The sequence below is a fragment of the Perca fluviatilis genome, chromosome 11, assembly GCF_010015445.1.
Source record: "Perca fluviatilis chromosome 11, GENO_Pfluv_1.0, whole genome shotgun sequence".
In the NCBI taxonomy this organism is placed as follows: Eukaryota; Metazoa; Chordata; class Actinopteri; order Perciformes; family Percidae; genus Perca; species Perca fluviatilis.
The window spans coordinates 6675793-6736740 of record NC_053122.1 but is presented as its reverse complement, the minus strand read 5'-3'; the positions used below and the strand labels follow the sequence as shown (position 1 = coordinate 6736740).

Genomic DNA, 60948 nt, shown 5'->3' with positions numbered 1-60948 from the left:
TGGCCAAGAAGAATTCAAAAAGTAGGCTATATTATCCTATATTGTTAAGAGATATGTGGAAGAAAGAATTATTAATTACATTTTTTTTTTTTTATGTTTTGTAGGCTATATATTAAATATTCCAATCCACACTCCATATCTACCAATTGGTGGCGGTAATGCATCAAATCAACCTCAACTTCCAAGAAGAAGCCCCGGGGGTTAGGTGTAGTAAGTCGGATTCCACCACTAGAGTTCTCCCGGTTCTCCCTCTGGTTCAGCAGCTCCGCTCGGCTCTGTTGGCGCTGTCTGTGTTTACCTCCCAGCCCAGCGCTGCTGTACAGTGGCCAGCTGGACACAAACAACCATCCTCAGCCTCACCTAGCCCGAACAATACTAATGTAAGCTGCCTCGCTTTTAATCCTTCGCGGATTTCCTGCAGCGCTGTGTGTACGTGACACCGTAGCAAAGGTGAGTTAGATTTTTTTTATTATGATGAAAATGGCTCAGTCTGATTTGTAGGGGGGGGGGGGGGGGTTGGGGGGGGGGGGGGGGGGGGGGGGCCGGGGGGGGGGGGGTTTTTTACGGCGGGTAGAACTTCAGGTAGACCCGAAATACTACTAGCTTGTCGCTTTGTTTGTGAAGCTTGTCTGGGTTCGCTGACAAGTTGGCTAGCTTAGGTTTACCAGCCAACCAGCTACGGTAAGCTACAGTTCACTAGCATCGCTAATAGAAATTAACTAACCACGACAGCCTGTCTGCCCGTCAACCATTCATTATACGTGCTTTTTCGGGGTTATGTGCTGTCATTAAATATATATTCAATGCAAACTGTCTGGTTTGAGGTATTTAGTGCATGTTAAATCAGTAATTCTGTCTCGACACGCGTTGCTTTACGTTAGCTTAGCCTGCTACTAGCTAAATTCAGCTTCTTGAATGGCAGTGCCTGTGGCCTTTTACGGCTAACCTCTTTGTTGCCAAATCTACGACTGGTGTTTAAAGGTCCCATATCATGCTAAGTTTCAGGTTCATACATGTATTTTGGCTTCCTACTAGAACACGTTTACATACTTTAAAGTTAAAAAACTACATTTTTCTCATACATCTGAATATACCTGTATTCGCCCTCTGCCTTAAACGCTCTGTTTTAGCACCTGTCTCTTTAAGCCCAGTCTGCTCTGATTGGTCAGCGTTTCCAGAGTCTCTGCTCTGTCATGTCATTGCAGCCGGGGAATGACTGTTGCACTTTTTACTGATATATATATTTATTATTATTGTGACACAACCGTATGGAAGTCCTGACAGCCCATTTGGTCCCCTGATATTGTTGCTAGTGTGGCTGCTAGCTGGCTAATAGTGAATGGCAGAGAGTCATGTTAAACATCTTTGGACAGCACTGCATCTTTCAAAACTGTAAGGAGCCCCCCAGGTGTCAGCGCTGAGGGAAAAGAGCCATGTCTAAATCTGTGCTCACAGTTTGCAAATCTGTGCTCACAGATATATGACCTGTGCCCTTTTTCCCCCTCACCTGACGCCAGGGGGGCTCTGTAAAACTGCAGCTGTAATACTTGATTTAATTGATATCATAACTAACAGGGATGATGTTTAATGTGGAGTCACGTTTGGAGGGGTTTTCTAAAGAGGGAAAGCAGAGCTGTGTAGTCTCATTGTTTACCCTGGGAGACACAAATCCCTCTCAGCCTGTGTTGGCTCTCTTCTAATTGGCCCCCGGTGGCGCCCACCCGTCTGCCTAATTGATTGGGGACGTTGACGTCGCCTTGTCGTCATGTAGTGTGATCTCTCTGGAGACGGAGGTGCAGGCTGTCAGCGGTGTGTGAGGCAGAGGTGACTGTGTTGTTTACACACCAGCCCGGCAGACTCACATGGAGGAGGGAGAGCAGGAGTGGCCCGGCTGCCGGCTTGGCATCGTGGCACAGGTGGCCCTCCATTACACCTACTCCACTTGACACAGAATAGGGGAGCTCACATTACTTTCTGTCACCTTACTTACCTTATTCTCTTTCCTTCTTTCTCCTTCAGCTGTGTTGTGATGCTGTGAAGTCTAATTTTAATGTCTAGGTTGATTTCCCGCTCACTGTGGCTCTTTTAACCAAGAGTGCTGTGATGTTTTAAGCCACGATGGTACACAAATGTTGTTCCACCGTACCTAGTTCTGAGTAGTGCTGGGTGGTGTGACAAAAAATTTGGATCCAGGTATCTTTTAGGATTCTGCTGGTTTCGCAGTATATCGCAGTAATATATATCTTTTTTTTCACGGCTGGGCCTTATTTTAGCTTTTATAGTGCAGTGTTTCCTCTAGAAATCAACATAGAGGAAACATAGATTGTAAAAACAAAGCTGTTTAAGCCACAATCGTACACAAATGTTGTTCCATCTTACCTAGTTCTTAGCAGTGCTGCGTGGTGTGACCACAAATTTGGATCTGGGTATTTTTTAGGATTCTGCTGGTTTCACACAGTATTTTTTTTTTTGCACGACTGGGCCTTATTTTAGCTTTATAGTGGTTATTCTACTGCCAGGAGTACATAGAATATAAAAACAAAGCTGTTCGGTAGTGTCATTTTGTAATATGTACAATTAATGGTGTTAAAAATTCTTTGTGTGACAAGTTGTTGTGTGCCATGGTGTTTTGCCCTGTTTAAGAGAGTTGTTATAGGTTATTAATTATTGTCCTAGAAGTTATAACCATAAGTAAGAAAGGTGTGAAGTTAATAGGGGTCCCCTCTCAACACACACGCAGCTTGCCCCGACCGTAGCACTCTTAAGTGTCGAACTATTTTATATATTTTGCTCCCTATTGATAGCCTGACGTGGTCCTACTCAGATTCTAGTCAGAATTGGAGTCTGATGCTGCTCCATTGGGCTGTGATTACGGGGCGTGTTTCAACCGAACCACGAAAGAAAATGCCTCTGCACTCAATTGGATAGACCTACAACCAATCAGAGCAACGGAGTTGTAAACAAATTCAACCCCAAGCGCTGGTTGATTACGTTACTGTTGATCATCTGTCCATCATCGTATGAAGCCCGTCCTGACAATTTGATTGGTCCGAACAGCTCTGGTTGGAGCATAGTTGCTCCACAGTGGATCAAGTCCAGACTGAACTTCCCGACCTCAAATGTTTTGGGCGGGGCTAAGTTCGGCTGGGATCCAGGCTACCCTATTGAAGCGATTGTTTTAGCTATAAAATTCATATTATACTGGAAATTAAAACCAGTTCAACCGCTTCATAGTGACACTGCACATCGTGTTTTACCTACCGGAGACAGCATCGTTGCAATCAACGTGGCTAGAATTTGTTCATTTGGCACATCTGAGTTCATAATCTCAAAAAAAAAGTATTTTCTTATTTGTAATTATTTGCTTTCTGTACTTTTTCTCCCTAATTTGTGTACTTTTTGTGAAATTAGAAAAGCAAGAAAAATTCAGATTTTGTATTTTTTTTATTTATTTTAAAGGCAGGAAAGTGTAAAAGTCTAATAGTTCAGTCACATTTAGAGAAGTCCAGATGGTGGCAATGAGTGCTTTAGGTGACTTAATATTAAATGCACCAGGCGGGTGTTTTTCTATACTTTAGCCCAGGATCAGATATCGTCTCTACCAGTCTGAAAGGAGCAGAAATATAAAATGCTATGCTTATAGAGTTGATTATATCACACACAGTCTCATCTTAAGAAACCTCCACACCGACCATGACCAAAATGTGAACCACTTCATCTCTAGACAATATATTTTGCCTGTTTGCTGCAACTAAACCCACTGTTTGTGTTGATTTTTTATATTTTTTTTTAGCTTCATTTGCATTTATTCTTGGGTGGTTTTGCTCATTTGCGGTCAACACCAAATACTGTATGTGTATGTTTCTTGCATGTTTTTCTTTTTTCTTTCACCCAAACCATAGTCGGTTCATACTCCTCATGACAAAAATGTGAAGATGAACATCCTCTCTCGACATCCTTCACGTCCTCTCATGCCACAAAGTGCACTAAAGCCAAGCCTCCTTCTCTTTGTATAAAAAATGCCCTGAGCGTTATTATGGTTAGCTGTTTGGCTGTGATTTATGAAAGTGACATCTTAAGTTTCACGGATGGTTAAGAGGAGGACCGCATAAAATTGGATTTGAGGATGTACGGGGAAGGCCGGGCCTGTGCACCACGGTAAAGAGGCAGTGGGTATTATTCAGAGCCTTTTTTAAGGTCTAACACTTTTCCTTGTCGTATGCTCTGACGTTTTCCGAGTATTCATCGGCATCGCGGTATTTGTTTTCATGTCCACATGTCACTGAGGGAAACGGCCTGTGATGAATGTCGCAACAAGGCATGATATAAATATTTCTGATATGTGACTACAGTGCTTGGATAGGACATTTCAGCATAATTCTAAATGTATGCCTGCAGCAAAAAGGTGTTTTTGTAGCTTCAGTTCGAGTGACCTCAAACACCTGAAGAGTGATCACAACAAATATGTCTTGGACTTGTCAGTGCATCGAAGCCACCACACCTTTCCCAAGTACTTTTATTCAAAGAAGTTCAAACTATTGTGATTGCATGTAAACCTAGTTCCAAACATCTCAAGCATATTCTTATTGAGCGGTTGTTGGATTCAGTTGTTGCTGAGGAGGTTGCTGAACTATCTCTTGCACGACAGGAACATTTAGGGCCCTATCTTGCACCCGGCGCGGCGCAGCGCAGCGCAAAGCCCAACGCAAGTGTCTTTTGATGGTTTAAGACCGACGCAGTTGTCAATTTCCCGTCCAGCGCCCACGTCGTTTAAATTGCAAATGCACCTGCGCCCATCTTTGCGCCCATGGGCGTGCTGGTCTTACAGGGAGGTGTGTTCAGGTGCATTCTGGGCGTATTGCTATCTTGAGGCAGCGGGAAGTGATCGCGCCATTAACAGCAAATTGGTAAAATGCGCCTAGGCTTATGCACAGCGCGCGCACACTATGTTTTTTACACACACACACACACACACACACACAGGGAAGCGCAGCAGCACACAAAGATGCAAAACGCGCAAAGGTCCAAACGCGCTTGGCTTTTAAAGGGAATGGGAGATGATCTCTGATTGGTTTATTGCATCTTACGCCCAAAACACACCTCTGATTAATGAAGACACTAAGTACAACCCTTTAGAACCAGGCGCCCGGCGCACAGACCCTTTTTTTCGCCGTCAAACTAGCAGAAGTGGATTTGGACACGCCCTAAACACACCTGCGCCAGGCGCTTAAATTGTTAAACTAGGGCTCATTAAATTAAACTATACTGCTACTACAACTAATACTACTATTACTAATATTGAAATTATCTTTATTGGGTTTTTGCACAGGTTTCCAAGCAATATTTACATTGTCAACATTCTAAGAAATGGAAAACCAATATTGACATGTGTTGCAATATACATTAAATTAGATGTGAAAAAAATAAAATGCATGACAACAAAGAAATAATAAAATAAAGTATGATGAGAGAGGAGGAAGTAAAAATAAAAAGGGTTGGGGGGATGCAGGGCATAGATAGATACTACTATTACTGACACTATTATATTAAGGCTTAAACCACAGATGTTATCATCACTAGGAACAGTACCACTGGTACTCTTTAACTTGTAGTCCTGCTGCTATTAGAAACGTAGCCTCTCATAAGTCTGTTTCTTTGTAATCTGGTACCACAACTCAACTACGCTTAAGCCTACTTTTAATTCACTACCACGGCTGATTTGTTTCTTTTTCTTTCGTTTCCCCACAGTTGAGATGAATAAGGAGGTCATGTCACGCGTGGTGAAGAAGAGGCAGGCGGACCCCAAGGTGGTCCAGTATGTGTGGGCGGCCATCGAGGTCGTCCGCAACCAGAAACAAATTGCAAACATGGACAGGATCTCCAAGTAAGTTAATCACAGACAAGACGGATATGATGACGTGCATCTTACACGGCACGTCTGTACGTTGTCTATAAACCTTTGAAAGGGTTAGTTCGTCTGCACGTTGTCTGTTGACTACAGTTAACACCTGTTAAAGGATACCTTTTTTTTTAAAAGGTTAGTTCAGCTAAATAAAAAAAAACAGTTTCCCACTGATCAAGCCATGCAGGTTGCTCTGATTTCATCTAAGATTTTAAAATACGTGTTCCTTAAGTATTATTTAACCAGCCCAATACAGATGAGCTGAATGGGATTTTATTGCTACAGTTCACAGCAATGCAAAGGGACATTTATGGCGTTTTTCCACAACATGGTACCTGCTCGGCTCGCCTCGTCTCGCCTTGTTTTTTGGTTTTCCGTTACGTCACGGCAGTTTTCCGCGGCGTTTCGCTATGACGACCAGCCACGCTCGCCTCACGCGTGAGGCGGTACTAAATCGGCAATTGAAAATGGAGGACGGGGCACTGCGGCCGAGCCGAGTAGAGCTGGTACTAGCGGTGGGTAAGCGCCATAAGTCACTGCACACTGTTGTCCCGGTGACTACTTTCACATTTTGTGGCAGGAGATACAGAAAAGAGTGAGAGGGGTAATAGACTTATGAGATTTTTTCAACGTTTGAGTAAATGGCGTGCATCTAGGCCCACTTATCCACGATGATGTGCATTTGTGAGTATTTGAGGTGAAAATGCAATGTCCTTTTTATGAGGGTTTTCAGCTGCTTACGTCTCCTTAAGCAAGGTATTCCCTAACTGCTCCCTATTTAAAGAGTTTCAGGTTTTTCAAATCAGCACGGTGATGACCGGAGGGAACAAAAACAGCTCTGCACACAGACATGCCATTACTTGAACCTACTATATGTCGACCTGTTGTTTTACAGGAATCATTTCCCAGGCTTTTTGTGTTGTTATGCAGGGTGACTTGTCTGCAGATGTTTGAAAAATTACTTTTTTACCTTAATATCTTAACTTTAATATCTATACTCAGGGCTGTTCATAAAGGGTGCTGAATAACTCACAAATACATATAAATGTTTTAGTTTTTTAAACTATTGGTACAGTTTTAACATAATCAATAGATCATTAAGTTTATAAAATGACAGGAAGTAGTAGGGCTGCTCGATTATGGAAAACAATATAATCACGATTATTTCGGTCAATATTGAAATCGCGATAATTTAACACGATTACTCTTTGACTTCTAGAAAGATGTTGCAATTATTGAACTTAAAAAAACAGTGGAAAAAGTTAAATAAATCAACAGTAAAACAACACCTACATCTGTGAAATTTGCCTTAATACTTTTCCTATTTAAACTTTATTTTTTTCAGAACACAAGAGAAAATAAGAGTTTACTTGCAAAACGTAATGAGCTGAATATTTGTTTTTCTCGATTATTCTGTTTTTGTGATCATTGGGAGCCAAAATCATAATCACGATTTAAATTTTGATTAATTGCACAGCCCTAGGAAGTAGTGAAGACATGCTATCACAGTTTACAATGATATAATATGGAGAACAGCATTAAAAACGTTTGAAAAGCTGTAATCCTGTCATCTGTGCTTGATAAATAACTTCATGATTAATAGAATTGATTAGTAAAATGGTAAAACACTTTACTTGAAGGTATCGACATAATCGTAAACGTTATAAACAAGTCATAAACGTTTATGACTTCTGTCGTTAAGTGTCATTTGGTTTTTGTCATGACAAGTTTACATTGTTTGGGGTGTCTTGATTATGACAACTTGACATTACCAGAAGTTGTCTTGGTCATGACAAGTTGACATTAAATTCGTTTGGGATGTCTCTGTCATGACAACTTGACATAATGTCATCCTGTTGTCTTAATAAGGACACTCCAAAGAAATTTAATGTCAACTTGTCATGACCAAGACAACTTCTAGTAACATCACTTTGATTAATGTCAAGTTGTCATAATCAAGACAACACAAACAATGTGTTACAAAAGTGTCAACGTAAAATGTTCGAAATAGTTAGACGTGCCTAAATTATGTCTTCAAATTGCTGTATGTCCAACCAACAGTCCAAAACCCAAATAAATTAAATTTACTATGACATACAACCCAGGAAATCGGTAAAAACTCGCATTGGAGATGCTGAGAACGTTTGCTATTATTGGACTAGAGATTAAGCAATCATTAAAATCGTTATTTTCTGTTGAAATAACTTAAGCCACTAATTGTCAAGCATTGTTGTTAGTGTGCGTGTGTGTATAGACCTTTTTTTTACAGCAGACATGTTGACATGTCAAAGTAGGAAAAGGTCAGGTGTATTCAAAACCATTACTGATGGCTGCATTCCACTTAGGAGAGATCCTGGTATTAAACCATTACTGATGGCTGCATTCCACTTAGGAGAGGTCCTGGTATTGGGTATGCTGACTCACTGAAATAGCTCACTGGGACACTTGATGGAACTGAGCCATCGTTAAGGTTATCAATGTCAGCTGTGCTTTTCCTACTATGACAAGTCAAAAGGTCTGCTCTAAAAAAAAAAAGGTCCATTGGCGCAAAGGCAAGGCATTGATGTTCTGTTGAGCCCTGTTTGCATTCAATGCCGTACCAGGCTGCGATCAGTCAGATTGACAGCTGTTGGAGTTTTGACATTCTCCAGCTGTTATTCACTAATTGCCATTCTTGCCATGAAGTCAGCCCCCCCACCCCCCACCCAGTATTGCAGAGCAGATTGGGTTCACTCTGCTTCAAACATTGTCATTTCATCCGTGGAGTGAATCTCACGTTGTTCAAACAATGCAAACTGGCGACCAATCATCCGCGGCAGACTTCACTGATCAGTCGGGCTAAATGAAACACTTAGCACATCTCATACAGTTGGCGAGCACCTTTTGGAGCTGGCTGCTTGCCAGATCAATACCCCGGCGGCGAGCGGCTGTTGTCATGGCAACAGTCGGCAGCGGCATGCGATACGGATAGGCCCAGCTCTCTCTCGCACTGCCACCCCTCCCCTCTCCCACACACTTACCCACCCTGCACCCAGTCGCACTGTGGCTTCATTTCACCAAACTTGCTTTGTGGCCAAGAGGGGGGATGACTTTGGTTTTGAGGAAATAGAGGAGACTGTAGTCAGCGGCAAATAATTAACCGCACTCTATCATGTGATGGAAATAAAGGTACTTTACTTTATTGTCACATACACATAACAACATTCATTCTCTCCATTTAAACCATCCCTCAAGGGAGCAGTGGGCGGCCATATACAGCATCTGGGGGACCAACTCCAGATCTGAGCCGGTGCCTTGATCAAGGGCACGGACTGGAAAACCTAGTACATGTTTTTTGATGGTGGGGGGGGGGGGGAAACCGGAGCAAACGTGGGGAGAACATACAAACTCCACACAGAAAGGACCGGAACGGTCTTGTTGCTTGTGAGGCCACAGTGCTAACCATGGGGCCACCATGCCGGAAATGTAACGTGACTGAATGACACTGTAATTTTCTCGTAGGGCAGGGTCACAGCCACAGCAGTCAGGCTGCTTATAGAACCAATTAGTTAATCATTAACCAAGCTAAGAGCTAATTCACAAAGCCTGGTATGTGTTTATCCAACTGTAAAATTCATGGAATATTTGTTTTTGTTTTTTGTTCTTTCTAGTTAACATTTATAGTCGAAATGATCAGAGTACCAAAGATACAAAATAATGCCTAATCACTCGCAACATGCTACAAATTAACCCTGTACAATATCAATAAAAAAAGCAACCACAAGGAGACAAAATAAAAGCTCAAAATGCATCGTTCTCATTTTGCTGAATTGCTGTAAATGTATTTTTAAGCCAGTTAAAGGAGCACACTGGGTTGGGGTGGTAGTTCTCAAAATGTGTAATGCCGCCCGACAACAAATAGACTGTGTGTTGAGCTCTCTGTTTTAGCTACAGAGTGAGACATCTCACTTCTGTTACATCTTTGTTGGGAGTCGCACATGCTCAGTAGCTAGGTAAGGACTACTAGCCAGTCAGAAGCAGAGTATGAGGGCGTGCCCTGACAGTACCTAGGTAAGGACTACTACCCAGTCAGAAGCAGAGTATGAGGGTGTGCCCTGACAGTAGCTAGGTAAGGACTACTAGCCAGTCAGAAGCAGAGTATGAGGGCGTGTCCTGACAGTACCTAGGTAAGGACTACTAGCCAGTCAGAAGCAGAGTATGAGGGCGTCCTGACAGTAGCTAGGTAAGGACTACTAGCCAGTCAGAAGCAGAGTATGAGGGCGTGCCCTGACAGTACCTAGGTAAGGACTACTAGCCAGTCAGAAGCAGAGTATGAGGGTGTGCCCTGACAGTAGCTAGGTAAGGACTACTAGCCAGTCAGAAGCAGAGTATGAGGGCGTGTCCTGACAGTACCTAGGTAAGGACTACTAGCCAGTCAGAAGCAGAGTATGAGGGCGTGTCCTGACAGTAGCTAGGTAAGGACTACTAGCCAGTCAGAAGCAGAGTATGAGGGCGTGCCATGCTAGCAGCTAGGTGAGCATTATAACGTCTGTCTCTGAAGTAAAGGCTGGACTACAACAGAGCTGTTTGGAGCAGTTGGTGAACAGTGTTTTCTGTTGGAGATGGTAAGTCCCTTTGGGGTGGACTTTGGGCTTTTTCACTTTGTAAACCTATAACGTGCACAAAAAAGATATATAACACAATAAAGGAAAGGGAAAAAGCCAAAAAGCATAATATGAGCACTTTAACATCTTTGCTTTAAGTAATCCAGTCCGATTTGTGTTCACCTCACAGACATACTATATAGGCCTCTCCATTGTAACTCAGGAGTAAACAACTCTCCCCTGATTCCCCTCTGACACATTCTGCTCGTTGGCTGTCGGCCACAGTAGAGGATCCATGACCTTGCTCAGAGGGGTTCACTGCCCGTCAGCAGGCAGCGGCAGGAATCAAGCAGGCCATTATTTGAAATGGTGGGATGCATTAGAGGAGGAAATGGATAGGAAAGACATTCTCTAAAGCAGACAGTCTGTAAAAGAAGAAATAGACTATGTTTTGGGTGGTATAAATCTCATTTACAGAGCTTTGTGGTATTGTTGCTGGAAAAATTACAAATCTGGGAGGCAAGTAATTTCCCGGCCATATAAAATGCCTGCTCCCTGACCGATGATCATGTATACCACGTGTCAAACTCAGATCAGGGCCCTCGCGGATTTTGATCCAGCCCGCATATCAATTTAGGTTGACATTACATTTTGGCCCACCTAATTTGTCACTTTTCCTGACGTTTTTTTTGGCATCTTTTCCCGACGTAATTTTTTATTTATTTTTTACTCTTCAGGTGCTTTTTTTTTTTTTAGACGCTTATTTTAAGTTTTTGCCACTTTTTCAGCCCTTTTTCCCGATGTTTTTGTCACTTTTTCCCGATGTTTTTGTCACTTTTCCCAACGTTTTTGCTGCTTTTTTTCAACATGTTTGGTGCTTTTTTTCTATGATGGCTGAGGAACTTTTTTGCTGACTTTTTTGGGGCTTCATGAGGCCCAAACTGTAAGTGAGAAGGCTATATGAGACATGCAAAAATACAGTCAACATATTTGACTTTTTCTCTTAAATAAAAGCAAGTCAATAAACTCTACTTGATGTGCTTCTCATTTTCCAGACAGTGAAACTGACCCCGTTGGTTTCATGAATGTCAAGCGTCTTGAGCAACCATTTAAACATTTTAAAATTCATGACCGCAGCGCTAATCCAAGTTGTAAATGGCACAAAAAAAATGTCTACCATACACACATAGCTCAATTCCTTCTCGTTCTCCTGTCCAGGTACCTGAGCCGTGTGTTTGGCATGCACCCTAAGGAGACTGCCAGACAGCTGAGCTTGGCCGTGAAGGACGGCCTGGTGGTGGAGACCCTGACTGTCGGCTGCAAGGGCTCCAAGGCCGGCATCGAGCAGGAAGGCTACTGGCTGCCCGGGGACGAGATGGTACGTTTATCCGGTTCCTAACCCCGTGAACAGTGAATCCTTTTGTCTAGAATATGTTTTACCGGTCTCCAAAAGAGAGCAGATTCGTCCTTTCTACGTCCAATATTTACCTGGTGGTGTGTCTGTCGGTGCCTGTGTATTCACACTGTGAGCAACATTGTTTTTAGGAATTCACTGGAAGTCCAACATTTCCAGAAGAGCTGAATTTTGGAAGGAGACCTGTTCAATAACGATTAATTAACTTTGCTTTCACCGGCCTCTAACAGCCAACTGGACGCATTGTTTCCCCTCGGATGGGATTTAGTTTTATGATGTAGTTTTAGCCGGCAACGAGACGCGTATCGTTCCAGCCAATCAAAGCTTGACGGTAAAACATTTTATTATGAAGATTATTTTCATGATTTGTTAATTTTGCTGAGTGTTGTCGTGATTGATCCATTACTAATTTGGCCTAATCTTTTAGAAAACAGTGAAAAATGCCCATCACAGTTTCCTGAAGCCCCATGTGATGACATGAAAGTATTTCTTTTTTAACGAAAAGTCCAAACTCAACAAGTTCCCATAATGTAAGATGAGGAAAAGCAGGAACTTCAGATATTGGGACGGGGGAAAGTTTTAAATTTTTGCGATTTAATCAGCTAATAAAATAGTTAGTTGATTTGTCTTTTTATCATTTGGCAGCTCCTTGAAAGATTATAATAATACTAAATAGATAGAAGTCTTGTAGAATGGCTGCATGTTTCAATGTCGTCTATGGGAATGTCCGTATTGTTGATTAAAATATTTATATTCTTTGTTTTCTTGCTTCCAGATTACTGCTTCAGTTTATTTGTATTGTATTAACTGAAATGCACATCAGAAAACAAATTATGATTATTTATGTAAGAAGAAAAAGAAGTGAAAAGGAATGACCTTGTCCATGTGGCCATAATGTACTGTAAACGATAAAGATCACAGCAGCAAAAAAAAACAAAAAAAACAGACCGTTTGGCTAATAAAATGAAAACCATATCTTCGGTGATGAAGTATTAGAGACCAGCAGCACACAGATTCTGTCAGGATGTAGCCGCCCATCTGTCAAGTTGCTCGCAGTGTGAACACAGTTTTAACAAGAGTCGCAGCACGCAGACATTACAGGAGGATGGACTTGGCAAACGGAAGAGGTAGAAAAGTTCAAGAAAAAGAGTGATATTTTGGCCAAATCGAGGACTTCAATATTTAGTTCTGTGTGTGTGTGTATATTAAAATGTACACATATGTATCATCTTTTGACCCGCTCAGGCAACACTCTGCTGTGCAGCGTTGTGATATTAATGTTTTTTTTTTTTTTTTTTTTGTCTTCATGCAAAGTCCTTGTTTTCATTTTTCTCTTATTTCCCTCGTTAGTTCAGTGTAGCGTTGTTTTTCACTCGTCTCTGTCACCGTAGCGCTGTCACTTCACAGCACTACCTGGGGAGAATCCTCACGCCTTCTGCCATTTGAAATGCAAAGAGCACTTAATGGATTACTGTGGCGGCGCCACATTAACATGTGTTTGGTGGCTGCTTTAATCCCAACGCTTTTTGCACCAGGGTGCTAAACACCCTGGCTGAATCTGCTATGTGTTACCCATTCTACTGCAAGAGCTTCACGAGCCATTTTGTAAGAAAGAAATATCATGCAGAAAAAAAAACAGAAATGACAGATGATCCAAAAAGTAATAATAATAATAAGAAACTAAGCTGCTTTTCTGAGCGCTAACATGAACTAGTTTGTCAATTTGACTCGCTCATGTACAAAACATGTCCCGGTTCATATCGACTCAAGGGTACATTTTTAAATAAGATTTGAATCCGAGGTTATTTGTTATGATCACAGGCCAGAAAATTAGTCATGGATATCCTGAAAAAAACAGGCACGCAAAATTGGAAAATGGTTCTGTCACCACAAAATATTGATATGATTTGAAAAGAAATCTCTCTCTCACGACGTGACGCTGTCCCGTGTCCGGCGGAGCTCAGGTCGATTTTAGCAACAGGACTTTTAAACACTACTCTCTGAATCACTTGCAATCACAGGAGCCGAAAGCTGAGGGAAGCAAGGTAAGGGCTGCATTGTTACTTTCAAAATCAGGGTTTTTTCCCCTCATCCAATCCCTTCATTTTCCCCCTCTCTCTCTTTTTTTTTTTTTTTTTTTTTTTTCTCTCTCTCTCTCTCTCTCTCTCTCTCTCTCTCTCAACTAACATCATTCTGTGACAAATCGGTTCTGCCACATGCAGTGCTGTCGGGGATTTGAGTGAATCTTTTTTCGTGCAGGTTTGCAGACAAACTTAACAGCGCAGAGTATGTTCTGGTCAGTTCAAAAGTTGTAGGCTATGTTTTTAAATTTATATGGAAAGCCTCCTGAGCCGGCAGTGGCGAGAAATTGAGTCTCCTTGCACTACGCGAGGCTTGAGATTGAGTCTGCTCGCTGCATCCTCTTTTTTTTTTTTAAACGAAATTATCACACAAGGCGAAAGCAGAAAACGTATCCGCTTTCCATTCGGAAATTGCCTACAGTGCATTCTATCAAACACACTGCCAGAAGCTACTCGCTGTCATTCAGTTCTGCTGTAAAAAGCTTCATGAAAGTCTATTGCAGCGCTGTGTCTACACGGCCAAATTTCTTGTGGAAGTGGTCGGTGATCTTGATGAAATATGGGCTCGCTACTTATCTACAGATGTGCCGTTGCTTGATTTAAAAAAATAAAAAATAAAAACACAAACGCTCACTTTGTGCAGCTCAAATCTGCATCCAGTCTTTGGCATTTTAGACGCTGCCAACTAGAATCAAACATCAAGTGTAAATTTCCGCTTGAACACTCCTTAGCGTTTGTGTAACTGAACGAGATGACAAGCAATGCTAGCATAGCCGCAGGTTGGTAGCAAGCATCTGTGCGTTTTGTAGTATTTTGGTCTTGGTAGTTGTAGTTCTCCACAGAGGGGTGTGTGTGTGTGTGTTCTGCCATGTTCTTAACTTCTGTCTGGCATGCGTATTTTTCTTCTTTTTTTTTTTTCTCCTTCATTTTAAATTGATCAAACAGGATGGAGGCGGGGGGGACGGGAAGGAAGTGTGGTTGTGGTTTGTGTGGTTGTGTTCTTTAGTTTTCTCCGTGCCTTTCAGCCGACTGGCTCTGTCACGTTAGCAATTAGTCAGTGGACCGAGTTTGAATGTGAGACGCAGCGTAGAGCAGTTGCTAGATGGAGGCGGCGCTCCCTCCGCAGGTGCCTGGATTCAATCCAGCTGGCACGGGCTGTGTCCTTGTGTTGACCGCAGGAATATATTTACTCCTCAAACAGTTAACCACAGCGTTTCAACACTGATCATAACATGTAAAGATAGCGGAGTCAAATTCTCGAACACAAGAGTTGAAATGCACTGCCTCAGGTCAGATTGGATTAAATCCAGGTTTGCCAGGAATGATTATCTTTTTTATCTGGGAATGTATTACCTCAATTTAGCATATTTAAGGGTGAATTTTGTAGTTTGTATAAGTTTTGATAGTTTAACTAACTTAAATCTGCGCCCTTGTGTTGCATGATAATGAACATGATGTGTGATGTGTTGAAGCACTTTGACAGTAACCACATACACTGTTAACAAAACTCTTCTTACACATTATTTCATTTGATTTACTAACCCATTATTTTTTGACAAAGTTCTGTGAGTGTCCTTGTTCAAACATGGTATTCATCTTTACACCCTCTTCAGTGATTTTACTTAAGTTTATGAAGCTTTTTTTTCTGCTCTATAAGCTTCCAAATGGCTGACGCTCAAAGATGAATTGTGTAAAAACAGTGCTGTTATTATTATTATTATTATTATTATTATTATTATTATTATTATATAGTGCAGGAGTTCCATAATGGAGACCACCTCCCCTAACATCATGAACAATTTCTAATTATGAAGTAAAGCATTAATCGTGCTATTTAATGTGTGTGGCTTACCATCTTGGTTAACCAATTTCCTGCAGGAAATCCTGAAATGGGGAAGAGCCATATGACGATACGTGTCGTGAGACAAGCGTACATTTTGTACTGCAGATATTTGACCTACATACCGGTTTTATACAAAGGTGTCTTTCCTTTGACATAATAGGAAATGTTGCAGGACCTAATACAATATTGGACTTTATAGAATATAATGCCTTTTATTGTCATTATACACATGTACAATGAGATTAAAAGCAACTCCTTTTCTAGTGCCAACATGTATGTAAAATAAAGAAATATAACCACATGAAATTAAATGAGTAGTGCAAAAAAGGAGGGTATGGGGCACAGTTCTTAAACGCTATATACATGTAAAAAAAAATAATATGGTTTTATATACAGCGTGATATGCAGTGTGGGTTATTGCACATTATTTGAATATTGCCCAATAGTGATGATCATACTCGATGAGTAATAGATATTGCACAGTATACAGATATTGCACAGTAATGGAATTGCTTAAATTATTTTTGCATCAATGTGATTAAAAGCTTAGATCTGTCCAAGATTTAATTAGCTAAATAATTTGTTGATATTGCTCACTTGACGTGACGTCAGCGTGTGAACGCTAGCCAAAATCTTGAAGTGCAGTCAAGAAACTACTGTCTGAAAAGAGTTTTTTAGGAAATAAAAAGGCTGTAGAAAACGTGCAAAAGTACATACTCCGTAACTGTTGAGAATCTGTCAGAGGCTTCACGTGAAGCACGTAACCTCTAAAACAAGAAGCATCCCGGGGGTGTTTTTTGGCGCTTACCACCCGCTAGTACCAGCTCTACTCGCCCGCGGTGCCCCGTCCTCCTTTTTCCATTGCAGATTTAGTTACGGCTGGGTATCGGGAAAAAAAAAACACTCCAATCCTATGAGTATCGAAAAATGATTTATCTTTCGGTGCCAAATTTCGGTTCCAAAAGCGTCTGAGCGCGTAAGCGCAAGCTTATCTGTCCTCTCTCATATTGACACAGAGCGGAGCTCCGACCGAGACACACACACACACACACACACACACACACACACACACACACACACGGAGAGGTGCTGACGGAGTAAACTGCAGTTTTGTTGAAGTCACAGAGAGTCACGGTTGGTTACAGTTTTTCATAACTTCACGCGGACAGTGTTTGCTGCGATACGATATTAATGGCGAGCCGAAAGCGGTCGCGGTGCTGTTGACGTTACACTTCATTTAGACAAGCAGGCACAACGGTGGTTTCTCTGCCCTGATGACTGACTGACAGGCTGAGCTTGCAAAGCAATGCACTTTTATTAATGTTACTCTGAGTGAGCAGTTTTACCAATTTGTTTTAATTTTGATAACTGTTTTGATTCACAATTGAGGTGGAAAATAAAAGCTTTGTGTTTAATGTATTTTTGTTGATGTTGAAATGGATTTTAAAACATATGGTATCGAAAAAAGTATCGTTAGGAACCGGCATCGAAACTGAGGTATCGAAATTGGCACCGGATCGAAAGATTTTGAGCGATACCCAGCCGTAGATTTAGTACCGCCTCATGCGTGAGGCGAGCGTGGCTGGTCGTAGGGCTGCTCGATTATGGGGGGAAAAAAATATAATCGCGATTTATTTCGGCCAATATTGAAATCACGATAATTTAACACAGTTACTTGTTTACTTCTGGAAAGATGTTGCGATTATTGAAGTTAAAAATACAGTGGGAAAAGTTAAATAAATCAACAATAAAAACAACACAACTGTGAAATTTGCCTTAATACTTTTCCTATTTAAACTTTACACAAGAGAAAATAAGAGTTTACTTGCAAAACATAATGAGCTAAATAATCGTTTATCTCAATTATTCTGTTTTTATAGATCATTGGGAGCCGAAATCATAATCCCAATTCAATTTCGATTAATTGCACGGCCCTAGCTGGACGCCGTGACCTAACGAGACACACACCCAGAACGTGGAAGGTGTGTTGTTTTAGATTCTCGCCGTGTGGCTGTTTGCCAGAAGACACATTTAGTTTTAAAGAAGCTGGAGGCAGCAAAAAAAAAAACACTGCTGGCTAAACTATTTAAAAATGGCGAGTTTGTTCAGGACCCCTGTCTGTCGCTAGCAATGATGACGCAGTGATTAGTGACGATTCTCTCCGACCAATCAGTAGTCTGCAGGTTTTCACGTCACCTTTTGGGTATCTCCTCAGCTCGCTTGGAACCTCGAACGAGCTGATGCTAAAAAATTAACCTGTTGGCAGGTACCAGGGACTATTTTTCATAATGGAAAACCAAAAAAGTAGAGGCGAGTCGAGCAGGTACCATGTAATGGAAAAACGCAATTTGTGTAGGTCATTGGCAGGCATGCTAAACCTGTTGCTCAGCCTTGCTCGGCGCTCTGGCGTGTCCCAGCTTGACGCAGACCGTGCAGAGCTGTTCACCAGAGTGGGAAAGCAGTGGGGAAAGCTGGCTAAAGGAAGCCGAACCTCTGGCTGCCTCAACTCCCCCTCTATCACTATCCAAGTCCCTGTCCTTGTTGGCAGGTTTTAGTCGAGGCCCATTTCTTTCTCCAAAAAGCACAGAGGTATTAAACGGATGTTTTAGAGAAGTGATTTTAAACCCAAAAGCAGATTTTCTGGCTTTGTTTTAAAGTCTTTTTTTTTTTTCTTTCTTTCTTTTTCTGATTTTTGCTGGTAGGCTTTTAAACATCGGTTGCATATCTTTCATTGGCAGGGGAAACCTTGTTACGTCTTGCTATTATTTCATCGTTCAGTGTCAAACATTATGTCGCTGTTATCTGCTTTTTACTTGGACATCGATTCTTTCCCCTGACGCGCTCCTGTCGAAACTGGCTGTGCTGCGGAGCCACAGACACCGTGTCCTTGGCTCAGAGAGCTCCAGGCTTTTTTGAAGTCGGCCACTTGTCTTTCATCAGGCGGCTGAAAGCAATAGTAAAGTGCCTCTTGACATTCAACAGAACACGAGGACCATTTCTGTGTTGTCGAATGCTTGTGTGGGTGAAGAATCCCTTACGCTCTTAAAAAAATAAAATACAATAGAAGTCCTTTTGAGGAATCTGTGGATAGTTTTTCAGAGTATATTCTCACCTGGATGGGCTTTAATTGTGAACCCTCGATACATTTCCCTTTTTTCCGTTCTGATCATTTGAGAATATGTGCTGTGCTGTACTCTACGTGAGGAGCCTTTTTGGAGTGAGAATGTGATCTGACCATGACAGTGTCTCCCTCAGTGTTTTAGGTTATCCTTTTTAAAAAGAGTCCCCAAAGAACCGCTGGATTTGAGTGTAGAGTGCTTCCTCCTGGCGGGCCCTGCTTCTGATCAGGGCTTCTGGTGTCACAGTGACACTGGCTGGCAGCGTGGATGTCAGAGCCCCCCCCCCCCCCCATCTTTTTGTTCTACGTGACTATTTATGGTTGCGTATGAGCTTCTTTCCCTGCGCTACGGACTGAGGGATCCACGTCGGTTTCAATTTGCATGTTGCTGCTGCAGTGTGCGTCCTCGTTAAAGATTTTATGCAAATCAGGGTTATTTAGGAAAAGGCATTCATGCAGTAAGATGTTCTTCTGTGATCAAAACCGCAGCGGTAAGCAGCCTCTTTTCTCAGACAGTTCTTTACCTGACCATCGCTGCAGTTATGAGCTGATTCTAGTGTGCTTCCTCCACCTCAAACCCAACCTACAGCACATGAACGCATGGAGAAAAGATCAAGATAGAGACTTTTTTTTTTTTTTCCTCTCTGTAGCTTTTATTGAGCAGCCCTCCTGCTCTCCCCTACTGAGTCGGTCCAGACTGTGAGTGGGAGGAGGTGGACTCTTGACAGATTGATAAGTAGTTGAATTTTAAGCGGTTCACGCTTCCTGTCTCTGTGCCATTGACTTAAACCGCTTACTGAAAACTACTACTGCAACATGTGTGTTAGGATTAAAGAACACATAGAATAAGTTGTCAAATTTGCGCCCACTCTCATCACTTCAGTACCTTCCTGCCACAAACAGAACCACTAAAATAATTTGATATTAACCTTTTAATTATCACATAATAAAGGCAGGTTATAATAGTGTTTTTTATGATTAAAATTACAACGGGCAATCTATGGCTTGGCATTGCTTGAGATTTTTACAGTAATGCTAAGTATGATCCCAGAGTTTTGTACCAATACCTTTTTTTTAATGATGATGATTAAATGTACAATATGTAATCTTCTGCCGCTAGGGATCTCTCAATCAAATCAATGGATGTAAACACAGCCTTTTGATGACATCGTGAAGTGGCATTATGGGAGTTGTAGTTTTCATTGATCATCACAATTGCCGATTAAAACATCTCTGTTTACGGATGGGTTTATCCATTACCGTTTTATTCACATTACGTTTATTCATGTCATTCTGATAAAATAGCTGCAGTCCCCCCCCCCCACATAATTACGTTTTTTTCATTTGATTTGTATTAGTAGCTAGCTAGCTAACATTAGTTAGACCAGACTTTTTGGGTGTTTGCTGTAATGTTACAACACCGCTGAGAACTTAGTTCGCGGCTGGGACTGGCTGCTGAGTATCTTCTGGGCTGGCCGCCAAGGACATACTCTGCATTTGATGTATTACTTCGTGTAGAATTTCAATGATATGGTGTATTTTGAAGTTGCTGAAATACACAGCGTGTGCCTAGATATAACAATCGTGCTACCAGATCTGGAACTATTCATAGCTGGAATTTATCAACTCTTATTCTATGCAGTACCAGGATTTGTTGGATTGAGGCGTTTATTTTTTATTTTTTTGTATACACTTCATAGACACTTTTAAAAGGATACCGACCAATGTTCTTTTTTTTTTTATTCAGCTTCAACGTAACCTGGGATTTTTAACTTAATCTTTTTTCAAAGAGAAATCGATTTTAAAAAGCTTACAAAGTCAAAACTAATTGGAAAAGCTCTTTCAGAGGCAGTTTTATTGAGAGGTAGATCTCAGTGATGTGGCCTCCAACCTGAATCTGTACGTTGGAGCTAGTTTTAATTAAGAACGTAGGATGAAGAAAGTTGTTTTCCTCCCCTCCCGCTGTGTTTCGCGGGTTGGAGGGGGAGGGGGGTCACCCAAACTTGTGCTCTGCTGTGTCTTCCCTGCAGGAGTGGGAGGCAGAGAGCCACGACTGGTACTGCTTCGAGTGTCACCTACCGGGCGACGTCCTCGCATGTGACAACTGCTTCCGGGTTTACCACCTCAAATGTCTTTCGGACGAGTTCAAGCCCAGAGACGGAGGATCTCACTGGCAGTGTGTCGCCTGCAGGGTAAGCGCGTGTTCTCTTAAATGGCTATTAGAGCTGTAGTCTACCGTACAGGTCAAAAGTTTGGACACACCTTCTCATTCAATGTGTTTCTTTATTTTCATGACTATTTACATTGTAGATTCTCACTGAAGGCATCAAAACTATGAATGAACACATATGGAATTATGTACTTAACAAAAAAGTGTGAAATAACTGAAAACATGTCTTATATTTTATATTACTCAAAGTAGCCACCCTTTGCTTTTTTGATAACTCTGCAAACCCTTGGTGTTCTCTCAATGAGCTTCATGAGGTAGTCACCTGAAATGGTTTTCACCTCACAGGTGTGCCTTGTCAGGGTTAATTAGTGGATTTTTTCCCCTTATTAACGGGGTTGGGACCATCAGTTAGAATTCATATTATGGCAAGAACCAATCAGCTAAGTAAAGAGAAACAAGTGGCCATCATTACTTTAGCAAATGAAGGTCAGTCAGTCCAAAAAATTGCGAAAACTTTGAATGTGTCCCCAAGTGCAGTCGCAAAAACCATCAAGCACTGCAACGAAACTGGCTCACATGAGGACCGCCCCAGGACAGGAAGACCAAGAGTCACCTCTGCTGCTGAGGATAAGTTCATCCGAGTCACCAGCCTCAGAAATCCCAAGTTAATAGCAGCTCAAATTAGAGACCAGATGAATGCCACACAGAGTTCTAGCAGCAGACACATCACTAGAACAACTTTTAAGAGGAAACTGCGCGAATCAGGCCTTCATGGTCAAGTAGCTGCTAGGAAACCACTGCTAAGGAGAGGCAACAAGCAGAAGAGATTTGTTTGGGCCAAGAAACACAAGGAATGGACATTAGACCAGTGGAAATCTGTGCTTTGGTCTGATGAGTCCAAATTTGAGATCTATGGTTCCAACCGCTGTGTCTTTGTGCGACGCAGAAAAGGTGAACGGATGGATTCTACATGCCTGGTTCCCACCATGAAGCATGGAGGAGGAGGTGTGATGGTGTGGGGGGGCTTTGCTGTTGACACTGTTGGGGATTTATTCAAAATTGAAGGCATACTTAACCAGCATGGCTACCATAGCATCCTGCAGCGACATGCCATCCCATCTGGTTTGCGTTTAGTTGGACCATCATTTATTTTTCAACAGGACAATGACCCGAAACACACCTCCAGGCTGTGTAAGGGCTATTTGACCAAGAAGGAGAGTTATGGAGTGCTGCGCCAGATGACCTGGCCTCCACAGTCACCGGACCTGAACCCAATCGAGATGGTTTGGGGTGAGCTGGACCGCAGAGTGAAGGCAAAAGGGCCAACAAGTGCTAAGCATCTCTGGGAACTACTTCAAGAATGTTGGAAAACCATTTCAGGTGACTACCTCTTGAAGCTCATCAAGAGAATGCCAAGAGTGTGCAAAGCAGTAATCAGAGCAAAGGGTGGCTACTTTGAAGAAACTAGAATATAAGACATGTTTTCAGTTATTTCACACTTTTTTGTTAAGTACATAATTCCATATGTGTTTGTTCATAGTTTTGATGCCTTCAGTGAGAATCTACAATGTAAATAGTCATGAAAATAAAGGAAACTCATTGAATGAGAAGGTGTGTCCAAACTTTTGGCCTGTACTGTATATCGACGACGTTGCTGGAAATTCTGCTGGATTTCCCTCTTTTCGGCCCGGATGTCCGTCCCCTTCCTCTTTCTTTGTGTTGGCGTTCTAACCTTCGGTTGATTTCTGAGGACTATGGTTAACTGCTCCTCAGATCTCTGCAGGGTAAATCCAGACAGCTAGCTAGACTATCTGTCCAATCTGAGTTTTCTGTTGAACGACTAAAACAACCTTTGAACGTACTCGTGTTCCACCAAAACAAGTTCCTTCCAGAGGCTATTTCGCAGAGGCACCGTCAGGTATATCGGCGAGAGCAAATGAAACATGAGCTCACACATTTGTTCCCGGGCCAGTAATTATCCAGTGTCTACAGAGAGGAAAAAGTGTGGTTTGTCCTGCAGAAAGCTTGCTGAGTTAACTGCGTTTCTCTTCTTTCTCCTGTGTACAGTCTTGTTTTCATGACATTTAAGAAATCAGTCGTCTGCAGAAGCAGGCACCACGATGGTAGTGTCAATATTTGTCATTCCAACTAATGTTGGTGCTCGCTGTAAGTTTGTATGCCAAGAGAGACGCCTGATAAATAAAGACAGTTGTTGTTTCTCACTTATTTGTAGCCCCGTTTCTGTCCCTCATTGTCTTCATTCCCTCCTCGTTCCTCTTTTCACTTCCTGTCTCCTCTACCAGTCTCTTGCCTTTTGGTATGTTTTGAAGATAAACATTTTTTTTTTGAAGTGTGCCTAATTGGAATTTTCCCTCCCTTGTCCCTGTTTCTCAACATCATCCCTCTTTCAAACCTGCAGGGCAGTAAAAAGAAGAACCTGAACAAACAGGAGATGAGTAAATACCTGCGCTTCATCGTCCAGCGTATGAAGGAGAGGGTGAGAACAACCATGTATTTATTTCTACCTGCTCAACTTATCAAACCTCCCGGTGACAGCACAGCAGATTGTTGTCCGAGTCTCTAACCCGGATTTTCCCCTAGGCCGTGTGCGCACCATACCACACCGGAAGCCACTCAGAAGGGTTAGGGTTAGGTCTAACCCCTAGTCGACCTCATTAGAAATCCTTTCCATAATGTTGTCAGACACTTAGAATATTAATCTGAGCCTGTCAGCGGCAAAACAAGCACTTTTGTGAAGGTAAATACAAGTTGGACAACTGCCCTGTTAACTTACATTGTAGCTTGTTTCGCCGACTGCAGCGATCTTGATTAATACTGGACCAATGTTGCTCTTGGGGGAATTACTGGAATTGTCGGGTCTTTGTAAATTATTTTAATTTAATTTATACTGTTTATTGATCCCCAGTGGGGAAATTGCAATTGACAGAGTAAATTATAGAGTGTGGTCTAGACCTACTCTGTCTGTAAAGTGTCTTGAGATAACTCTTGTTATGATTTTGATACTATAAATAAAATTGAATTGGTTGTGGCCTCTGCTGTGTTCTTTTGAAATATTTCACTAGTATAACTACCCACAATAACCCTCACTCCTCCTCGTAATCAGGAACGCATATCCCCTTTATTCTCCTCCCATTACCCCACCCTTTCATCTGCCTTTTCATCCACTACTGCTCTCTCTCTGTCTCTCTCTCTCGGTCTCTCTCTTCCTTCCCTCACCAACCTGTTCTCTATTAAAGTTGTGTTAAATCTCATTACTTCCCTCCCCCTACTTCTCCTGTTCTCTCCTTCCCGTCTCCCTTCATCCCACCGCTCCCTATAAAAACGGTATTAAATCTCATCAGTTGCCCTCCATGTGTCTCTGCTTCATTACTTCCCTCTAACACTGCCCCCTCCTCGTCCTCTCTATAAAGTGGCATTAAATCATTATCCCTCCTCTACATTTCCAGGCAGTGGACCTGCACAAGAAAGGCAAAGACACTAAACATCCTATGTACAAAAGGCTGATCCACACTGCGCTGGAAGTCTCAAACATCCAGGAGGTAACCAGCGTCCCCGTGAAACTCCCATCATCACTTACTGTCTATCTTTTTCTTCCATATTTATTTAGTCATCTAATCATTTTGCGATTGACCTTATTTTTTTTTTTTTGTATTTTAAGCTTTTGTTTTGAACCCTTACACAAATCCCCTCAGACTGTTATATTGAAACATCCCTGCACACGCTCTTTCTAGTTTAAAAACCTTGACTTTTACATTTTGGCAAATTGGCACTACTAAGAATATGCTGACTTTGCAGTTCCTGTTTGCATTAATCTCATGGATGTACACAGAACTATCACTTGGTCACTTTGATACTCAAGAAAACCTAAAATTGTTAAGTTTCTCTGGCAAGTTCTTGAGTTGCTAGGAGGGGCTTTTCTCTCTCTTTATTTATGGTGGACATTGGAGATAATGATATCCTTGACAAGGGTAAATCACAGTGAATCTAAATCTGTGTATCAAGCCTGTATGTTTAGATTTGACTGTGTTATGGCTCAGAGTGCAAATTTTGAAGCACATTTCTGCAATCTGGTGGAAAAGGGTTTTAAAGTACCTTATCTCCCTCCGTGAGCTGTCCATGATTTAGAGTGTGTGTGTGTGTGTTCTCACATGTCGGTCATGTGAATAGACCTCTTTATACTTGTTCTCTCTCTGACCAACTTTCTCTCCATGTTTTTGACTCTCCCTTTCTCTCTCTCTGTGTCTTGGTTTCTATCTGTCTGTCTCTTTCTCTCTGCATGTCTCTTTCTTTCTGGCCGGCTTTGTCTGTCTGTGTGTCTGTCTCTCTCTCTCTTTCTGTCTATGTCTCTCTCTTTCTGCCATTCTCTTCCCTCTGTCTGTATGTCTCTCTATTCTCTTCTCTGTCTGTCTCTCTCTCTCAGAACCTGTCTGAAGGAAAGTATAAAAGCTTCGAGGAGTTCAAAGCAGACGCTCAGCTGATTGTTCACAACACTTCCATCTTGTATGGAGGTGGGTCAAAGTTTGAATATATGGCACCTTGAGATTTATTTATCTTTTTTTTTAATTTTTTTTTTTTTACTAATAACACTTCCAGTTAAGTGAGTTTTTTATTTTAATTTTACAAAAACACATGTCCTCTGGTTTTGTGTGTGTGTCAGTTCACAGCGACCAGGCGGAGATCGCACGGCTGCTCTTCAGCGACACATGCCATGAGGTACCGCTGTTTTATTTATTCTCTATCACAGCTCACAGCAGTGAGATTTACTTAAGTTCTCCCGTTAAAGCTCTAGTGCGTAACCTTTTGATATTAATGAACGCCTGTTACATTCAAGCCATTGCCAAATGAGTTGCTACAAAGCTAATTAAGACTATCAGCTCCACAACAACTCTCTCTGGACTTCTCAGTATGACTATGTTAAGAAGATTGTGAGTCGAGCGAAGATAATGACCTTTTCTGAAGAGTCCATCATGTTTGTTTAATCCTCCGTGTCCTCCTTGGCTACTAGCAGCTGCGCGGAGGAGGGGTGGGGGCGATCACGAAAGGCTTGTATCATGTGGACGAACCAACAGTGTTGTTGTCTTTTGATTTGATTTATTTAATTGTATCAAAAATGCCTTACACATGAACAAAAGACATCAAATGCAATCGAGGATAAAGTAAGTCCAGGACTTATTTCCATTGTGGTTGTCATTACTTAGAAGTCCTCATAGGGGTGACAGAAACTACGCACTACAGCTTTAAGAGTTTATAAGCTTACATCTCCTTTTGTACTTTTTCAGAATTTGTGTCTAGTCCAGATTTGTTCAAAAAATGTGTGTACATTTAACTTTTCTGTCTTTCCCTTCTCCATGTTTTCTCCCTTCCCTTGTCTTTTCTCTTCCAGTTAAATGAGTTGTTGTTGTGTAAGAACTGTTTCTACCTGTCGAACGCCCGGCCAGACAACTGGTTCTGTTACCCCTGCGTGAGTACAACCAAACCTGCTCTCATCAGCTGCAGCAACCCAGTTTTACCTTCAGATGTTTTTATTTCTGGTAGAAGCTTTACAAGTATACAACTATTATGTGTAGCAGTTAAGAGGTGTGTATATACAATGGTATAAACATACTTAAAAAATTTGATGCATTGAACAAAAACTAAGTGCTCATATTATGCTCATTTTCAGGTTCATAATTGTATTTAGAGGTTATATCAGAATAGGTTTACATGGTTTAATTTTCAAAAGACACCATCTTTTTGTACTGCACATTGCTGCAGCTCCTCTTTTCACCCTGTGTGTTGAGCTCTCTGTTTTAGCTACAGAGTGAGACCTCTCACTTCTGTTCCATCTTTGTTGGGAGTTGCACATGCGCAGTAGCTAGGTAAGGACTACTAGCCAGTCAGAAGCAGAGTATGAGGGCGTGCCCTGACAGTACCTAGGTAAGGACTACTAGCCAGTCAGAAGCAGAGTATGCGGGTGTGCTACGCTAGCAGCTAGGCGAGCATTATAACGTGTGTTACAGAGTGACCCATGTTTGTCTCTGAAGTAAAGGCTGGACTACAATAGAGCTGTTTGGAGCAGTTGGTGAACAGTGTTTTCTGTTGGAGATGGTAAGTCCCTTTGGGGGGGACTTTGGGCTTTTTCAATTTGTAAACCTATAACGTGCACAAAAAAGATTTATATCACAATAAAGGAAAGGGAAAAAGCCAAGAAGCATAATATGAGCACTTTAAGGAACAAAGCATATAAAATGTAATTTTAGCATAAAAGTCAACCCACCACAAAGTAAAGTGTGGCAGGGTTTTTCTTGTTAGAAATACACCACTGGGTCGTATCTTTGGTCTATATTGTTTCTTTGTGTGTGTGTGTGTTCCCTCGGCAGAGCCCCAACCACGACCTGGTGTGGGCCAAGATGAAAGGATTCGGCTACTGGCCGGCCAAAGTCCTTCAGAGGGATGAAAACCAGGTGGACGTACGCTTCTTTGGCCACCAGCACCAGAGGTTAGCGCAGCTGGCAGACATCACAACAACACACAGCATCACTTTTTTTGTTCCATTGGTCTGAGCACCTCAGGTTGAGACTAGGGATGCACCAAATCCAGATTTCTTTGGCCGAATACCGAATCCACTGGTTAAGATTCTGCCGAAACCGAATACCGAATCCTCCTCCCATCCTCAGCCCATCAACACAGTAAACACATTAATGAAGTAAACAAATGGTTAACACAAGTTTTTAGCTGTGACTTTGCCTTTCCTGAAGTTGCTGCATTCTGGCTGCTGTCTGTAGACTCCTTCACGCACAACTCGTATTCTTTCGGATGTTTCGTACCAGATGTTGTAACAGCGGCCATGTTGTGTATAGTTTAGGGTCCTCGCCACCACCAGACAAATCGGCGTTGCAGATTGAACATGTAGCTGGACTTGAATGGTCTTCTTTTGACTGAAAGTACTGCCAAACAAGACGTTTTCTGCTCACCAGTTCCATTTTCACTTTCTCACAGCCTACTGCATTGAACGCTCCACCTACGTAAACACCTTCCTGTAATCAACGCCGGCGTCATTACATCGACCAGCGTAGCGCGAGCATAATGCAAGCGTAGGGTTCGGTTCGGGGGGAAAAAATTCTAAGATTCGGCAGAAACCCATCCCCGTCAAAAAGCCCAATATTCGGCCGAATCCTGGATTCGGTGCGTCCCTAGTTGAGACTGCTTGTGTTCTTATTTCTTTTAATTTTTTAATAATTGTTCTTCACAACACACAAAACAAGGACTGTTCCAGCTCTCACAACATTTATATAAATAGTGATGTCAGGATACCAAAAAGTGTCACGTCATCTGTTTTTTGTTATTTTCAACTTTCCGTCACTCTTTGATGTGAAAGGGTTTTAGGGGCGGGGCCAAGAAGAGCGTGATTTACATGTAATCTGGAGAAAACGACTCACTGACCTCGCCAAGACTGTCCGACGGCCGATTATCGGGTTGGTGAGTCAGGGCCATTAGGCGTATATACTGGCCCCGTCAGGTCCAGAAGAACCGCATCCCTCGGTACCTACGGTACTGTAAAAAAGTAGCGTCACGTTTTCAGAATTTTGGTATCGACTTGGTACCGAATTACCGGTTCTCGTGACATCCTATTTATAAAGCAACTTCACTCTGCTGAAACTAGTTTAAGAACGTCTCAGATTCAAGGTTATAATTGTAAAGAAGATGTCCTGTTTCTTGATTTAAAAAAAAAAAAAAAAATGGAAGATAAAACTTTTTTCAAAACAAAACTTTATCCAAAAACAAACCAGAACACGATGAAGATGGAATTGAAACGGATTAAAAAGTTGCAGTGCTGCTTGGTAAATCTCGAGCACTGTTTTCCTTGTCCCCGCTCCCCAGAGCGTGGATCCCCTCGGACAACATCCAGGACATCAAGGTGAGTGTCCAGCAGCTGCAGGTGAAGCGCAGCAACGGCTGGAAGAAGGCGTGCGAGGAGCTTGAGGTCTACCAGCGCTTCCTGAGGGAGGGCCGCTTCTGGAAAACAAAGATGGAGGAAGGCACCATGCAGTCACACCAGCAACTGCAGCAGAGCCAGAGCCAGAGCCAGAGCCAGAACCAGAACCAGAGCCAGAACCAGAACCAGAGCCAGAGCCAGCCACAGTCACAGGAGGGCAGCGGGAGGACGGACAGGCTGGACCGGACAGACGAAGCAGAGTCCAGCATCTCCTCCACCAGCAACGAGCAGGTCCGACATGTAAGTAGGCTCAGTTTAATTCTCAACCCCTTGAACTCGTCATCAGAGAATCCGGGCGTTCCCTTCCACTGTAAGGTTTGGGTGCAGCTCCCGAGCCGTTTTAGGCAGCACCTGATCCGATTGAATGTAACTGAAAGACTTTTCTCACATCTAATGATTGAAGTTGGTCATGAGTGGACTTCTTTTAGCAAGTTTTGTCTTTTTTGAGTGGTATTTATGTATCATCTGCTCTAATCTTTTCCAAGGTTTTAGACACCGATATGGTGATAATAACGGTCCAAAATGATGTGAGAAACAGTCGCAGAACTACCACCAAATGACCAAAAAGGAGACGGTTACACTTTACTTGAAGGTATCTACATAACAGTGACATGACACTGTCATGAAACTGTCATAAACATTATAAACAAGTCATAAACGTTTATGACATAACGCTTCTTTTACTAAGTGTCATTTGGTTTTTGTTATGGTTATGGTGAGAGTTAGGGTTAGGGTTCATGTGTCATGACAGTGTCATGTGTTCATGACAGTGTCATGTCACTCTTATGTAGATACCTTCAAGTAAAGTATTAGCGAAGAGACCAAATCCCTTTTTTCTTTTTTTAATTTTAATTTAAGGAGTTTTTTCTTGAAGAGTGATGCTTAAACAGAATACCCCACCAAATACACTGATATTTTTGCTTATTGTGATATCATTTCTTGGGGTATCTTCAAATGCTCCATATCCCTAAAATCAGTACAACCTAAGCCAAAAGGATATGCAAAGCAATAAACCATAATAATCAAAAATTTTTTTTTTTTTTTTTTTTTTTTTTTTTTTTTTTTTTTTATTTTTTTTTTTTTTTTTTTTTTAAAGAAAAAAAAAAATAAAAGGAACAAAACTGAGAGGATAAACAAAGTTGAAATACATAAACCGAAACACTGTAGATAAATACAGTAGACATTGCCACCTGGTGGCTGTACTACACAATGTCAGTACAACAACTTTGCAGGTATTTTTTTTACATGGTTGGCAGTGTTTTCTTTTAAGTAAAAAAAATCTTTCATTCAGAGGAATTATAGCTAAAACTTTTCTCAAGTGGTCAAAGACTTTTTTTCACTGTACACCATCTTTCAAAAATACAGATAATTAAAAGCTTTGTAGCTTCCAGGTTCCCTCCGAATTACTTACCCTCATGTTGTCTTCGGGTCAAATTTGACCCCTTTTTCGAAGTTTTATATCAGAATTATGGGTTTCTGTCAACAAAGTCTCCCCAAAATGAACATGCAACACTAAAATAAAAATGTATGATCACTACTTTCATGGTCTACCCGGGTCAAAATCTGTGATAATACATAAACATTATGTTCCTTTGATCTCAACTATTACCCCGTTTACACGTACATGGTTATTTTGAAAAGCGGAGACATTTGCCTTCGTTTGTGCCCTTCGTTTACACGCAAACAGAGAATTTGCCTCTGGAAACGATTCTTTCTAAAAACTCCGGCCAGAGTGGAGATTCTGGAAAACGTTTGTTTGCAGGTTTGCATGTAAACTGAGATAAACGGAGGTTTAGGCAGCCGAGGAAGCGAGGAAGAGAAGAGAGAGGAAGTGATTCGTTGCTGTTGTTGCTATTTTCAGGATTCTGATTGGCTAACGTGGGCTTGAACTTCTCGTTACACTTCCACCTACAGGTTTGGCATGCTCTTGACAGCATGTACACACGGGTTCGTGTAAACAAACACTTTTTCTGAAAACTGACAGCTGTGCACGATGTTATTTGTTTTGAAATGTCCCTTTATGAAAATAGCCGGCCACGTGTAAACGTAGCATATTAGGCATAATTTCATGTAAATGAGGTGCAGTGACCATAAATTCCAAAGAAGTGTGAAATGAGAAATGGTAGTAAGTTGGAATCAAGTTGGCTAAGAAGATGTAAGACAGACCTGGGGGAGACTTTACAGGCTACTTTATGCTTTATATAAACCAGACCAGGTCAGTTTTGGTCATTGTGAAGACGATACAAGGGTTAAGTTAAATGCTTCAAATTAATAAGTGCTTTCTCAGTCTATATTGGAAACAGGAAGAACACATTTAAGATACTTTTAACATTTTACGACTAGTTTATTTTGTAATATTTTATTCTGTTTTTTTTTCTTTTTCTCCAGCTCAAAAGCAGCCTGGAGCCCAAGGCCAAGAAAAGTCGTCGGACTCAAATAGTCGAACCCAAAGAAGAAGCCAGCGTAAGTTGGACTCTCATCACACGCACAATATTCTGTCAAAGCCACAATGTGGCTACACAGATAATATAGTAATAATTAGTAGTAGTTGGGACAAATGTCTCGTCGGCTTTGGTTAGAGTGTGTCTTATCTATTAGCTTATGGCAGAGCTAGATTGCAAGATCTGTACCATTATTACAAATACTTAATTTTTTTAATTTTTTTAGAAGTATTCTCTGTCCTTATGAAAATGTTTGTTTGTTCATGTAAAAAAAAAATGCATTTTTATAAATCAAAAGATATAGTTAATGGACTCAAAATTCCAGTATGAGATGGGCTAAAATCTTGGCCTCTTCAGAAAGACTCAAATACTAAATGCTTGCTGTTTTCTGTTTATCTACCACATCAGCTTCATCGTGTTTGCAACAGGAAGGTAGTGAAGTTTCACAGGAAGTGTCGAGACAATAATATGTCACCAGAAGTGGCCGATTATATCTAAATGTTTTTTTTTTGTTTTCAGGAAGCTAATGTAGGTCTAAATCCAGTTTCCTTATAGGCCTGAGAATAGTCTTTTAATGTTTTCTCTTAATGCTACTCTGTTATTTTAATGTTATTTATTTATTTTACAGTTTTAAATTTATCACGTACATTTATAAACTGAAAGTGGGATTGTTTCTACAGTGAATTGTGCTGCGGGAGGCTTTTATTTTTATTTTTTTGTGGCGTTTTAGTCAGCCAATCACTGTCACTGCTGCAGCTAAAGCAGCCAGGAAGCTCCTTGTCTCATAATGGGCATGTGTGTCGATTTGAGCAGAAGCGACGCTTACCCCCTTGGTTGTAACTCTGTCTGGCGCACCCACCGCTAGCCTAGCTTAGCACAGATCCTGGAGGTAACCGGCTCCATCTAGCCTAGCTTAGCACAGATCCTGGAGGTAACCGGCTCCATCTAGCCTAGCTTAGCACAGATCCTGGAGGTAACCGGCTGATGTAATGATGTAATAAATGATTCTAGTCCATATAGTCCTTTCTGGCATACTTTTATACTTTTGCCTGGTTTGATGGTGAAACAGTTATTGAAGAGGTCTTTAAAGGTAACTTGGTGAACCTTGCAGAAAGTCTGTACACATGTTTTTCTATAACACCTAAAAATGTCTCTTCTCTTCTTCTTTTTTTTTTTTTTTTTTTAAATCCGACTTTCAGTCTGTGCTTCACTGCTCGTCTCTTCACCAGGACCCGGAGCCCGAGATGGAGGCGGTCAGCTCCAGCCAGGAGATCCCCGTGTCCTCGGCGCCCCAGCAGCCCGAGAAGCTGTCGGTGTCCACGCAGACCAAGAAGGCCAGCGGCGGGTCGCCTCGCACGCTCCACCGCGGCACCCAGACCAACAGCGACGGCGCCTGCCAGAACATGTGCCACGAGAAGTACACCAAGGTCTTCAACGACGTCAAGGAGATGATGAAGGCCGACAACAAGCGGGAGACGGAGAGGGTCGTCCGAGAGGCTCTGGAGAAGGTGCGTTTTCTGTGTTTCGTGAGGTCCGTATCTGTGAGTAGGGCTGGGTACCAAATTTGCTACTTTTCTAACGAATCAAATATTCAATACCTAAGGAGTAGGAGTGCCTGAAATGAGTGAACAAAACCGGTTTTGGGATATCGTTATCGCGATATTAATTGCGATAAACAAACTAGTGTACTCCGTTCTGCTACTTTCAGTAATCTGCTTAATGTCCCATGACATGGTGCTCTTTGGATGCTTTTATATAGACCTTAGTGGTCCCCTAATACTGTATCTGAAGTCTCTTTTATATAGACCTTAGTGGTCCCCTAATACTGTATCTGAAGTGTCTTTTATATAGGCCTTAGTGGTCCCCTAATACCGTATCTGAAGTCTCTTTTATATAGACCTTAGTGGTCCCCTAATACTGTATCTGAAGTCTCTTTTATATAGGCCTTAGGGGTCCCCTAATACCGTATCTGAAGTCTCTTTTATACAGGCCTTAGTGGTCCTCTAATACTGTATCTGAAGTCTCTTTTATATAGGCCTTAGTGGTCCCCTAATACTGTATCTGAAGTCTCTTTTATATAGGCCTTAGTGGTCCCCTAATACTGTATCTGAAGTCTCTTTATATAGACCTTAGTGGTCCCCTTAATACTGTATCTGAAGTCTCTTTTATATAGACCTTAGTGGTCCCTCTAATACTGTATCTGAAGTCTCTTTTATATAGGCCTTAGTGGTCCCTCTAATACTGTATCTGAAGTCTCTTTTATATAGGCCTTAGTGGTCCCCTAATACTGTATCTGAAGTCTCTTTTATATAGACCTTAGTGGTCCCCTAATACTGTTTCTGAAGTCTCTTTCCGAAATTCAGCCTTGGTGCAGAATTACAGCCACTAGAGCCAGTCCCACAATGAGCTTTCCTTAGGATGTGCCATTTCTGTGTCTATAGTTATTGAGGAGGAGAGAGGGGGAGCAAGGTGGAGGGTGTGGCCTTGACCAACTGCTACTTTTCTCGTTTGAAAGCCATGATGTCTCTCTCTTCTCTCTGGGTTGGCCAAATTCTTGGGCGGGCAAATCAGAGAAAGGGGAGGTAACCTTGCTCCTTATGACCTCATAACAAGCAGATTCCAAAACGGCTCATCTGAGCTTTCATTTTCTCAAAGGCAGAGCAGGATACCCAGGGCCTCGGTTTACACCTATCACCATTTCTAGCCACTGGGGACCATAGGTAGGCTGGGGAACTCATATTAATGTTAAAAAACCTCATAAAGTGAAATTTTCATGCCATGGGACCTTTAAATACAACCCGTTGCTTGTTGAATTTAAAACCAATGAAAGCAAATACTTTCCAGCATTCTTTCACTGAACAAACTGAACATTGTAAATAAATGGCACCACTAAAATAAGAAAGACAGTTACATTTTAAAGTGCACTTTTCTACTGATTATTTTCTTTCAACTAACACAAAAAAATCTCAGAGCATCTTATGCGATACGTTGGCAGGCTTTCACCATGTGTTTTATTGCGGCAGTTGATATCACGATGGCGGTAAATAAACATATATATTGTGCAGCCCTACTAAGGAGTAAGCCAATCAGCACGCAGCATGATTGGCTGTCTAACGTTACACGTCGTAGACACACCCTACGGTACACAGAGAGACGAGGCTCACGTAGTAGGAGCTGAAAAATTAATAAAAAGATTTGCGCGGGTTGGACTCCGACCTGCGGCCCTTTGCTGTATGTCATTCTCCCCCCTCTCTCTCCCCTTTCATGTCTTCTGCTGTCCTATATAATAAAGGCCTAAAATGCCCCAAAAATAATCTTAATAAAAATAAATTTGTGCCGCAAACGGTGTTGGTACCGGTATTGAATATTTTGTAACGCTACCCGGCCCTACCTATGAGAGAGAGAGTCTGTTTTTAAACTGCCAGCCTGCCTCTGTCCCCAAAGCTCCGCACGGAGATGGAGGAGGAGAAGCGCCAGGCGGTGAGTAAGGCGGTGGCCGGAGCTCAGACGGAGATGGAGCGGAAGTGTAAACAGGTGAAGGAGAAGTGTAAAGAGGAGCTGGTGGAGGAGGTGAAGAAGGTGGTGGGCCAACACAAACAGCTCATCTCCCAGACCAAGAAGAAGCAGTGGGTGAGTTCTGGGGGGGGGGGAATCAAATCATTAGCTGCCTGCTACTCGTGGCTTCAGCGTGTTTGTAACTACAGTTTTTAACAAGAGACCCAGATAATTCACTGCCACTCTGTCTGTGTTCTTTCTCTACATGTCACCGTGTTATGTTTGTCCTTTTTTCTGTTAGCGTGCTAACGTACCGTGTTCATGACAAAAGTCTAAAGTCTTAATCGTTTCGATCTGAAACCAGAGTTTAATCTTTCAGTCCTTTATTTATAGCGATGGATGGAGCCGTAGATACGGAAATTTGTCTTGCAATACAAGCTCCAACAATTACAACATAACAACCTCAAAAAAAAAAAGCTAAAAACATAAGCATCAATTTAACATAAATAAGATATTGACAGAGGAACAGATGAGTAATAGTAGTTTATATTTGGTCTTTCTGCAGTCTGGGACCCTATAGCGCCTCCCGGAGGGCAGGATCTGGTACTATCCATGCAACACATGGGAAGAGCCCTGGGACTATAACTCTATAACTTTTTTTTTAATTTATATATAGTACCTTTCATACAGACATGCAGCCCAAAGTACTTCACGTAGCAACATTGAAACAACACAGATAAACAAAACAAAAAATTACAACAATAATATTGTAAAAATAACCCTCCACTCTGCTCACGTGTATTCGGCAGGCACATCAGTTCAGTTTTTTATCATTTCCTGATCTAAAACCAAAGTCTTGACCGGATTCATTCAGTCATTCAACAGGTGATGAGATGTCATGGCTTCTCCACTGCCCTCAAGTGGCCAAAACAACATATAACTCAACTCAACTTTATTTATAAAGCACCATAATACAAACATGCAGCCCTTAATGCAACACAGACAAAAAAAACAATATAGTATAAATAAAATTGTGCTAAACTAAAAATATACAATAATAATAATAATAATAATAATAATAATGTAAAAATGAACAGCGCTGTGACAAGGAGATAACCCTCCACTCTGCTCACATGCATTTGGCAGAAACCGAGAGACCGGCCTTTAAACACTGTTTGACAGTAACACACTTGCAAGAATGAAAAAAAAAAAAACAGCGGTGATGAGCTAGACTGCATCGCCGCGGTAATGCGCTAACCGCGGCAGCCCTAGTTGTTACATGCGGTGTTTGTAAATGTAAATGTATTCCCTGTTTCTATGCTATACGTACTGTTTACAGTAATTACAACAATTCTATTCACATTTACTTCCAATTCAAAGTGATACAACGGAGAGATTCTCTCCAGCTTTTTCTGTGATTTTAATTTGAAGTGTATGCTTATTTTTACTGTTGCATTAGCAAGAAACCGAACCCCTCGTCAAAAAGCCCAATATTTGGCCGAATCCGAATCCTGGATTCGGTGCAACCCTGTTTTTAGTTTGATGAAATATCTGTATTGATTGCGTAATCATTAGGAGTGGTACGGTTCACAAAACCCACGGTTCGGTTCGTATCACGGTTTTAGGGTCCCGGTTTTCGGTACTGTAGTTCTTGTTATTTTTTTCTTTTAATCTTTAACACTCCAGAATATACTTCAGCATATGAGATATATATATATATATATATATATATATATATATATATATATATATATAGCTAAAATTAGCATGTTGAATGCATGTTGCACAATACATGCACACAGTGGCAGTTCTGTATATGGTTTTATTCCATCATAGGTAACATGAAATCCCAAATGTTCCCACACACCAGACTATAAACGACGCTGGTGTATCCTCCAGCTCTGGGCAGCCTCTCTCCCACTTGACATTTTGCAGCAGCAGCAGCACACTCCACTTGAGGAGCGGTCGGCTCGGCGCCTCTCAAAATCTGACGAAAATCTTTTAAACTGACCTTTGTCGATCTGAAATGAAAAACTCAGATTCAGCAACTGCATGGCCTATTTCTCGCTTAAAATGTTTTCAGAAACACGTTTCGGTGAACTATTTTAGTACAATATGAGATCGTATTCTGAACGAGCCGCCATTAGAGTCTGTTTTGAAATTCGGGAGCAGCAAGACCCATGTGACGCGTTCGTCCAATCAGCTGCCGTGTGTTGTGTTCGTCCCGCTCATCCCGCTCGTCATTTCCGGTAAGTGTTTTCACAGAGGTGTCGAAAGTGGGCGCTACGGCAGTAAGTGGTTAGTGCACTTTAAAGCTGCAGTAGGTAAGATTGTGAAGATCCAGGACTTTGCCAACAAATTTGAACATCGACAACTTCTCAGTCCCTCCCCCCTTTCTGCTGCAGCCCAAACGTCTCCTAAGCCCCGCCCACACAACAGAGTTTTGACAGAACTGCATGTCAGACAACATGTTCAATAACTAAACACCAACACAACGTTAACTTTACTCACCAACAGTAAAACGATGCTAACTAGCAGGCTACCGTTAGCCATTTCAGCATCATATCAGACCGACCACTGTGCTAACGTTACTATCATCCTCACCAACCTAGCTTTGTGGACTTTTGACTACTAATAACCAAGTGGAAGATAAATCATTCATGGTAATTATGTTACCTGTCGAGAAGAAATGTGGCTACGTCTGCATCGTTCTTCAGATTTTTAAAATCCTGCAGCCACGCCACCTCTGAAAAGCCACTTCACCACCGGAGTTTTGGGAAACTTTTCTGCAGCTCGTGCCTGGGGAGAACGCTATATATGCGTGTGGCTGAGCAGTGATTGACAGGCAGATAGACCCCCCCCTGTGGCCCTGATTGGAGAAAATCAACCGGGAGCGGTGGAATTTTGCCAAACTCACTACAGGCTGTAGGTGGTGCCAGAGGAGCTGGATTTATTTTTTATACATAATTCATGTAGTTCTACTGGAACATAGGGTCAGTTTCAGCAAATGTGACAGAAAGTTAGTTTTATAAGACTTACCTACTGCATCTTTAACAGTGTACTGACGAACTGTGCGGCACACACACGCGCCGAACCGAGACTAGCGAACCGAGCGGTTCGGATGTTTTTTCGTGAACCGTACCACCCCTAGTAATCGTATAACTGCAGGAGGCTCGCGAGCCGCGCTGTGAGCACCACTGCTCTAGTCTCGGTTTGGGTATTCTTGCTTCCACGCTGTAAATGACTTTTGATCCATGTTTTTAAAAAGCTGGTGTATCTTTCTTTTCCTTTGGGCCCTTGGTTCTTTTAACCGGGCCCTGTTGTGTTGTGTGGTTTCCAGTGTTACAACTGCGAGGAGGAGGCCATGTACCACTGCTGCTGGAACACTTCGTACTGCTCCATCAAGTGTCAGCAGGAGCACTGGCACGCTGACCACAAACGGACCTGCCGCAGGAAGAGATGAACAAGCCCCGCCCCCCCTCCTTTCCCCACCCTGTCCCTTCTGAACTCACACAGCACGCCATTGGCTCTCGCCTTGTCCTCTTCCTGTCAGTCAGTGTCTACAACACACACACACACACACACACACACACACACACACACACACACACAACACACAACACCTCTCTCCTGCTTCTCTTATTGCCTTCCTGAAAACTTTGTGGACCCGATGTTTTCTGCGTGAAAAGAGCAATTTGTTCCCTTTTTTAGTTTTTAAATTTTTCTATTATTTAACATTGTATTGATTTTTATTTTTTTTTCTTTCTATCTTGTGTTCTGTCCCTCTGAATCGCGAACAGATTGCTCGAGAGCAATAGCTCGAATGCCGAGTCATGGTATGGATTTTTGGGTTGGTTTCTTATTCAGATTTCTTTTTTTTGTTGTTGTTTTTTCTTTCTTTACTGAAGTGCTAATTTTTTGAGCTTGCCTCCGAGAATGTGTTATTTAAGTGCGTAGTAAACAGATGCGCGATTGACCGAGAACATTTTATTACCTGAATTTTTAAATAAAATCACTTTTCGTACTGTAAATGCAAACCAATACACACTGTCGATCTTACAAGAAAACTGAAAACGCACCGTAAGTCCTATCGCAGCATCCGAAGAGCTCCGCTTCCTTAGAGAAAACCTATTTCGAAGAAAAAAAATTTAAAAAATGAGACAAAAAACTACCTAAGATATTAATTTGTAGACGACTTGGCTCACCGACGTTAACACATGTGTGTATATATTTTTTTTTCTTTCCATGAAACTGTTGCGGTGACGAATAGCACCTTTTTCATCATTTCTACCTAAAACTCTTATTGTGCTCAAGTCATTTATTGGGAACAGGGTCACGAGGTCGGCATTGAAAAGACGCCGACAAAATAAATCTTCAATGTATTATTATGATAATAATATTGTTATGCACATTTTGGGGCTCTTTTGTGTGAATAGACATTTTTTTATGAGTCAGATATTAAAAACAAACATTTTAATTGGTTCTAAATTGGGGAATTGTAGAGCAATCTTCCCTGAGCTGGATCTTAGAGAGGTTTTCATGACTTGACAGTTGTTCCCCCTCCACCCCACCCCCCCACACACTTTCTTTTTTTTGTGCACATTTTTATTGTTTTCTTAACAACCCAAATGCTTGTAATATTGCCAAAAAGAAATCTGACATTTTGTTGAACCTGCCTGAGAAGATCTGGTGTGTCCTCCCTCCTGTTGCGCCCCCACCTCCAAAAACCTTAAAGTGCTCATATTATGCTTTTTGGCTCTGCTTCTGACTGGCTAGTAGTCCTTACCTAGGTACTGTTAGGACACGCCCTCATACTGCTTCTGACTGGCTAGTAGTCCTTACCTAGCTACTGTCAGGACACGCCCTCATACTCTGCTTCTGACTGGCTAGTAGTCCTTACCTAGCTACTGTCAGGACACACCCTCATACTCTGCTTCTGACTGGCTAGTAGTCCTTACCTAGCTACTGTCAGGACACCGCCATACTCTGCTTCTGACTGGCTAGTAGTCCTTACCTAGCTACTGTCAGGACACGCCCTCATACTGCTTCTGACTGGCTAGTAGTCCTTACCTAGCTACTGTCAGGACACACCCTCATACTCTGCTTCTGACTGGCTAGTAGTCCTTACCTAGCTACTGCACATGTGCAACTCCCAACAAAGATGGAACAGAAGTGAGATGTCTCACTCTGTAGCTAAAACGGAGAGCTCACCACACAGGGTGAAAAGAGGAGCTGCAGCAATGTGCAGTACGACAAAAATATGGTGTTTTTTGAAAATTAAACCATGTAAACCTATTCTGGTAGAACCTCTAAATACAATTGTGAACCCGAAGATGAGCATAATATGAGCACTTTAAAATAATAATGATGTATATTTTTCCGAGCGTCGCCAGTGTCATTTTTAATTTTAATTTTTTATAGTGATGTACACTATTGTACTACTCTTTTCTTTTCTTAACCCCCGAGTGACTCTTTCACTGCTTACGCTGTAGTTGGTGGTCAGTGCCTGCTTCTCTTCTTTCCTTTTTCGGTTTCTCATCCTCGCACTAAAGGCGACACGCATGTTGATAGTTCCATAGTCTGTCTTTCTTTCTTTCATTACGGTTAAAAATAAAAAAACACAAAAAAAAAAAAGAGAGACCAGAAGCTCGCTGGTGTTTTAATAACAAGCGACGGATGGACCAATATAAACAATATGCAAATGTGAATGATCAAATTAATCTTTTCTATCGTTTTATTTTAAAAAGAATTTCCTGCACTGGATGTCGAGTGTCGATGGTGTATAAATATGGTGCTTGGAAACCTTTTTTTTTTTTCTTTCTCCTTCCAAAATGCGGCAATAAAATTGCCAGTTTTTGGTTATCTTTTGAGGAAGTGTGACTTTTAAAGTTTGTTGACTGTTTCCTCGGTAATGAAGACTTGACTGAACGGAGGAATAAATAATTCAGCTCTACTCTGTATAGACGCAGCGCTTTTGTTTTTACAGATTTGTGCTTCTGTTAACATGACAAATATAATACCGTAAATTCTCACATAGTGGGCAGGACCCTTTTTTTAAATGATTGATTTTGATAATCTCTGATTCCCCTCAACTAAAGCGAGAATCAGACTTTTATAGCAAAGTCTTTTTTTATTTTTGTATTATGTTTTAAAGTCCTGTTGTCCTTTTTTTTTTTTTTTTTTAACACATAACTTCCTTCATCAGCTCCGGTGCCAAATTCCACATCGCGTACTAATTGTATCCGGGACGTACTACCTATCAGTTGTCACGGTGACTGATTTCTAGGTTTAGATTACCAGAACATCAAGTTAACTCTTCCATTCAACAGGAAACGAATGCAACACACGAGCCAACAGACGAAAAACAAAGTTTTTCAAAGATTTTATACTTTTTCATCTTGATATATTTCTGTAGCTAGTAGTCCCAATTCTGTACTCCATACTACTATCTGAATCAAGTGTGTACTACACCCTTCTATTCTTATACTGCTTTTGCACTTACTACACAAAAAGTACACCCATTTGAATTGCATTTTAAATTGCAACTTTGTACTCCACCTGCCAATCAACCTTGTTAAGAAAGCAAAAAGTTTGACAAAATCTTGTAAATGGGTTTCATTTCTTTTCTTTTGGGAGATGTTCTTGGAGAGCCACCGTAGTAGCTCCTCCAAGTCCTTTCGTCAACTTCATTATTTCTATAATTTTTAATTTATCATTGATTCTTTTCCCCATCTATTTCGTTTTATTATTACTAGTTTTGTCCGTTCAACACCCAAAAGATATCCGATTTACATCCAATCGAACAGAAGAGCAGCAAATCCTCACTTTTGAGCAACGACAATAACATATTTTTTTGGCCCAATTGTTTTATTTGATAATCACTTACCAAAATTGGTGCATGTTCATTTTCTTAATTACTTATTATTTTTTGTTCCAGTGTAAAGTCACTGCAGACTCAGAGCTTGTGGTGTGACGTATTGGAACTGGGACATTTGTTGTAGAAATCTCCTTCTTTTTACCTGGGAAGGCTTTTATTGTGGAAAGTGTCCAGGAAGTGGTGAAGAGATTCCTTAAACGGCAGCCTAAAGCACAAATGCGCGGCCACGTTCAGCCCCGACAAAACGTAGCGTTTAGACAGAAACCGTCTTTTTATTAACCACGAGTTTACAGAGCCGTCTCGGCTGATTGGGTATCACCTGGGACGCAGCCAAAAAAACGAGAGAAAACCTATCTCAAAGCTCGTTGCGCACCGCTCCGGGAAACCGTAGCGAAACGCTGCACACCGTTTAGAGATTGAACGTAGCCTCTTTTGCACACCGCTCCGAGGAAAATGCCGTTCAACCAGGAAACCGTAGCAACACGCTGCACACGGTTTTGAGATTGAACGTAGCCCCGGGTGTTCTGTGTTCTGATTAATTGCAAAGCCGGTCCAAGGAGAGCCGTTCCACTCCCTATCCAGCCCCAAGGTACCGGATTTTGGTTGCAGTTCCACCAGAGGTCCACTGGGGGTGATCACGGTCCAGTGCTGAATGAATGGGACCCTATGGAGCTAGACTGCTAAATGAATGGGACTCTATGGAGCTAGATGCTAAATGAATGGGACTCTATGGAGCTAGATGCTAAATGAATGGGACTCTATGGAGCTAGATGCTAAATGAATGGGAGTCTATGGAGCTAGATGCTAAATGAATGGGACTCTATGGAGCTAGATGCTAAATGAATGGGACTCTATGGAGCTGGACGGCTAAAAGAATGGGACTCTATGGAGCTAGATGCTAAATGAATGGGACTCTATGGAGCTAGACGGCTAAATGAATGGGACGCTATGGAGCTAGACGGCTAAATGAATGGGACTCTATGGAGCTAGATGCTAAATGAATGGGAGTCTATGGAGCTAGACGGCTAAATGAATGGGACTCTATGGAGCTAGACGGCTAAATGAATGGGAGTCTATGGAGCTAGACGGCTAAATGAATGGGACTCTATGGAGCTAGATGCTAAATGAATGGGACTCTATGGAGCTAGATGCTAAATGAATGGGACTCTATGGAGCTAGATGCTAAATGTGTCTCTTTCACCCGATTGTCGTTGAGAAACCTCAGATTTGATTGTAGTTTTTGCAAGTTCAACATGGGTTATAGGTCGAAAGTTGAATAATTGAGTACTTATGTCCTTTTGATTTCTTACAGGGTGAGTCGTTGTTGCCCACAACACGCTAGCATTCTGCTAATGAATGCTGATTGGTCAGTGAAGGAGTGATTACGATTGGAGATCCCGCTTGACGGCATCCGAAGCAGAGCCTGAATGTCAGAGTGAATATTTCGGTGTGGTCTTTAAAACATCAGCAAACTTCTTTCTAGCACGTGTATTAACAGGGAGAGACTAACCTATCAGCTGTGATGTATTAACAGGGAGAGTCTAACCATTGACATATATAAAATGGACCAATAGACCCCGTTGCTCTGGACGGAGACCAGTGAAGGATATTAGAATCACTTTTCCGGTGATCTCTTGCTTTACTGAGCAGCCTCCAACTGAGCTTGAAGACGTAGATGTGACGTGAGCAACCTGTCTGAAAGTGTGAAGTCTTCTGGTAGCTGTGCCGAGAGAAATCTCAATCATTCCCAATCTTACAGAGACGGAGAGAGCGTAGGTATATGTAAGGAGATAACATGGGCACAGGCTAATTGCTGATCACTAACATGCTAGTTAACATTAGTCATTAAACCTAAACAGCTCATGGAAGTCCAAACTGCCTGTGAGCTTCTCCTGTACTATACGGTAATTCCTCTACTGTGTGACAGTAAGTCTCGTGGTATTAACAGGGAGAGCCGAACCTGTTAGCTGTGTTGTCGATGCCTCGAGAGAACAAAGGAAGCGACTCAGAGCTTGCCGTAAAGCAGTATCTCAGGCCGTATATGTGTATGACGTCATTAACATTTTAAAAGGCTTTTTAGAACAAAAAAGTGACTTTAAAAAAATCTAACCTCCAGCATTGTGTATTTTTTTAGCCTCCCCTTTCGAATGCAACATTCAAATTACTAGACAAAAAATTATATCCTGAGAAAAGTGGATTTTGAGGGGTATAGCTCCATAGAGTCCCATTCATTCTGCACTGGCCTGTGAGCGCCCCCTATATGGATCTCTGGTGGAACTGCAACCTGTTCAGAAGCCGGAAGTAACGAGGGAGTGGCACTTCTTCCTATATTAGAAATTCTTTGTTAATTGTCAACAAATCCCATGTCAGTCCGTCTCTTAGTGCCGTCTGACTTCCTGTTTGCAGCTCTCCGCTCCGAGCTTATCTGTTCCTACTAAAAGATCTCTAAAAACCCAAAACGTACAGTTTCTACATATGCAGCTGGTCACTGTAGTTTTTAATCAAGCAAACAAGGAGGAAGTAGTGCATTTGTTTGGACTATTTTTTCCAACAGCAGATTAATCCACATTTGGTGCTCTAGTGTGTGTGTGTGTGTGTGTGTGTGTGTGTGTGTGTGTGTGTGTGTGTGTGTGTGTGTGTGTGTGTGTGTGTGTGTGTGTGTGTGTGTGTGTGTGTGTGTGTGTGTGTGTTCATGGCGATGAAGGAACATGTGTTTTTAACAGCCACGCAGCTCTGTGACACAGAGGAGGAAGAAGAAGAAGAATCAGGTTTTGATACACAGCTAATACTTGTAAAATTGATCCATTGTTGTTCCAAAAACCAATGGGCCCACTATTAGAGAATTTACGGTAACTGTTGTTCCAGACTTTGAAGACATTTAGACTTCTTTCCTCACTCGTCTCTTGAGTCTTTTCTTTGGGAACTCATTTAAGTGTATCACTTTAAGATGTAACATGTTATTGTACAGTTTGGCCTCTCTGTTCTTCTCCAGCGTTTCCTGCAGCTTGGGATTTTTCTTTTTCCTCCCATTTCTCCTCCGCAGGCCCCTCTCTCCTCCCATCATCATTGCACTACATGTAAATAAATATCTCGTCCTTCATATGATATGTACATTGTAAATGGATTCACAAATATTAGATTTCAGTTGTTTTTTTCTGTGTTCACAGTGATCTGGATGACTGTTCTAGTTTTGTACAATGTACAACCGTTAATCATATCAGCTTCTGTTGTCCCCCCCCACACACACACACACACACACACACACACACACACACACACACACAACACCACACACACCACTCACTCACTCACTCTGAGCTCTGTGTTACTGTTATGCATACGTGTTTCTAGGTTTTTATTAATTTTTAAAATAGATTTTATAACCCCGTTAGAGCTACACCGCACCTTCGATTTATCCCAATATTTCAAAACGTCATGTTGAAAACCAAGCCAATAAACTGCATGTTGTCCCAAACCGAGACACTTCGTTAAATGTTTTATTTTTCACACTTTTTTTTTTTTTTATATTCGTCCATCCAGCCGTTTAAAAAAAAAATATATATATAATTTCAAAAATGTTCAAAAAGTTTAGTGTGAAAACTTTTTGATGTCATTCCAGTTTGTAGCTCTGTTTTTTCGTTTCTTTAATGTTTTATTACTGCATGAGTAAAAGGTGTGTGTGTGTGTGTGTGTGTGTGTGTGTGTGTGTGTGTGTGTGTGTGTGTGTGTGTGTGTGTGTGTGTTGTTGTGGGTGTGTGTGGGGGTGTGTGTCCAGCTTTTTCTTTTTCTTTTCGTCATGTAGAGAGAAGAAAAAGATGCAATATGACAATGATGTTTTTTTATTTTAATTTTTCTGGAACTTCAGTCGAGCTAAACATCTTTTGAAGCCGTTTTCAGCTTGGGAAAAAAAAAAGAAGTGAGTAAATCGAACAGATTGTCGCCCCTAACCAGACGTTTGGCTGTTCTTATTCCACAGTATTACAGTACAGAATACTCTGAGAGTATACGATGAAATCCTTCCAGAGTATTTATGTACTTCTAACTGGAATAAAACCAGTGTAAAGTTACCTTTTTGTCCTCCCCTCCTGTAGGTCATCTTCTGTTCTACATATGTAAACTATTCATTGTGGCTTAACATTTTCTATCCTCCTGACATTTCTTTTTTTTTTTTTATGCTTTAGCTAGCAATATGTATATAAATATATTCTATGTGCTAACATGGAGGAAATAAATGTATCAACAAGTTCATGTGTTTCTCCAGTTTTTGGTGACTGAACTTTAAGGTTTTTTTTCTTCTGAAAAAATGAAATATATGTGATTTCTTTGTTTTTGGTCCTTAATCTGAGATCACTAATCTACATCTGTACTTGACATTAAATATTGTGAACGCTCGGTCGTTTTTAAACGGTCAGTTCACCCAAATTTAGATCTTTCCAAATAAAGCTTCAGGAACTATTTCGGGCCGGCTACGTTGCACGTGGACGCACCAACGCTACGCTTCTGGCGACACCGGGCACGAGAGCAGCGCGTAGTGGTGCGTCCGCTCTACAAGCGTCAAAATAGGACCGTCTTCTATTTATATATTTGACATGAGGTGTGTGTGGCTCTTTTACACAGAAATGGATCATAAAGTGTCTATTTCTTTTAGATTAAACATGCGCAAAACTGCATTCCCTAAACCCACCAGACTCCATGTAAATAAACAAGAACTGTGACGGGCATTGTGGGGAACCATTAACATTATTTATTGTTGGACAATTTGTTTAAAGAGGATAGGATAAGGATATCATTTGTACTTTTAAGAACCCACAAGACTTATTCTGATAATAAAAAAAGAATTCCTTAACAATGGGCTATGTACTCTTAACAAAACTGTAAAGGGAACGTTAAGAGATCCAGGATCTTTGCTGACCTCTAGTGGTGACCAGCAGGAATTAAAATAACACTGACCTTAAAGGGTAACTACTGTTTTTTTCAACCTGGACCCTATTCTCTTGTTGTTGTGTCTAAGTGACTGATGGGAACCACAATCTTTGACACTGGTCCAGTATTAAGCGAGATCTCTGCATTCAGCAGCGGCGAAACAAGCTACGATCTAAGTTAATAGGCTGATTGTCCAGCTTGTATTTACCTTCACAAAAGTGCTCGTTTTGCCGCTGACAGGCTCAGATTAATATTCTAAGTGTCTGACAACATTATGGAAAGGATTTCTAAGGAGGGTGACCTTTCTGTTAAAGAGTAAGATCCTTTTTTTAAACATAAAAACATCCGTGAAATTGCATTCCCTAAACCCACCAGACTCCAGTAATTTTAGCATCGTAAAATACATTTCATTCAAAGTCAACAGAAACTAAATAAAACTATGAAAAGCTGTTTTGGGTCGTCTTTCCACTTTTCCAACCATCAGAACTCTAGTCTTGGTTGAAATAACCACATAGTTTACCGATTTACATGTCGGCTCTATACACGCTAAAAGTATTGCTGTTTTAAATGGAGTCTGGTGGGTTTAGCGCTAGCGACTTCAGAGCTGTTTCTGGTTCAACAGAAAGGTCTCAAAGAGGTTTTAAAGGTCTCTCTCTGAAGGGATCCTTTCCATAATGTTGTCAGACACTTAGAATATTAATCTGTGCCTAAACTTTTGTTTGAAAAAAGTAATACATGGTTATTTTTTTTTTTTTTTTTATTTGACTGAAAGAGAATTATATTGTTAATCGCAATTATTTCTGAGACAGTTAATTGCACAGCAACCTATCTTTCTAGAAGTAATATTCCAGTTACTCTGGGTGATGATGATGAACTGGAACTACTTTCCGCTGAAGAAATAGTTCCTATAAAAACTCGGAAGCTGTGCTACGTGCTCAAATAAGAAAATGTTAACCTTGTGTTAAATGTTAAAACAAGTTATTTTGAACCAGACTCAAATCAAGTAAAGAGTTTCATCTCTGAATTTTTTTTTTTACCTAAACCGTTTTTTTGTTTTAACTTCAACATAGCAGATTGTTCACTTCTTCAAATAAGTTTTGATCACAAACATTTTTTTAAATCTTAATTTGTAGACAAATTAATGAAATCTATTTTGGACAATGGCCTTTTGTCAATGTAACAAAAGTATGATGACAATTCTAAGTGCCTATGTGATATTATGTGATTCCGTATATGTATATAGATGGTCTAAAGACACTTTTTTAAACATACTTCAGACCCATTTGTTTAACAATTTCCCAAAACCTGCATTAAAAAAGAAGAAATAAACACACCAACATCCCATTTTTATTGTCAAAATTGTTGAAATATTTAATTGAAAGACTTCATGTCAACTCAAATAAGACATTTTTAAAACCTTTAAAAAAAAAAAAAACATACTGGGGAGGGGACGACATACATTTTGCTGATAAAAGAAACAAACTGTGAAGAAAGTGCTCTATTTTTCTTTTTCTTCCTCTTTCCCGCGTGTTGAAACTAGAACATTCTGGTATTCCCGCGACCTTTGACCCCCTCCGCAGCTCTGTGCCGGGTTTAAAGGGGGCCTCTGGGTGGAACGCCTTCACTTCCTGCTTCCTGTTTTCAGTCTTTTTTTTTTTTTTGTTCCTGTCGTGACATCACTGTATGAGCCCTGATTGATCGGTCCGTGTAAAAAATATGCAGGACTTTCTGACTCTGGTATTTACAACAACCGAAAATAAAAATAAAAAAGTCGCGGCTGCTCTCCTACCTGCCGTCAAAGCTGTTCGTGAGGATTCACCTTGATTTTTTTCCTAAAAATAATCCAGTTGCTGCTTGTTGGTCTGTTTTCCAAATCGACTAGTTTTATTCCAGTAAGGAGAGTTTGAAAAATTTTAAACTTAATTCCTATTTCTTACATTTTAAAGATCTGATTTGTTTCCTGATGAATAAACACGTGATATGTAAAGAGTTCTGATCCAAAGTGGAAAATCATAATGGTTTTAGAAAAGTGGCACAAACTCCAGTTAAAGGGTAACTTCTGGGTTTTTTTTTCAACCTGGAAACTATTTTCCTGTTTTTGTGTCAAAGTGTTGTTCATACATTGTTAATATTGCATAGCCATAGTTATTCTGCTCTGATAAGGTAACTGCTAATACACTGCACATATTTATATTTAATTTATATTACTCTAAACCACCTTCTGTAAACCAACTGTACACTACTGTCTACACTGCACTATATTTCTTGTCCTCTCTATGCACCACCTGTCTATACCTGTCTATACTTGTATATCACATTGCACTTTTCTGCTCTTTTTGCACTTCTGGTTGGACACAAACTGCATTTCTTTGTACTTGTACTCTGCACAATGACAATAAAGTTGAATCTAATCTGTGTGACTGATGGGAACAACAATCTTTGACATCGGTCCAGTATTAAGCCAGATCGCTGCAGTCGGCAGCGGTGAAACAAGCTACAATGTAAGTTAATAGGCCAGTTGTCCTGCTTGTGTTTACCTTCACAAAAGTGCTTGTTTAGCCGCTGACAGACTCAGATTAATATTCTAAGTGTCTGACAACATTATGGAAAGGATCCCTACAGAGAGAGACCTTTAAAACCTCTTTGAGACCTTTCTGTTGAACCAGAAACAGCTCTGAAGTCGTTAGCGCTAAATCCACCAGACTCCATTTAAAAAGCAATACTTTTAGCGCGTATAGAGCAAACATATCTTCACATGTAGATCAGTAAACTATGTGTTTATTTCAACCAAAAGTAGAGTTGTGATGGCTGGAAAAAGTGGAAAGACGACCCAAAACAGCCTTTCATAGTTTTATTTAGTTTCTGTTGACTTTGAATGAAGTGTGTTTTACGATGCTAAAATTACTGATTATTTACATGGAGTCTGGTGGGTTTAGGGAATGCAATTTCACGGATGTTTTTATGTTTAAAAAAAGGATCTTACTCTTTAACAGAAAGGTCACCCTCATTAGAAATCCTTTCCATAATGTTGTCAGACACTTAGAATATTAATCTGAGCCTGTCAGCGGCAAAACAAGCCCTTTTGTGAAGGTAAACACAAGCTGGACAATCACCCTATTAACTTAGATCGTAGCTTGTTTCTCCGCTGCCGACTGCAGAGATCTCTCTTAATACTGGACCAGTGTCAAAGATTGTGGTTCCCATCAGTCACTTAGACACAACAACAAGAGAATAGGGTCCAGGTTGAAAAAAACAGTAGTTACCCTTTAAGGTCAGTGTTATTTTAATTCCTGCTGGTCACCACTAGAGGTCAGCAAAGATCCTGGATCTCTTAACGTTCCCTTTACAGTTTTGTTAAGAGTACACAGCCCATTGTTAAGGAATTCTTTTTTATTATCAGAATAAGTCATGTGGGTTCTTAAAAGTACAAATTATATCCTTATCCTATCCTCTTTAAACAAATTGTCCAAAAATAAATAATGTTGATGGTTCCCCACAATGCCCGTCACAAGTAAAATAAATGATCAGTTCACTACTTTTATTGAATTTGGGTTTTTTATTAAATTTCATAGCATTTGAAGAAATAAAATGATGTTGGAAAAAAAGCTTCAAAAACGTCAACAATATGGGGCAAAAATCATCGTCGGGGAAAGCGACAAAGGTGTCGAAGACAACCAAAAAATTTTAATTTCAAAGTTTTTGACCCAGAAAAACTACAAGTTGCATGGTCAACACAAGGGTTAAGATCTGTAATCTGTCTCCTCAAAAGGAAAAAATTATTTGTGCCCTGAAATGAATATGACCTTGCAATGGACCTCTAAATGTAATCTATCTTGTACTAAGAGACAGTCAATGGGTATAATGTGTCTCTTGAACAACTTTGTGTCTTAGAATTTTAAATGAGAACGGGGGATTTTATAATATTCAGCATGAATGTTTTAAAAATTCATTATTATTTATTCATTATTATAGGCGGCCTTTAACCACCTGGATCCCACTGGAGTGTCGAGGAGTTTGACTCTTCTCGTGGCACGACGTGTGATTGGGACACGTGGATTTTAAATTCCTGCATTAAAAAAACCCAGATATTTAAAAAATGGACAAATTATTATAAATCTTTTGTTTTGGCGGAGTTGTAAAAGTCGGCGCATTGATAGGGACACATTGTAGTACATTCATGCATTAATAAACATTTTTTTAAAAGGAAAAATCATTTATTACATACCTATGATTAGTTGTATTCTTTTATAAATTACCCACTTTGAAAACCTACTGAGTGCACCGAGTAGAAATGCAAGGAAACGATTCATAAGTTAAAGTGCTCATATTATGCTTTTTGGCTTTTTCCCTTTCCTTTATCGTGTTATATATCTTTATTGTTCACGTTATAGGTTTACAAACAAGCGTCAAAATAGGGCCGTCTTCTATTTATATATTTGACATGAGGTGTGTGTGGCTCTTTTACACAGAAATGGATCTTAAAGTGTCTATTCCTTTAGATTAAACATGCGCAAAATTGCGTTCCCTAAACCCACCAGACTCCATGTAAATAAACAGTGATTTTAGCATCGTAAAATACACTTCATTCAAAGTCGACAGAAACTAAATAAAACTATGAAAAGCTGTTTTGGGTCGTCTTTCCACTTTTCCAACCATCAGAACTCTAGTCTTGGTTGAAATAACCACATAGTTTACTGATTTACATGTGAAGATATGTTGGCTCTATACACGCTAAAAGTATTGCTGTTTTAAATGGAGTCTGGTGGGTTTAGCGCTAGCGACTTCAGAGCTGTTTCTGGTTCAACAGAAAGGTCTCAAAGAGGTTTTAAAGGTCTCTCTCTGAAGGGATCCTTTCCATAATGTTGTCAGACACTTAGAATATTAATCTGAGTCTAAACTTTTGTTTGAAAAAAGTAATACATTAAGTTTTTTTTTTTTTTAAATTTGACAATTATATTATTAATCGCAATTATTTCTGAGACAGTTAATTGCACAGCAACACGTGTTATATATCTGTTTTTTTTCACGTTATAGGTTTACAAAGTGAAAAAGTCCCCCCCAAAGGGACTTACCATCTCCAACAGAAAACACTGTTCACCAACTGCTCCAAACAGCTCTATTGTAGTCCAGCCTTTACTTCAGAGACAACACACGTTATAATGCTCGCCTAGCTGCTAGCATGGCACGCCCTCATACTCTGCTTCTGACTGGCTAGTAGTCCTTACCTAGGTACTGTCAGGACACGCCCTCATACTCTGCTTCTGACTGGCTAGTAGTCCTTACCTAGGTACTGTCAGGACACGCCCTCATACTCTGGTTCTGACTGGCTAGTAGTCCTTACCTAGCTACTGCACATGTGCGACTCCCAACAAAGATGGAACAGAAGTGAGAGGTCTCACTCTGTAGCTAAAACAGAGAGCTCAACACACAGGGTGAAAAGAGGAGCTGCAGCAATGTGCAGCACAACCTCTAAATACACTTATGAACCTGAAACGGAGCATAATATGAGCACTTTAAGGGCACAAATGGTGAATGACTTTTTGGAGAGAAATCAAGACTTAGAGCTAATCAAAGTTGATGTTTGGATTTCAGAACTCTCGCTGTGGAATAAAACTCCTCCAAGCTTTGACTTCTAATTCGTCTGATTGCAACATCTGAGACCAACATGCAGATAACAAAGCACCGCGCGTCAATCTGCTTCTCCCAGCTGTGAATCCTTGACTTTTTATATAATCTATAATCATATATCTCTATTTTTCCGTAATACGCTGGACGCGAGTGAGTTTCACTCGAGATAATACAATGCTTTTGTAGATTTTTTTTTTTTTTTATATTAGCAAATATTCAAGAGCAAAACATTCTTGAACGTCTCGTCATATACTTCTAAAAAGAGAAACAAAATAAATTAAATCAGTTTCTTTTTGTACATACTTACATGATATGAAGTCTGCAGCTGTTAGCTATTAGCACTCGGATTTTCCCGCTGAGAATGGACGGACGCTTCAGAAAAAACAAAAAAATAACAAGCTAGCATGAACGAGTACCTCATCGTAACGTTGGAGGGCAGCTGCGATTGCCCCCCGGACCCCGCCCTCGTATCAAAACATATCGCGCTCTTTGTAAGTGGTTGATATCGTAAAATACCATTTTTGCCACAGTTTGTTTTCCTGTAAATATCCTTTTCAAAAAAATAGCCTGAAACTTTTTCAACGACATGTTTAAAAAACTAACGGAACTAAAGCCACTTCAGCAAATACTTAACAGGAAAATATCAAAGTGACCCACACGCAACTATTAAAAGCCAGAATCTTTTGATAACGATTGTCCTCTTCGGCCTCTCGGGACGTACGATTGCCACTTTTTCGATAAAAACGTTCGGCACAAATGGGAGAACTTTTCTAGCTCTGGATGTGGCTGCACTTCCTCTCAGGCCTGAGTGCAAATCCGTCTAAAAAATAAAAAAAATACAACAAAAAGTAGTCGAGTGGTTGATATCGTAAAATATCACTTTTGCCACAGTTTGTTTTGTTCTATCCTTTTCAAAAAAATAGCCTGAAACTTTTAAATGTTAAACAAAAAAAACGAAACAAGCGCCTTTAGCAAAATACTTAACAAAGATTCTGGCTTTTTAAATTGCGTGTGGGTCACTTTAATATTTTCCTGCTATCGATTGTCCTCTTCGGAACGCCAATTGGCTCTTTTTCGGTAAAACGCTCGGCACAAATGGGGGAACTTTTCTTGCTCTGGATGGTGGGGGGGGCTGCACTTCCTCCTCTGGCCTTCAAATTAAAACCACAGCCTGATCGCTGAAAAAAAACACAAAAACCACTTGATTCTGTGGAGCTAGTTGGCAGCAGCACATAGTCAATTCAGGGCTGAAAAGCTGAAAATTATTTTCATTCTCAGGGCCAGAGCGTCTTAGCATTCCTTCATCTACCGGGGGGGTGGGGGTGGTGGCGCTACATGTTGTAGGCCACGTAGATGGGGGGGGTCCAGCTGGTCGGCCAGGAAGCCATCGTGCAGGTGGTTGATATCGTAAAATATCATTTTTGCCACCGTTACTTTCTGTAAATATCATTTTCAAAAGATAGCCTGAACTTTTTCGAGGACATGGCAAAAAAAACGAAAAGAAATAAAAAAACAAAAAACATACAAGCAACCTCAGCAAAAATACTTTACAGGAAAATATTGAAGTGACCCCACACGCAAATTTAAAAGCCAGAATCTTTGTTAACGATTGTCCGCTTCCGCCTCTCGGGACGCACGATTGCCACTGTATGCGGTAAACACGCTCGGCACTAATGGGAGAACTTGGTTGCTCTGGATGGGGGGGGGGTGGCTGCACTTCCTCTCAGGCCTGCTAATAGCGCCGCCTCCAAATTGAAACCACAGCCTGAACGCTAAAAAATAAAATAAAATACAAAAACACTTGATTCTGTGGAGCTAGTTGGCAGCAGCACATAGCCATGGGTTGGGGGGATGGGGGGGGTAAGCGCTGCCTGAGAAATTCAGGGCTGAAAAGCCAACAACCTTCGCGTGCCTCGCACTCCTGTTCAATTCTTTTCAGTCTCAGGAGCAGACGGTCTTGGCATTCCTTCATCCAACCTCCGTATCGGCCAGCTGGGGGGGGTGGGGAAGGGCGCTACATGTTGTAGGCCACGTAGATGGGGTCCAGCTGGTCGGCCAGGAAGCCGTCGCGCAGGTGCATGCGTTGCTTCTCGCCGCGGGAGTTGATGGGGATGACGCCGATGTCGACCACCACCACCACGCCCACGATCAGGTAGTGCTCCTCCAGGACCACGTTGGTGACCAGGGGGACCAGGTCCAGGGCCTCGTGCTCCGAGCCATCCAGCTCCACCACCACCACCAGCAGGTTGGTCCACGTGAACACGGCGCTGGAGGCACACGGGAAGAAACAACATGTCATTGCATCATAGGCGTAATTTACAGGGGGGCGTTACGACTCCCTCAATAATAAAGTCTGGGCTTTTTCAGTAGTTTTTTTGAGGCAATTGAATTATATAAACGTTTTTGTCGGGTTTTTTTCAAAGTTTTTCCCCCATTTCTTTAACATTTCTTGTCTCTTTTTTCAAGTTTTTTTACACAACTTTAAAAAAAAATTTTTGGGCTTTCTCAATACAAGCGGACCTCCCTAGATAGAAAAAAAGGCACAAAAAAGTCATAAATGTCAAAAGTAATAAAAAGTCATAGTATAGTATGTCAAACAATATATAAAAAAAACATACAAAGTCACAATATAGCATGTCTGTTATCAGTAAAGTATGTATTAGGGCTGCACAGTAGGGCTGGGCAATATATCGATATTATATCAACATCGATATATGAAACTAGATATGGTCTTAGATTTTAGATATCGTAATATCCTGATAGCACAAGTTTTCCTGGTTTTAAAGGCTGCATTACAGTAAAGTGATGTAATTTTCTGAACATCAGACTTAATAGCTGTTTTATTATTTACCTTTACCCATTTAGTCATTATATCCACATTACTGGTGATTATGTATCACCACTCACATTCAGTCAGTCAGGCCTACAATATTGCGGCAATATCGACATTGATGTATTTGGTAAAAAATATCAGGATATTTGATTCATTCCATAGCGCCTAGCTCAACTGCAGAGTATGTCGGGGGGTTTTTTCCATCGTCATTGTGATATCGACTGGTGCATTAAAAACATCGCAAAAGACACTCATAGAGATGTTTTGGGTTAGTTGAAAGAAATTATCAGTAGAAAACAGCACATTAAAATGTAACTGTCATTCTGCTTTTAGTGCTTTCTTTTATATTTAACACAATGTACAATGTGTTCAATATAAGCATGTTGGAAATGATTTCCTTTCATTTGTTTTAAATTCAGCATTTAGCAGAATACTGAAAGTAGCAGAAATGCAGAGCTGAGAACACTTTGATATCTGTTTATTTATTTATTTATTGCAAGTAATATCGGTATCCCAACGTTATCACATATCTCATAGTTTCCTCATGTTGTGCAGCCCCATTATGTGTAGTATGTCTGCTCGGTTCCTCTGCTGTTTCTGTGTTTTCTGTCTCCAGGGCTGCAGACCTGTGTAGAGTCTAAGCAGCGGCATGGGACACGCCTGGGTCCATTGTGCGCCATATAAACCAGAGCAGCAGCCAGTCTGTGGGCAGATCTCCTCACCACTCATCTCTGCGTTATGTCTTTAGCTTCCTTTTCCTTGTTTTTTTACAGCACATTTTCACTAATCCACTCCATACACTACTGACACGACAGATTCCTCCCATATATTTGTTGGATTTCTTTGGGTTGTTTTGTGATTAATAAATGACTTTATTGTGTGTGTCCTGTTTTTGTCACAGTCTTAGAGCCAGGCCAGACAATAGTTTGTCAAAAAAGCTCTAGAACAGCATGTCGAAAAAAGTCATAGTATAGCATGTCGACAAAATCAGAACAAAAGTCATAGTATAGTATATCGAAAAAAGTAATGGAAAAGTCATAGTATAGTATGTTGAAAAAATTCATTAAAAAGTCATAGTATAGTATGTCGAAAAAATTCATTAAAAAGTCATAGTATAGTATATCGAAAATAGTCATAGTATAGTATGTGTCATAGTATACATGTCAAAATGAAGTCATTGTATGTTGAAATAAGTCATAATAAAGTCATAGTATAGTATGTCGAAAAGAGATATAGTATAGTATGTCGAAAGTTTTTTATAAAAAAGTCATGGTATAGTACATTAAAGTTATTAAAAAAATCATAGTATAGTATGTCGAAAAAAGTCATAGTATAGTATGTCGAAAAAATTTAATAAAAATGTCATGGTATAGTACATAAAAGTTATTAAAAAAAATCATATATTGAAAAAAGTAATGAAAAAGTCATAGTATAGTATGTCGAAAAAATTCATTAAAAAGTCATAGTATAGTATATCGAAAATAGTCATAGTATAGTATGTGGACAAAATCAGAACAAAAGTCATAGTATAGTATGTCGAAAAAAGTAATGAAAAAGTCATATTATAGTATGTCGAAAAAATTCATTAAAAAGTGAGAGTATAGTATTTCGAAAATAGTCATATTATAGTATGTCAAAAACGTCATGAAAAAGTCAGTATAGTATTTTGAAAAAAGTCAACAGTATAGTATGTCGAAAAATGTCATAATAAAGTCATAGTATGTCGGAAAAGTCATAGTATAGTATATCGAAAATAGTCATAGTATAGTATGTCAAAAACGTCATGGAAAAGTCATAGTATACATGTCAAAATAAAGTCATTGTATGTCGAAATAAGTCATAATAAAGTCATAGTATAGTATGTCAAAAAAAAAAACAGTCACAGTATAGTACGTTAAAGATTCATGAAAAAGGTCATACTATGGCATAGTATGTCGAAATAAATTCATATTAAAGTATGTTGAAATAAAGTCATAAAAAAGTAATATTATAGTACATAAAAAAAGTCATAAAAAAGTCATAGTATAGTATGTTGAAAAATTCATAGTATAGTATGTCGAAAAGAGTTATAGTATAGTATGTCGAAAAAATGTATTAAAAAAGTCATGGTATAGTATGTTGAAAAAGTCATAGTATAGTATGTGGACAAAATCAGAACAATAGTCATAGTATAGTATGTGGACAAAATCAGAACAAAAGTTATAGTATGTCAAAAACGTCATGAAAAAGTCAGTATAGTATTTTGAAAAAAGTCAACAGTATAGTATGTCGAAAAATGTCATAATAAAGTCATAGTATAGTATGTCAAAAAAAAAAACAGTCACAGTATAGTACGTTAAAGATTCATGAAAAAGGTCATACTATGGCATAGTATGTCGAAATAAATTCATATTAAAGTATGTTGAAATAAAGTCATAAAAAAGTAATATTATAGTACATAAAAAAAAGTCATAAAGTCATAGTATAGTATGTTGAAAAAGTCATAGTATAGTATGTCGAAAAAATTTATTAAAAAAAGTCATGGTATAGTATGTTGAAAAAGTCATAGTATAGTATGTCGAAAAGAGTTATAGTATAGTATGTCGAAAAAAGTCATGAAAAAGTCAGTATAGTATTTTGAAAAAAGTCAACAGTATAGTATGTTGAAAATAGTCATAGTATAGTATGTCAAAAACGTCATGGAAAAGTCATAGTTGAAAAAAATCTGAACAAAAGTCATAGTATACATGTCAAAATAAAGTCATTGTATGTCGAAATAAGTCATAATACAGTCACAGTATAGTATGTCAAAAAAAAAAACAGTCACAGTATAGTACGTTAAAGATTCATGAAAAAGGTCATACTATGGCATAGTATGTCGAAATAAATTCATAGTAAAGTATGTTGAAATAAAGTCATAAAAAAGTAATATTATAGTACATAAAAAAAGTCATAAAAAAGTCATAGTATAGTATGTTGAAAAAGTCATAGTATAGTATGTCGAAAAGAGTTATAGTATAGTATGTCGAAAAAATTTATTAAAAAAGTCATGGTATAGTATGTTGAAAAAGTCATAGTATAGTATGTGGACAAAATCAGAACAATAGTCATAGTATAGTATGTGGACAAAATCAGAACAAAAGTCATAGCATAGTATGTCGAAAAAAGTAATGAAAAAGTCATAGTATAGTATGTCGAAAAAATTCATTAAAAAGTGAGAGTATAGTATTTCGAAAATAGTCATATTATAGTATGTCAAAAACGTCATGAAAAAGTCAGTATAGTATTTTGAAAAAAGTCAACAGTATAGTATGTCAAAAACGTCATGAAAAAGTCATAGTATACATGTCAAAATAAAGTCATTGTATGTCGAAATAAGTCATAATAAAGTCATAGTATAGTATGTCGAAAAGAGATATAGTATAGTATGTCGAAAGTTTTTTATAAAAAAGTCATGGTATAGTACATTAAAGTTATTAAAAAAAATCATAGTATAGTATGTCGAAATAAAGTCATAGAAAAATCATAGTATAGTATGTCGAAATAATTTAATAAAAAAGTCATAGTATAGTATGTCGAAAAAAGTTAATAAAAAAGTCATAGTATAGTACATAAAAGTTATAAAAAAATCATAGCATAGTAAGTCGAAATAATTTAATAAAAAAGTCATATTATAGTACATAAAAGTTATAAAAAAATCATAGTATAGTACATAAAAGTTATAAAAAAGTCATAGTATAGTATGTTGAAATAAAGTCATAAAAAAGTCATAGTATAGTATTTTGAAATAAATTAATAAAAAGTCATGGTATAGTACATAAGTTATTAAAAAAATCATAGTATAGTATGCGAAATAAAGGTCATAAAAAAAGTCATAGTACAGTATGTTGAAAAAAAGTTAATAAAAAAGTCATAGTATAGTATGTTGAAAAAAGTTAATAAAAAAAGTCATAGTGTAGTACATAAAAGTTATAAAAAAATCATAGCATAGTAAGTCGAAATAATTTAATAAAAAAGTCATATTATAGTACATAAAAGTTAATAAAAAAATCATAGTATAGTACATAAAAGTTATAAAAAAGTCATAGTATAGTATGCTGAAATAAAGTCATAAAAAAGTCATAGTATAGTATGTTGAAATAAATTAATAAAAAAGTCATGGTATAGTACATAAGTTATTAAAAAAATCATAGTATAGTATGTCGAAATAATTTCATAAAAAAGTCATGGTATAGTATGTCGAAATAAAGTCATAAAAAAGTCATAGTATAGTATTTTGAAAAAAGTCAACAGTATAGTATGTCGAAAATAGTCATAGTATAGTATGTCAAAAACGTCATGGAAAAGTCATAGTTGAAAAAAATCTGAACAAAAGTCATAGTATACATGTCAAAATAAAGTCATTGTATGTCGAAATAAGTCATAATACAGTCACAGTATAGTATGTCAAAAAAAAAAACAGTCACAGTATAGTACGTTAAAGATTCATGAAAAAGGTCATACTATGGCATAGTATGTCGAAATAAATTCATATTAAAGTATGTTGAAATAAAGTCATAAAAAAGTAATATTATAGTACATAAAAAAAGTCATAAAAAGTCATAGTATAGTATGTTGAAAAAGTCATAGTATAGTATGTCGAAAAGAGTTATAGTATAGTATGTCGAAAAAATTTATTAAAAAAGTCATGGTATAGTATGTTGAAAAAGTCATAGTATAGTATGTGGACAAAATCAGAACAATAGTCATAGTATAGTATGTGGACAAAATCAGAACAAAAGTTATAGTATGTCAAAAACGTCATGAAAAAGTCAGTATAGTATTTTGAAAAAAGTCAACAGTATAGTATGTCGAAAAATGTCATAATAAAGTCATAGTATAGTATGTCAAAAAAAAAAAACAGTCACAGTATAGTACGTTAAAGATTCAGGAAAAAGGTCATACTATGGCATAGTATGTCGAAATAAATTCATATTAAAGTATGTTGAAATAAAGTCATAAAAAAGTAATATTATAGTACATAAAAAAAGTCATAAAAAAGTCATAGTATAGTATGTTGAAAAAGTCATAGTATAGTATGTCGAAAAGAGTTATTAAAAAAGTCATGGTATAGTATGTTGAAAAAGTCATAGTATAGTATGTGGACAAAATCAGAACAATAGTCATAGTATAGTATGTGGACAAAATCAGAACAAAAGTTATAGTATGTCAAAAACGTCATGAAAAAGTCAGTATAGTATTTTGAAAAAAAGTCAACAGTATAGTATGTCGAAAATATAATAATAAAGTCATAGTATAGTATGTCAAAAAAAAAAACAGTCACAGTATAGTACGTTAAAGATTCAGGAAAAAGGTCATACTATGGCATAGTATGTCGAAATAAATTCATATTAAAGTATGTTGAAATAAAGTCATAAAAAAGTAATATTATAGTACATAAAAAAAAGTCATAAAGTCATAGTATAGTATGTTGAAAAAGTCATAGTATAGTATGTCGAAAAGAGTTATAGTATAGTATGTCGAAAAAATTTATTAAAAAAGTCATGGTATAGTATGTTGAAAAAGTCATAGTATAGTATGTGGACAAAATCAGAACAATAGTCATAGTATAGTATGTGGACAAAATCAGATCAATAGTCATAGTATAGTATGTGGACAAAATCAG

The 60948-nt window shown here is 39.7% G+C and overlaps 2 protein-coding genes across 6 annotated transcripts in view; one reads left to right on the top strand and one right to left on the bottom strand.

Annotated features, from left to right (window-relative positions):
• Positions 1-228: 228 nt before the first annotated feature.
• On the top strand, positions 229-39193 carry zmynd11 (zinc finger, MYND-type containing 11). 5 transcript variants are annotated; one of them, XM_039816291.1, is made up of 16 exons: positions 229-450; positions 5749-5884; positions 11704-11863; positions 13921-13944; positions 20972-21133; positions 23531-23608; positions 24579-24671; positions 25553-25640; positions 25790-25845; positions 26516-26593; positions 27492-27610; positions 28993-29347; positions 31496-31570; positions 32778-33056; positions 34993-35178; positions 38384-39193. In XM_039816291.1, exons 2-16 carry the CDS (start codon positions 5754-5756, stop codon positions 38504-38506), a joined length of 2007 nt encoding a protein of 668 aa, XP_039672225.1. In that variant the 5' UTR covers positions 229-450; positions 5749-5753; the 3' UTR covers positions 38507-39193. The 5 variants fall into 5 exon arrangements, with proteins under 5 accessions (XP_039672225.1, XP_039672222.1, XP_039672226.1 ...); XM_039816288.1 differs by having other exon boundaries at positions 32748-33056; XM_039816289.1 differs by lacking the exon at positions 229-450 and adding an exon at positions 574-681 and having other exon boundaries at positions 32748-33056.
• A 15275-nt stretch (positions 39194-54468) lies between these two features.
• LOC120568552 (disco-interacting protein 2 homolog C) overlaps positions 54469-60948 on the bottom strand; it is a 107477-nt gene continuing 100997 nt past the window's right edge. Inside the window, exon 33 of the mRNA XM_039816134.1 lies at positions 54469-54738. Coding sequence (XP_039672068.1) covers positions 54486-54738 — 253 coding nt within the window. The 3' untranslated portion in view covers positions 54469-54485. The remainder of the gene's footprint in view (positions 54739-60948) is intronic.

Coding starts and splice junctions, on each gene's coding strand:
- zmynd11 (XM_039816288.1), top strand. CDS start 5,754: ATGAATAAGGAGGTCATGTCACGCGTGGTGAAGAAGAGGCAGGCGGAC. Junction 13,945..20,971: donor CGAAAGCTGAGGGAAGCAAG/GTAAGGGCTGCA, acceptor TCTTCCCTGCAG/GAGTGGGAGGCAGAGAGCCA. Junction 23,609..24,578: donor TCCAGCGTATGAAGGAGAGG/GTGAGAACAACC, acceptor CTACATTTCCAG/GCAGTGGACCTGCACAAGAA.